The sequence below is a fragment of the Oncorhynchus gorbuscha genome, linkage group LG24 (assembly GCF_021184085.1).
Source record: "Oncorhynchus gorbuscha isolate QuinsamMale2020 ecotype Even-year linkage group LG24, OgorEven_v1.0, whole genome shotgun sequence".
NCBI lineage: Eukaryota > Metazoa > Chordata > Actinopteri > Salmoniformes > Salmonidae > Oncorhynchus > Oncorhynchus gorbuscha.
This window is the reverse complement of record NC_060196.1, coordinates 53,131,042-53,203,130: the sequence shown is the minus strand read 5'-3', so window position 1 is coordinate 53,203,130 and position 72,089 is coordinate 53,131,042. Positions and strand designations below refer to the sequence as shown.

The 72,089-nt window shown below is 43.2% G+C and overlaps 2 protein-coding genes across 3 annotated transcripts; one reads left to right on the top strand and one right to left on the bottom strand.

The window, feature by feature from the left end:
- The first annotated feature begins 19,872 nt into the window (after nt 1-19,872).
- ndrg1a (N-myc downstream regulated 1a) lies at nt 19,873-52,257 on the top strand. 2 transcript variants are annotated; one of them, XM_046325508.1, is made up of 16 exons: nt 19,873-20,061; nt 32,749-32,824; nt 33,852-33,887; nt 38,278-38,383; nt 38,753-38,873; nt 39,798-39,860; nt 40,541-40,601; nt 41,036-41,122; nt 41,358-41,402; nt 41,574-41,677; nt 43,353-43,415; nt 43,608-43,659; nt 44,003-44,050; nt 48,927-48,962; nt 49,251-49,302; nt 50,713-52,257. In XM_046325508.1, exons 2-16 carry the CDS (start codon nt 32,768-32,770, stop codon nt 50,955-50,957), a joined length of 1,176 nt encoding a protein of 391 aa, XP_046181464.1. In that variant the 5' UTR covers nt 19,873-20,061; nt 32,749-32,767; the 3' UTR covers nt 50,958-52,257. The 2 variants fall into 2 exon arrangements, with proteins under 2 accessions (XP_046181464.1, XP_046181465.1); XM_046325509.1 differs by lacking the exons at nt 19,873-20,061; nt 32,749-32,824; nt 33,852-33,887 and adding an exon at nt 37,341-37,502.
- LOC124012099 (CCN family member 4-like) lies at nt 51,851-62,539 on the bottom strand. Its single transcript, XM_046325510.1, has 5 exons — nt 62,314-62,539; nt 57,036-57,324; nt 56,389-56,643; nt 53,720-53,913; nt 51,851-53,475 (listed from the first exon to the last, which is right to left on the bottom strand). The coding sequence occupies exons 1-5, from the start codon at nt 62,359-62,361 to the stop codon at nt 53,170-53,172; spliced, it is 1,092 nt and encodes a 363-aa protein (XP_046181466.1). The 5' UTR covers nt 62,362-62,539; the 3' UTR covers nt 51,851-53,169.
- Nucleotides 62,540-72,089: the final 9,550 nt, after the last annotated feature.

Genomic DNA, 72,089 nt, shown 5'->3' with positions numbered 1-72,089 from the left:
TACCTATACTGTATGTTTTCATAAACCGAATGTAGGCCTATTTGTTGCTCAAACTTGTCAATGCCCAATGCTGCTTAGAGACGCGGTAATATATTCAGTGCTGAAAGATGAGGAGACATTGTCTGTAGCATAATTACAATTCTGTTGACTTGAATTGGCTTTTTGTTTGGACTGTGACACTAATTGCTTCCAACAACATGAACTAGGTAACATCATGTTGTGTCTGCAGGTCTAAAGGAAGTCACATGGTCACATTTTGAGATGAGAAGCCATTGGCTTTTATCAATAGTATTCACATTTACAACTGGTTTATAACACAGTGATACATGTCACCATGTGTTGTGTACTTGTGTGTGTGTGCAGAGGAGTGAAAAACACCTCAAAGCATCGCATGACTGTGAGGTTAGGATAGGTTAATAAAATCATTAACAGGTCTCTTCTAATATCTAGGTCAAATGCCCAAGTGTCCACTGACTCCTCCCCAAATTATAATCATTAACACCGTCACAAACGAGTTAAGGCTGTCTGTATCCATATCTACTGAATAACATGGAGTGTATCACAGATGGAAAAAAACACAGTTATTTTCAAGGATTTCAGGGCTGTAGTGAAAACCAACATAATCTCTTGTCCTCGAGGGCTGCAGTAGTGAATCTCCCAGATTAAAATAGGTTACCATTGTTTTGTGTAATGTTATATTGCTCAGTATCAGAATTGACGGCTATTAATGAGTCGTTATCTAATTCACATTTATGGCTCCAGAATGGCACAGCTGTCTAAAGGCACTGCATGTTAGTGCTAGTAGGCGGCGCTACAGACCCTGGTTCGATACAGGGCTGTATCACAACCGGCCGTGATCGGGAGTCCCATAGGACGGCGCACAATTGGCTCAGCATCGTCTGGGTTTAGGGGAGGGTTTGGCCACGCTAGGCTATCATTGAAAATAATAATTTGTTCTTAACTGACTTGCCTAGTTAAATAAATTCACCTAATTTGACCTTTGACTCTCAGGTTACAGCTTCAGTTTAGCAAAACATCCTATTGTACTCTCGACCCCCGTCTTCAGTTTAGATGGCATGACCCTCTCATTCTTCAGGGGCCCCTTTCTTTTTTTCTCTTTTGTTGTTGTTATATTTGTTTTAGGGGGGGCTTGTGTTCAGTCCTCTTGTATCCACTCTCTCCCTGTCCCTGGTTTGTCCCCCCCCAATCCCCTCCATCTGTCCCCCTCAGTGTCCCTCTGTCTCAGTGTCCCTCTGTCTCAGTGTCTCTCTGTCAGGGGGACTGGTATTTCGGCCAGTCCCTCTCATTCGTGCTGACCACCAAGGAGCACTGTTCCCAGCTGTAGCCAGTGTTAATACATCAAGTCTTTTTCCCAGATCAATAGTCATTTTCCAGTTTGAGCGATGAGAAGAAAACAGATTCCCACCCCACGGCTCAGCGGGGCCTATTAACTTAGTGTATCCTCTGTGAGTTACATGGGTCCTGTCCCTTTAATTGAAACAGGACAGGGAGGGCCCTAAACACAGCATAGCTGTGCACATCCTAGACTAGCACAGTCCAGCACAGCATAGCATAGCTCTGCCCATCCTAGACTAGCACAGTCCAGCACAGCATAGCATAGCTCTGCCCATCCTAGACTAGCACAGTCCAGCACAACAAAGCATAGCTCTGCCAATCCTAGACTAGCACAGTCCAGCATAGCTCTGTCCAGACCATCAAAGACTAGCACAGTCCAGCACAGCATAGCGTAGACCTGCCCAGCCCAGCCCATCCTAGACTAGCACAGTCCAGCACAGCATATCATAGCTCTGCCTATCCTAGACTAGCACAGTCCAGCACAGCATAGATCTACCCAGCCCATCCTAGACTAGCACAGTCCAGTATAGCTCTGCCCAGCCCATCCTAGACTAGCACAGTCCAGTATAGCTCTGCCCAGCCCATCCTAGACTAGCACAGTCCAGTATAGCTCTGCCCAGCCCATCCTAGACTAGCACAGTCCAGTATAGCTCTGCCCAGCCCATCCTAGACTAGCACAGTCCAGTATAGCTCTGCCCAGCCCATCCTAGACTAGCACAGTCCAGTATAGCTCTGCCCAGCCCATCCTAGACTAACACAGTCCAGTATAGCTCTGCCCAGCCCATCCTAGACTAGCACAGTCCAGTATAGCTCTGCCCAGCCCATCCTAGACTAGCACAGTCCAGCACAGCATAGCATAGCTCTGCCCATCCTAGACTAGCACAGTCCAGCACAACAAAGCATAGCTCTGCCAATCCTAGACTAGCACAGTCCAGCATAGCTCTGTCCAGACCATCAAAGACTAGCACAGTCCAGCACAGCATAGCGTAGACCTGCCCAGCCCATCCTAGACTAGCACAGTCCAGCACAGCATATCATAGCTCTGCCTATCCTAGACTAGCACAGTCCAGCACAGCATAGATCTACCCAGCCCATCCTAGACTAGCACAGTCCAGTATAGCTCTGCCCAGCCCATCCTAGACTAGCACAGTCCAGTATAGCTCTGCCCAGCCCATCCTAGACTAGCACAGTCCAGTATAGCTCTGCCCAGCCCATCCTAGACTAGCACAGTCCAGTATAGCTCTGCCCAGCCCATCCTAGACTAGCACAGTCCAGTATAGCTCTGCCCAGCCCATCCTAGACTAGCACAGTCCAGTATAGCTCTAGCTCTGCCCAGCCCATCCTAGACTAGCACAGTCCAGTATAGCTCTGCCCAGCCCATCCTAGACTAGCACAGTCCAGTATAGCTCTGCCCAGCCCATCCTAGACTAGCACAGTCCAGTATAGCTCTGCCCAGCCCATCCTAGACTAACACAGTCCAGTATAGCTCTGCCCAGCCCATCCTAGACTAGCACAGTCCAGTATAGCTCTGCCCAGCCCATCCTAGACTAGCACAGTCCAGTATAGCTCTGCCCAGCCCATCCTAGACTAGCACAGTCCAGTATAGCTCTGCCCAGCCCATCCTAGACTAACACAGTCCAGTATAGCTCTGCCCAGCCCATCCTAGACTAGCACAGTCCAGTATAGCTCTGCCCAGCCCATCCTAGACTAGCACAGTCCAGTATAGCTCTGCCCAGCCCATCCTAGACTAGCACAGTCCAGTATAGCTCTGCCCAGCCCATCCTAGACTAGCACAGTCCAGTATAGCTCTGCCCAGCCCATCCTAGACTAGCACAGTCCAGTATAGCTCTGCCCAGCCCATCCTAGACTAGCACAGTCCAGCTCTATAGCTCTGCCCAGCCCATCCTAGACTAGCACAGTCCAGTATAGCTCTGCCCAGCCCATCCTAGACTAGCACAGTCCAGTATAGCTCTGCCCAGCCCATCCTAGACTAGCACAGTCCAGTATAGCTCTGCCCAGCCCATCCTAGACTAGCACAGTCCAGTATAGCTCTGCCCAGCCCATCCTAGACTAGCACAGTCCAGTATAGCTCTGCCCAGCCCATCCTAGACTAGCACAGTCCAGTAGCTCTAGCTCTGCCCAGCCCATCCTGCCCAGACTAGCACAGTCCAGTATAGCTCTGCCCAGCCCATCCTAGACTAGCACAGTCCAGTATAGCTCTGCCCAGCCCATCCTAGACTAGCACAGTCCAGTATAGCTCTGCCCAGCCCATCCTAGACTAGCACAGTCCAGTATAGCTCTGCCCAGCCCATCCTAGACTAGCACAGTCCAGTATAGCTCTGCAGCCCCAGCCCATCCTAGACTAGCACAGTCCAGTATAGCTCTGCCCAGCCCATCCTAGACTAGCACAGTCCAGTATAGCTCTGCCCAGCCCATCCTAGACTAGCACAGTCCAGTATAGCTCTGCCCAGCCCATCCTAGACTAGCACAGTCCAGTATAGCTCTGCCCAGCCCATCCTAGACTAGCACAGTCCAGTATAGCTCTGCCCAGCCCATCCTAGACTAGCACAGTCCAGTATAGCTCTGCCCAGCCCATCCTAGACTAGCACAGTCCAGTATAGCTCTGCCCAGCCCATCCTAGACTAGCACAGTCCAGTATAGCTCTGCCCAGCCCATCCTAGACTAGCACAGTCCAGTATAGCTCTGCCCAGCCCATCCTAGACTAGCACAGTCCAGTATAGCTCTGCCCAGCCCATCCTAGACTAGCACAGTCCAGTATAGCTCTGCCCAGCCCATCCTAGACTAGCACAGTCCAGTATAGCTCTGCCCAGCCCATCCTAGACTAGCACAGTCCAGTATAGCTCTGCCCAGCCCATCCTAGACTAGCACAGTCCAGTATAGCTCTGCCCAGCCCATCCTAGACTAGCACAGTCCAGTATAGCTCTGCCCAGCCCATCCTAGACTAGCACAGTCCAGTATAGCTCTGCCCAGCCCATCCTAGACTAGCACAGTCCAGTATAGCTCTGCCCAGCCCATCCTAGACTAGCACAGTCCAGTATAGCTCTGCCCAGCCCATCCTAGACTAGCACAGTCCAGTATAGCTCTGCCCAGCCCATCCTAGACTAGCACAGTCCAGTATAGCTCTGCCCAGCCCATCCTAGACTAGCACAGTCCAGTATAGCTCTGCCCAGCCCATCCTAGACTAGCACAGTCCAGTATAGCTCTGCCCAGCCCATCCTAGACTAGCACAGTCCAGTATAGCTCTGCCCAGCCCATCCTAGACTAGCACAGTCCAGTATAGCTCTGCCCAGCCCATCCTAGACTAGCACAGTCCAGTATAGCTCTGCCCAGCCCATCCTAGACTAGCACAGTCCAGTATAGCTCTGCCCAGCCCATCCTAGACTAGCACAGTAGACCACAGTCCATAGCTCTGCCCAGCCCATCCTAGACTAGCACAGTCCAGTATAGCTCTGCCCAGCCCATCCTAGACTAGCACAGTCCAGTATAGCTCTGCCCAGCCCATCCTAGACTAGCACAGTCCAGTATAGCTCTGCCCAGCCCATCCTAGACTAGCACAGTCCAGTATAGCTCTGCCCAGCCCATCCTAGACTAGCACAGTCCAGTATAGCTCTGCCCAGCCCATCCTAGACTAGCACAGTCCAGTATAGCTCTGCCCAGCCCATCCTAGACTAGCACAGTCCAGTATAGCTCTGCCCAGCCCATCCTAGACTAGCACAGTCCAGTATAGCTCTGCCCAGCCCATCCTAGACTAGCACAGTCCAGTATAGCTCTGCCCAGCCCATCCTAGACTAGCACAGTCCAGTATAGCTCTGCCCAGCCCATCCTAGACTCCTAGACTCCTAGACTAGCACAGTCCAGTATAGCTCTGCCCAGCCCATCCTAGACTAGCACAGTCCAGTATAGCTCTGCCCAGCCCATCCTAGACTAGCACAGTCCAGTATAGCTCTGCCCAGCCCATCCTAGACTAGCACAGTCCAGTATAGCTCTGCCCAGCCCATCCTAGACTAGCACAGTCCAGTATAGCTCTGCCCAGCCCATCCTAGACTAGCACAGTCCAGTATAGCTCTGCCCAGCCCATCCTAGACTAGCACAGTCCAGTATAGCTCTGCCCAGCCCATCCTAGACTAGCACAGTCCAGTATAGCTCTGCCCAGCCCATCCTAGACTAGCACAGTCCAGTATAGCTCTGCCCAGCCCATCCTAGACTAGCACAGTCCAGTATAGCTCTGCCCAGCCCATCCTAGACTAGCACAGTCCAGTATAGCTCTGCCCAGCCCATCCTAGACTAGCACAGTCCAGTATAGCTCTGCCCCCAGCCCATCCTAGACTAGCACAGTCCAGTATAGCTCTGCCCAGCCCATCCTAGACTAGCACAGTCCAGTATAGCTCTGCCCAGCCCATCCTAGACTGCACAGTCCAGTATAGCTCTGCCCAGCCCATCCTAGACTAACACAGTCCAGTATAGCTCTGCCCAGCCCATCCTAGACTAGCACAGTCCAGTATAGCTCTGCCCAGCCCATCCTAGACTAGCACAGTCCAGTATAGCTCTGCCCAGCCCATCCTAGACTAACACAGTCCAGTATAGCTCTGCCCAGCCCATCCTAGACTAGCACAGTCCAGTATAGCTCTGCCCAGCCCATCCTAGACTAGCACAGTCCAGTATAGCTCTGCCCAGCCCATCCTAGACTAGCACAGTCCAGTATAGCTCTGCCCAGCCCATCCTAGACTAGCACAGTCCAGTATAGCTCTGCCCAGCCCATCCTAGACTAGCACAGTCCAGTATAGCTCTGCCCAGCCCATCCTAGACTAGCACAGTCCAGTATAGCTCTGCCCAGCCCATCCTAGACTAGCACAGTTCAGTATAGCTCTGCCCAGCCCATCCTAGACTAGCACAGTCCAGTATAGCTCTGCCCAGCCCATCCTAGACTAACACAGTCCAGTATAGCTCTGCCCAGCCTATCCTAGACTAGCACAGTCCAGTATAGCTCTGCCCAGCCCATCCTAGACTAGCACAGTTCACTATAGCTCTGCCCAGCCCATCCTAGACTAGCACAGTCCAGTATAGCTCTGCCCAGCCCATCCTAGACTAACACAGTCCAGTATAGCTCTGCCCAGCCCATCCTAGACTAGCACAGTCCAGTATAGCTCTGCCCAGCCCATCCTAGACTAGCACAGTCCAGTATAGCTCTGCCCAGCCCATCCTAGACTAACACAGTCCAGTATAGCTCTGCCCAGCCCATCCTAGACTAGCACAGTCCAGTATAGCTCTGCCCAGCCCATCCTAGACTAGCACAGTCCAGTATAGCTCTGCCCAGCCCATCCTAGACTAGCACAGTCCAGTATAGCTCTGCCCAGCCCATCCTAGACTAGCACAGTCCAGTATAGCTCTGCCCAGCCCATCCTAGACTAGCACAGTTCAGTATAGCTCTGCCCAGCCCATCCTAGACTAGCACAGTCCAGTATAGCTCTGCCCAGCCCATCCTAGACTAGCACAGTTCAGTATAGCTCTGCCCAGCCCATCCTAGACTAGCACAGTCCAGTATAGCGCTGCCCAACCCATCCTAGACTAACACAGTCCAGTATAGCTCTGCCCAGCCCATCCTAGACTAACACAGTCCAGTATAGCTCTGCCCAGCCCATCCTAGACTAGCACAGTCCAGTATAGCTCTGCCCAGCCCATCCTAGACTAACACAGTCCAGTATAGCTCTGCCCAGCCCATCCTAGACTAGCACAGTCCAGTATAGCTCTGCCCAGCCCATCCTAGACTAACACAGTCCAGTATAGCTCTGCCCAGCCCATCCTAGACTAGCACAGTCCAGTATAGCTCTGCCCAGCCCATCCTAGACTAACACAGTCCAGTATAGCTCTGCCCAGCCCATCCTAGACTAGCACAGTCCAGTATAGCTCTGCCCAGCCCATCCTAGACTAGCACAGTCCAGTATAGCTCTGCCCAGCCCATCCTAGACTAACACAGTCCAGTATAGCTCTGCCCAGCCCATCCTAGACTAGCACAGCCCAGTATAGCTCTGCCCAGCCCATCCTAGACTAACACAGTCCAGTATAGCTCTGCCCAGCCCATCCTAGACTAACACAGTCCAGTATAGCTCTGCCCAGCCCATCCTAGACTAGCACAGTCCAGTATAGCTCTGCCCAGCCCATCCTAGACTAGCACAGTCCAGTATAGCTCTGCCCAGCCCATCCTAGACTAGCACAGTCCAGTATAGCTCTGCCCAGCCCATCCTAGACTAGCACAGTCCAGTATAGCTCTGCCCAGCCCATCCTAGACTAGCACAGTCCAGTATAGCTCTGCCCAGCCCATCCTAGACTAGCACAGTCCAGTATAGCTAGACTAGCACAGTCCTAGCTCTGCCCAGCCCATCCTAGACTAGCACAGTCCAGTATAGCTCTGCCCAGCCCATCCTAGACTAACACAGTCCAGTATAGCTCTGCCCAGCCCATCCTAGACTAGCACAGTCCAGTATAGCTCTGCCCAGCCCATCCTAGACTAGCACAGTCCAGTATAGCTCTGCCCAGCCCATCCTAGACTAACACAGTCCAGTATAGCTCTGCCCAGCCCATCCTAGACTAGCACAGTCCAGTATAGCTCTGCCCAGCCCATCCTAGACTAGCACAGTCCAGTATAGCTCTGCCCAGCCCATCCTAGACTAACACAGTCCAGTATAGCTCTGCCCAGCCCATCCTAGACTAACACAGTCCAGTATAGCTCTGCCCAGCCCATCCTAGACTAACACAGTCCAGTATAGCTCTGCCCAGCCCATCCTAGACTAGCACAGTCCAGTATAGCTCTGCCCAGCCCATCCTAGACTAACACAGTCCAGTATAGCTCTGCCCAGCCCATCCTAGACTAGCACAGTCCAGTATAGCTCTGCCCAGCCCATCCTAGACTAACACAGTCCAGTATAGCTCTGCCCAGCCCATCCTAGACTAGCACAGTCCAGTATAGCTCTGCCCAGCCCATCCTAGACTAGCACAGTCCAGTATAGCTCTGTATCTATGTTGACACACTATCTTTTTATAATACTGGAAAAGTGCCAATTTCAGTTGGCGTAATATAAACCCTCTCCTAACCACAAATCCTCACCTGCCACTCAGTTCTCAGTGTTTTTCAGGATTCACTCCTTCACAGCTCTGTTCTCTTCCCTGAAGCACATGCCGATTTGGAACCAGGCTAGGTCTGTGAGAGGTTTTGCTGAGATAGCGACTTCCCGCTAACCCTGTGGTAACCTCCTGTTTAAGCCTCCTAACAGTAATAATAAAGTTGGATTTTATTTGTTGGTGTATTTCATACTATTGATCAAATATCGATAACTATCTGGTGATACAGATGTATTTGTAAAAGGCCAATATCGTCCGATAATATTGGTGAACCGATATATTGGTTAGAACCCCCTTACGGACAGTTTCCCGGACCCAGATTAGTCTTGAAAAAATACATTATATTTCAGTGGAGAGTCTAAATTGAGCATGCCCCCCCCCCAACAGAATCATGTTTAATCTAGCCTAATTCAAGTCTGGGAAACTAGCCATAAAATCCTGGATATTATTCCATTTTAGTTTATTTCCTTCTTGACCATGTGTTCTAACTCTGTTTCATACCAACATATTGATCTGATTCTGTTGGGTGAAAACGAAAGGGCCTTTGTTGGTGGACTGTTCTGACCATACTGAGTCATCAGTCCTACTTGCTGCAGAATGTCACCAGATTGGCATTTTTGATCTAGAAATGTGATAATGTGTCCCAAATAGCACTCTATTGCCTATTTAGTGCACTACTTTTGACAAGGGCCCATTTAGTGCACTATATAAGGAATAATAGGTTTCCATTTGGGATGCATCCGATGCTGACACACCAGTGCTTGGGCACAAAACCGGAATCTCACAATAGGTCTCATTGATAACTGAAAATCTAATCTCAAATGTGATGTAATTACTCAGACCTCTGCATGTTAACACACTGTTAAAGAGGATACACAAGAGGTGACAATGCTCAACTAAACAAGACATACATTTCAGCAGGCGGTGTGTGTGTGTGTTTTAGTTCTTTGACACACGATACCCCTATCTAGATAAACATTGTCTATAAAGTTCGATACGGTTTAATGATACTACAGTCGTACATGATTGAAAATAACAAGCAAGGTTAGCCATTCAGTAACTTACGAGCATAAATCTAAAAGAAAATAGGGAATTGGCTTCTAGCCTAGCTTAGCGTTATCCTTTTAATCATAGCTAGAGCTTTATTCAAGGAATCCATGTCAAATTCAGACCCATCCAGGTCACAGGAGGCTGGTGGCACCTTAATTGGGGAGGATAGGCTCATAGTAATGGCTGGAAAGATATAAGTGGAACGGTATTGAACTCATCAAATACATGGTTTTCAATGTGTTTGGTACCATTTCATTTACTCCATTCCAGCCATTATTAGGAGCTGTCCTCCCCGCACAGCCTCCTGTGGTCTAGGTATGTGTGTAATAGCCATCTAGACCACCACTGACAACCTATTTACCTCATATATTTAGTTTGGTTTACACCCGCACACACAGGTCATGTCCTGCTCATAGTTGTTCACAAATCAGTAGGACGGTTATAGTGAAATTATTAGGCTATATTGCGCAAATCAAAAGGTTATTTCAGACTTCCCTCAATACATGATTCACACGTCCTGATCATTGACAAAAGGACATGGTTTTGGCCATGCTTTGCCTGGTACATCATTTACAACACTAGTTAGATGTGACCTACATCTGGCCAAATCTATTGCATAATCTGTTTGCTTACCTACTGGCACCCTATTCCCTACATAGTGCACTACTGGCACCCTATTCCCTACATAGTGCACTACTGGCACCCTATTCCCTACATAGTGCACTACTGGCACCCTATTCCCTACATAGTGCACTACTGACACCCTATTCCCTACATAGTGCACTACTGGCACCCTATTCCCTACATAGTGCACTACTGACACCCTATTCCCTACATAGTGCACTACTGAAACCCTATTCCCTACATAGTGCACTACTGGCACCCTATTCCCTACATAGTGCACTACTGGCACCCTATTCCCTACATAGTGCACTACTGGCACCCTATTCCCTACATAGTGCACTACTGGCACCCTATTCCCTACATAGTGCACTACTGGCACCCTATTCCCTACATAGTGCACTACTGGCACCCTATTCCCTACATAGTTCTGCCTTCAGAAATAAAAGTTTCTTCCAAGTGGGTATGACACCTACTCCCGTTGCCTGCTTGCTTAAATTCCACCTGGCGATCTGTTCACCGTCTGCCCTGGCCTGTCTCCCCCTGTCTGGTACAGCTACCTCCATCACACTCCCTCCTCTCTGTTCACCGTCTGCCCTGTGGCCTGCCCTGTACCTCCATCACACTCCCTCCTCTCTGCCTGTCTCCCCCTGTCTGGTACAGCTACCTCCACTCCTCCCTCTCTGTTCACCGTCTGCCCTGGCCTGTCTCCCCCTGTCACTCCTCCCCCTCTCTGTTCACCGTCTGCCCTGGCCTGTCTCCCCCTGTCTGGTATAGGTACCTCCACCACACTCCCCCTCTCTGTTCACCGCCCTCTGCCCTGGCCTGTCTGCCCCCCTGTCTGGTATAGGTACCCCCACCACACTCCCCCTCTCTGTTCGTCTGCCCTGGCCTCCCCCTCTGTTCACCTGTTCACCATCTCTGCCCTGGCCTGTCTGGCCTGTCTCCCCCTGTCTGGTATAGGTACCTCCACCACACTCCTCCCTCTCTGTTCACCATCTGCCCTGGCCTGTCTCCCCCTGTCTGGTACAGGTACCCCCACCACACTCCTCCCTCTCTGTTCACCGTCTGCCCTGGCCTGTCTCCCCCTGTCTGGTATAGGTACCTCCACCACACTCCTCCCTCTCTGTTCACCATCTGCCCTGGCCTGTCTCCCCGTCTGGTACAGGTACCCCCGCCACACTCCTCCCTCCTCCATCTCTCTCTCCCCCTGTCAGTACCTCCACCACACTCCTCCCTCTCTGTTCACCATCTGCCCTGGCCTGTCTCCCCCTGTCTGGTAGAGGCCCACACAGGCACTGTGGAGGCGAGTGACTGTCTGTATAGGTACCTCCAACATCTGCCCTGGCAATGGTCTACAGGTACCCCCCCAAGTCCATCTCTCCCCATATATTTGAACAGGCACTGTAGTGATATATACAATATAGTCGTTATATATATTTGAAATATATATATATATATATATTTGTTTTATTGTGCATTTTGCTATTTGCCTCATGCCTCCTGAATGCTTTGTTGACTATGAACTTTCTTGTTTACCCAACCGTGGGACAGACTGTTTGTTCCCACACTCGGGACTGTGACTCTCTATTGGTTACACAGACTTTTGGCCTCCCATCCTATTCTAACCACCTCTTGCTGGCTTTTGTTACCTGATGAAATTGTTGTTTGATATGATATTGTTGCCATCTAATGCACATTCAAATGTCATAAATCAACACTGCAGAGCTCTCCCTGTCCTCTGCCATGCCTTGATTGTATTACTGTTGATAATATCTGGAAATGTGCATGTTCACCCTGGCCCATCTACTGTTGCTAGCCCCAATTCTCACTTGTGCTCTGATATCTGATTCACTGATTTCTGTTCTCGTAAAAGCCTGGGTTTTCTGTACGTTAACACTAGAAGCTTATTACCTAAAATGGATCAATTGAAAGTGTGGAGTGAAGAGTGTTTTGAATACTGATGTTAACCTTACTGGTTATAACCTTTTATGGCAAGACAGATCTTCCAAAGGTGGGGGAGTAGCAATCTTTACCAAGGATCACCTTCAGTGCTCGGTTGTCTCCAACAAGTCTGTCCCCAAACAATTTGATTTGCTGGTTTTAAACATTAAACTTTCAATTAGCTCTTCGTTGACTGTTGCTGGGTGCTATCGTCCTCCATCAGCACCAGCCTGTACCCTACCTGCCCTAAGCTCTCTCCTGGCCCCTTACACTAAGTTTGAATTTGTCCTTGGTGACCTAAACTGGGACATGCTTAAGCCACCTGACCAAGTCCTAAAGCAATGGGACTCCCTAAATCTTTCTCAGATTATTACCAATCCCACAAGGTATGACTCCAAACACCCAGAAAAGGCTACTCTCCTCGATGTTATCCTCACAAATAATCCTGATAGGTATCAGTCTGGTGTTTTATGTAATGACCTCAGTGATCACTGTTTTACAGCCTGTGTTCATAATGGCTGCTCAGTGAAATGAGCTGTCCTGATTTTTCATAGACGCTTGCTAAAAAACTTTAATGAGCAAGCCTTCCTTCATGACCTGGTATAGAATCAGCTTGATCCCCTCTGTCGAAGACACTTGGACCTTCTCTTTTAATATCTTCAGTGATATTGTTAACAAACACACCCCCATAAAAAAATGATAACTAAAAACAGGTTCAGCTCCTGGTTCGACCGTGACCTTGCAGAGTTACTCCACCTCAAGAATTGCATTTGGTGAAAGGCTCGGCACACACATATTTAGGCTGACTGGCTCTCGTTCAGGCAAATGAGAAATAAGTGCACTCAGGCTATCGGGAAGGCCAAAGTTAGTTACTTTAAGGAGCAGTTCTCTCTCTGTGGGTCTAACCCCAAGAAGTTCTGGAAAACGGTTAAAGACCTGGAGAAAAAACCCTCCTCCTCACAGCTGCCCATGTACCTTAAAGTTGATGATGTGGTTTTTACTGACAAGAAGCACATGGCTGAGCTCTTTTATCAACACTTCACTAAGTCAGGATTCCTATTTGACTCTGCCATGCCTCCTTGCCCGTCCAACATTTCCTCATTTCCCACCCCTTCTAATGCTACTAACCCCACAGCTCCTCCCTCTTTTCCTCTGCCCCTCTACAAAGTTTCTCCTTGCAGGCGGTCACTGGTTCTGAGGTGCTAAAGGAGATTCTTAAATTTGAACCCCATTAAACATCAGGGTCAGATGGTTTAAACCGTTTCTTCTATAAGGTTGCTGCCTCTATAATCGCCAAGCCTGTCTCTACTTTCTGGGGAGGTTCCCGTTGCTTGGAAGGCAGCCATGATGTATCCTTTATTTAAAGGATAGATCAAGCTGATCATAACTGTTATAGGACCATTTCTATTTTGCCCTGTTTATCAAACGTGTTGGAAAAACTTGTCAATAATCAACTGACTGGCTTTCTTGATGTCTATAGTATTCTCTTTGGTATGCAATCTGATTTCCGCTTAGATTATGGATGTGTCACTGCAAACTTAAAGGTTCTCAATGATGTCACCATTGATTCTAAGCAATGTTGTGCTGCTATTTTTATTGACTTGACCAAAGCTTTTGATACAGTAGACCATTCCATTCTTGTGGGCCAGCCAAGGAGTATTGGGGTCTCTGAGGGGTCTTCGGCCTGGTTTGCTAACTACCTCTCTCAAAGAGTGCCGTGTATAAAGTCAGAACATTCGCTGTCTCAGCCACTGCCTGTCACCAAGGGTGCACCCCAAGGCTTGATCCTAGGCCCAACGCTCTTCTCAATTTATATCAACAACATAGCTCAGGCAGTAGGAAGCTCTCTCATCCATTTATATGCAGATGATACAGTCTTATACTCAGCTAGCCCCTCCCCTGATTTTGTGTTAAACACATTACAACAAAGCCTTCTTAGTGTCCAACAAGCTTTCTCTGCCCTTAAACTTGTTCTGAACACCTCCAAAACAAAGGTCATGTGGTTTGGTAAGAAGAATGCCCCTCTCCCCACAGGTGTAATTACTACCTTTGAGGGTTTAGAGCTTGAGGTAGTCTCCTCATTCAAGTACTTGGGAGTATGGCTAGATGGTACACTGTCCTTCTCTCAGCACATATCAAAGCTACAGGCTAAAGTTAAATCTAGATTTGGTTTCCTCCATCGTAATCGCTCCTCTTTCACCCCAGCTGCCAAACTAACCCTGATACAGATGAACATACTACCCATGCTAGATTACAGAAACATAATTTATAGGTCAGCAGGTAAGGGTGCTCCCGAGCAGCTAGATGGTCTTTACCATTCGGCCATCAGAATTGCCACCAATGCTCCTTATAGAACACATCACTGCACTCTATACTCCTCTGTAAACTGGTCATCTCTGTATACCCGTCGCAAGACCCACTGGTTGATGCTTATTTATAAAACCCTCTTAGGCCTCACTCCCCCCTATCTGAGATACCTACTGCAGCCCTCATCCTCCACATACAACACCCGTTCTGCCAGTCACATTCTGTTAAAGGTCCCCAAAGCACACACATCCCTGGGTTGCTCGTTTTTTCAGTTCGCTGCAGCTGGCGACTGGAACTAGCTACAACAAACACTTAAACTGGACAGTTTTATCTCAATCTCTTCATTCAAAGATTCAATCATGGACACTGCAGCCCAAAACAGGGTACAAACATTATTGGGCACAGACAACAGCACAAAGGGCAAGAAGGTAGAGACAGCTACCATGTTATGCTGCTGCCATGTTGTGTTGCTACCATGTTGCTGACATGTGTTGCTACCATGCTGTGTTGTCATGTGTTGCTGCCATGCTATGTTGTTGTCTTAGGTCTCTCTTTATGTAGTGTTGTGTTGTCTCCCTTGTCGTGATGTGTGTTTTTTGTCCTATATTTTTATTTATTTTATTTTTATTTTTAATCCCAGGCCCCCGTCCCTGCAGGAGGCCTTTTGGTAAGCCGTCATTGTAAATAAGAATTTGTTCTTAGCTTACTTGCCAAGTTAAATAAAGGTTAAATAAATATATATTTTTAAATAGTTCACTACTGGCACCCTATTCCCTACATAGTGCACTACTGGCAACCTATTCCCTAAGGACCCTGGTGAAGAGTAGTGCACTACATAGGGAATATGGTTCCATTCGGAATGCATACATACTAATGCATACATACATATCACATTTTTAATCTCAACAACTGCTGATCCGTCTGTAGAGATTACAGTTGAACATCATACTGCACGGTGAATTTTCTATGAGGCACTATTCATAATTTATAAGGTCATAGGGTGAAGGGGAAATGTGTTTTCTATGGCACAATAATAGAGACTGCTGTGTCATCATCCCTAAAATCACCTTCTCTGGTTGTTTATGTTGGATGTCTCTGTTCTTGTGGAAATGCTAAGTACCATCAATGGAAAGAGTTTCACTAAATTAGTTATCTTAAGTCTATGAATGAATATCCTTCCTCTGAAGAGTACACTCTTGGAAAAAAGGGTTCCAAAAGGGTTCTTCGGCTGTCCCCATAGGGGAACTGTGTGGAAAGGGTTTTACATGGAATTCAACATGGTTCTACCTGGAACCAAAAGGGTTCTACCTGAACAAAAAAGGGCTATTTAAAGGGTTCTCCTATGGGGACAGCCAAACAGTGCTTTTAGGTTCTAGATAGCACCTTTTTTTTCTAAGAGTGTACTACAGACTAAAGACCTACATGTTCTCTCTACTCAGACCTGTTTCCCTATCTCCTAAGAGCCTGGGATGAGGGAGAAAGGTTCTCTCTACTCTAACCGGTTTCCCTATCTCACAGGAACCTGGGGTGAGGGGAGAAAGGTTAACCTGTTTCCTTATCTCCCAGGAACCTGGGGTGAGGGGAGAAAGGTTAACCTGTTTCCTTATCTCCTAGGAACCTGGGGTGAGGGGAGAAAGGTTAACCTGTTTCCTTATCTCCTAGGAGCCTGGGGTGAGGGGAGAAAGTTTAACCTGTTTCCTTATCTCCCAGGAACCTGGGGTGAGGGGAGAAAGGTTAACCTGTTTCCTTATCTCCTAGGAACCTGGGATGAGGGGAGAAAGTTTAACCTGTTTCCTTATCTCCTAGGAGCCTGGGGTGAGGGGAGAAAGGTTAACCTGTTTCCTTATCTCCTAGGAGCCTGGGGTGAGGGGGAGTTAACCTGTTTCCTTATCTCCTAGGAGCCTGGGGTGAGGGGAGAAAGGTTAACCTGTTTCCTTATCTCCTAGGAGCCTGGGGTGAGGGGAGAAAGTTTAACCTGTTTCCTTATCTCCCAGGAACCTGGGGTGAGGGGAGAAAGGTTAACCTGTTTCCTTATCTCCTAGGAGCCTGGGGTGAGGGGAGAAAGGTTAACCTGTTTCCTTATCTCCTAGGAGCCTGGGGTGAGGGGAGAAAGGTTAACCTGTTTCCTTATCTCCTAGGAGCCTGGGGTGAGGGGAGAAAGGTTAACCTGTTTCCTTATCTCCTAGGAGCCTGGGGTGAGGGGAGAAAGGTTAACCTGTTTCCTTATCTCCTAGGAGCCTGGGGTGAGGGGAGAAAGGTTAACCTGTTTCCTTATCTCCTAGGAGCCTGGGGTGAGGGGAGAAAGGTTAACCTGTTTCCTTATCTCCTAGGAGCCTGGGGTGAGGGGAGAAAGGTTAACCTGTTTCCTTATCTCCTAGGAGCCTGGGGTGAGGGGAGAAAGGTTAACCTGTTTCCTTATCTCCTAGGAGCCTGGGGTGAGGGGAGAAAGGTTAACTTACATATCCAACAAATATTTCATCTCATTACAGAGAGAGGTGAGGTGAGGTGGGACAAAGAGGACATGTAGTGCATTTGCAGTGAAGATCAAGGCAGTAGAGGAATGAATGAACCCAGTGTGTTCACAATTCAAACAGACTGATCCTCTATGAAGCTAGGGTGTTTGCCTTTCACTCCAGCGATCAGGTTCACTTCCCGCCATACGCTACAATATGATGATGATGATGAATAAAATAATTAATAAATACATCAAATAAATAATAATAAATAATAAAGTTATATACACCACCCCACATAACCTAAGTCCTACTATCCCAGACTCTGGTTAACATATCACACTGACATGTGTTGGTACATGTCACACACCAGATAGGGTATGTGGGTTTCAAGGGCATGTCCATAGCCCACTTTCAGCTGCATATGCATACATGCAACGCACACACACACACACACACACACACACACACACACACACACACACACACACACACACACACACACACACACACACACACACACACACACACACACACACACACACACACACACACACACACACACACACACACACACACACACACACACACACACACACACCGTCTGAATGTTCTCACAAACACTGTAATCAGCCAGGTAAAAGTCCACCATTCTTATCAAGTGTTGAGACACTTTGACCCAAATACAGAGTCCTAAAACTTCTATTAGCTACTCACAATATCAAAAATTAAATCTATTGAGAATCATTATTCAACACTGAAGTTATATTTGTAGTACACTTGAATGTGGCCGGGGAAACTACAATGTTGTAAGGAATCTATCGTCATTGGCTCTTATTCAGTTTATTGGTCTAGTATTTAGTGACTTAGTGATTAGCATAATGGATATATTTTCTATCCAACGCGTCCATTGTATTCCACGTGTTCCTATTGAGGGCCTCACAGTTACAAAACCACAGTGAAGGCATTGTACTGCCCCAGAGACTTTACACAGACACACAGTCATTCCAATTCAACAGTTTATGGACGAAACCACATTTGTGTTATTTGTCAAATAAGTGTGGATGATCGTATACACAGGATCTATCAGGACAAAGAAGCTACAAATGTTATTGACCCCATACAGTATGAATCAGTCAAGTAGAGTACAAAAGTACAAGTGCACCTCTCCCTATATCATGTCTGCGTCCCCATCAGCACACTATGTAGTGGACTACTTTTGACCAGAGGTCAAACTGGAGTTAGTATTGGTTCTAGTATTGATTGACCAACACAGAGATAGTGTTTTCCATCTGCAGAGGATCCCCAATATCCCATCCGGAAATGCTGAGGGAAGGGGCATGGCTTCCCTTCATACAGACTTATCTCTGGTCCAGGGCGTGAGTGTGTGATCCTTAGTGAAAGACCTGGACCAGAGCTACTCTCTGGAGAATACAACCCCAAGGTTGCAGGCATTCTCCTGCTCCTCCTCCTCTTCCAAACCTTATTGACCTGGACCAGAGCTACTCTCTGGAGAATACAACCCCAAGGTTGCAGGCATTCTCCTGCTCCTCCTCCTCTTCCAAACCTTATTGACCTGGACCAGAGCTACTCTCTGGAGAATACAAACCCAAGGTTGCAGGCATTCTCCTGCTCCTCCTCTTCCAAAGCTTATTGACCTAGACCAGAGCTACTCTCTGGAGAATACAAACCCAAGGTTGCAGGCATTCTCCTGTTCCTCCTTCTCTTCCAAAGCTTATTGACCTGGACCAGAGCTACTCTCTGGAAAATACAACCCCAAGGTTGCAGGCATTCTCCTGCTCCTCCTCCTCTTCCAAAGCTTATTGACCTGGACCAGAGCTACTCTCTGGAGAATACAACCCCAAGGTTGCAGGCATTCTCCTGCTCCTCCTCCTCTTCCAAAGCTTATTGACCTGGACCAGAGCTACTCTCTGGAGAATACAACCCCAAGGTTGCAGGCATTCTCCTGCTCCTCCTCCTCTTCCAAAGCTTATTGACCTGGACCAGAGCTACTCTCTGGAGAATACAAACCCAAGGTTGCAGGCATTCTCCTGCTCCTCCTCTTCCAAAGCTTATTGACCTGGACCAGAGCTACTCTCTGGAGAATACAAACCCAAGGTTGCAGGCATTCTCCTGCTCCTCCTCCTCTTCCAAAGCTTATTGACCTGGACCAGAGCTACTCTCTGGAGAATACAAACCCAAGGTTGCAGGCATTCTCCTGCTCCTCCTCCTCTTCCAAAGCTTATTGACCTGGACCAGAGCTACTCTCTGGAGAATACAAACCCAAGGTTGCAGGCATTCTCCTGCTCCTCCTCCTCTTCCAAAGCTTATTGACCTGGACCAGAGCTACTCTCTGGAGAATACAAACCCAAGGTTGCAGGCATTCTCCTGCTCCTCCTCTTCCAAAGCTTATTGACCTGGACCAGAGCTACTCTGGAGAATACAACCCCAAGATTGCAGGCATTCTCCTGCTCCTCCTCCTCTTCCAAAGCTTAAAAGTTGCAATTTGTGGGTTGACAACGTCATAGAGGGAGTGAGAAATACATCCCAGCCTCCCTTTCCCTTAAAACTCTAAGCAGATTCATTAGTTTGGCATGGTGTCATATAAATACCACAGTGTTGCCAAGATTCCAGAACACACCCAGCCACAGTTCAGTGAAAGTGTACCCAAGTAATATCCCAGTAATTATCACCTAACCACAAAAAAATGGACTGTTGACAAAGTAACAAACTTCCCCGAAAAAAACTCACATCAAAGTGATCCCTCTCTGATTCTAAACGCGTTGCAAAATGAGTAAATGCAATAACTGCACTACATAAATGCACAAATGTCCAGAGATATACATATGTAGTTAAGAGGTGAGAAGTGAATGTACTAATACTTCACAACAACTGTGCTATTGACACACTTTAATCAGCAGTCTCTGTGTCATCCCATTTGTCGTGCAACCACTGTAAACTGTGTAGCTGTTTCACCAAATGCAGCGATATTGCCCAATAGCAAGTGGAGAAGGGGAAAGAGGCTGGTCTGAGGTCTTTATAAACGTCCGATACATCCGCGCTTCAGTTGCACGTAGTAAATAACAAAAATTTGTTATAGTGAAGAAATAGTACTGAGGCTATTTGCAAACCATTTAAAGAGTGTTTAAGGACTTGTTGTGGGTGATCACCAGTGGACAATCAAGCTTTATAGGTAAGTTATTTAGCATACAATAGAACGATGAATATGGTTATGGTCATAATTATTATGGCGTTGTAATTTCTATACAACTTTACACTTTGTAAGTTTGCATTTTATTTTTGTTTCTGGTTTGTATAAAATCGTACTTTCATTGACTACAGTGATATCGATATTTTTCACATTTTGTATTCCTTTTATATAATCTATTTTTGATGTTATAACTTCCACTCAGTCAGATATTTGAAAGTCGAGATGTATTTTTTATTTTTTTTGAATTGGTAGATCTCAGGATATTACAACGTATTCCACATTAAATGCAGGTCCTAAATATACAGGTCCTTTTTAAACTGTCCAGATGCTCGTGCCAGTGTAGCTGTTATTGCGTGTAAAAATATTACATGCTGCTATGCACGTGCCACGAGCACCGCTAAGCCACACAGGAAGATTGTTTGTTTACGTTTTCAACAATGGAGTTGCTGCGTGACCGGATTCTGTGGACGCCTCTACCTCATAACGAAACAACCGTATACCTTCTGCTTTTGTTTGTGTAATAGTGGGTGCACAAGCTTGCGTTTGTGTTTTTATTAGTATGTGTAGGCAAAATACCCAGGGGTGGTTGCCTACAGTCAGGCAATTGTGGACGTGACAGCATGGGCAGAAGATGCAGTGTGACATTAAGATGGCATGACAATTATTTTCAGAAGAAAAGTGACAAAATATGATACAAAAGGGAAATATTTTGTCTCTTTCATTAGGAAGTAATGTCAGTGTTCTCACTATTTCAAGATACAGTTCTGTTTAAGAGATATAACAAGGACAGGGTCTCTCAGGATTGAGAGGATATTTTTCCAATGATACATTATTTTTGTTTTCACGAGTATGCTTGGCAGCTATCACTAATGAATGTAGCTAAGTCCAATGGAAGATGGCCTACGCAGTGACCGTCTAGTAGTGAAATATCCATCCTTCAGTTTCTGTAGCATCCTCTCTCATTTGAATTGGTTCAACCTTTTACCTTATTAGCGTATGTTTTTGTGGTATCCACAGACCAACTATATCATGTTTTAATGTCACATGCTCAAGTACAGTGAAATGCCTTTGCAGTAATCAATAACAATATAATACTAAAAATAACACGGTAGAAACAAAACACAGAAGATATAAAAATAAGAATACAATAAAGTAAATAAGCATACTGTATACAGGGTCAGTTCAACACCATATTTGCCATGTGCAGGGATACTGGATCGATAGAGGTAGATATGTATCGAGGTAAGATGACTAGGCAACAGGATATATGATTAACAAAGCAGCAGCAGCATATACAGTGGGGCAAAAAAGTATTTAGTCAGCCACCAATTGTGCAAGTTCTCCCACTGTCATTTTCATTATAGGTACACTTAAACTATGACAGACAAAATGAGAGAAAAAAAATCCAGAAAATCACATTGTAGGATTTTTAATGAATTTATTTGCAAATTATGGTGGAAAATAAGTATTTGGTCAATAACAAAAGTTTATTTCTATACTTCATTATATACCCTTTGTTGGCAATGACAGAGGTCACACGTTTTCTGTAAGTCTTCACAAGGTTTTCACACACTGTTGCTGGTATTTTGGCCCATTCCTCCATGCAGATCTCCTCTAGAGCAGTGATGTTTTGGGGCTGTTGCTGGGCAACACAGACTTTCAACTCCCTCCAAAGATTTTCTATGGGGTTGAGATCTGGAGACTGGCTCGGCCACTCCAGGACCTTGAAATGCTTCTTACGAAGCCACTCCTTTGTTGCCCGGGCGGTATGTTTGGGATCATTGTCATGCTGAAAGACCCAGCCACGTTTCATCTTCAATGCCCTTGCTGATGGAAGGAGGTTTTCACTCAAAATCTCACGATACATGGCCCCATTCATTCTTTCCTTTACACGGATCAGTCGTCCTGGTCCCTTTGCAGAAAAACAGCCCCAATGCATGATGTTTCCACCCGCATGCTTCACAGTAGGTATGGTGTTCTTTGGATGCAACTCAGCATTCTTTGTCCTCCAACACGACGAGTTGAGTTTTTACCAAAACGTTCTATTTTGGTTTCATCTGACCATATGACATTCTCCCAATCTTCTTCTGGATCATCCAAATGCTCTCTAGCAAACTTCAGACGGGCCTGGACATGTACTGGCTTAAGCAGGGGGACACGTCTTGACTGCAAGATTTGAGTCCCTGGCGGCGTAGTGTGTTACTGATGGTAGGCTTTGTTACTTTGGTCCCAGCTCTCTGCAGGTCATTCACTAGGTCCCCCCGTGTGGTTCTGGGATTTTTTTCTCACCGTTCTTGTGATCATTTTGACCCCACGGGGTGAGATCTTGCGTGGAGCCCCAGATCGAGGGAGATTATCAGTGGTCTTGTATGTCTTCCATTTCCTAATAATTGCTCCCACAGTTGATTTCTTCAAACCAAGCTGCTTACCTATTGCAGATTCAGTCTTCCCAGCCTGGTGCAGGTCTACAATGTTGTTTCTGGTGTCCTTTGACAGCTCTTTGGTCTTTGCCATAGTGGAGTTTGAAGTGTGACTGTTTGAGGTTGTGGACAGGTGTCTTTTATACTGATAACAAGTTCAAACAGGTGCCATTAATACAGGTAACGAGTGGAGGACAGAGGAGCCTCTTAAAGAAGAAGTTACAGGTCTGTGAGAGCCAAAAATCTTGCATGTTTGTAGGTAACCAAATACTTACACCATAATTTGCTAATAAATTCATTAAAAAATCCTACAATGTGATTTTCTGTATTTGTTCTGGATAGTTGAAGTGTACCTATGATGAAAATGATAGGCCTCATCTTTTTAAGTGGGAGAACTTGAACAATTGGTGGCTGACAATACTTTTTTTGCCCCACTGTATGATGATTGTATGTGAGTGGGTGTAAATATATGTGCATATTTGTGTGTGTGTGTGAGCAATGATGGAGTGAGTGTTCGTACGTGTGTTGGAGTGTCGGTGTGGGTAAGTGTGTAGGGTCCTGTGAGTGTGCATAAAGACAAAAATAACTCCGTGTATCATCCCCCTAATATGAGCCATGCACATACATTTTGATATCTTTTACCATCTCAAAATGTATGTCTGTAAGAGCTTAATTTAGCAAGCAGCAGCCTGCCCTGCTGCTAATATTTCAGAATGAGGGGATTTGACAGATTAACTGGGTGACGAAAGATTAGGGAAGTAATCATTGTTTGTGTAGATGTAGCTGGATTGGTTTCTGGATTTAACCCATATGAAGGGGAAGACAGAGTGGCAGTGGCCTTAATTCTATCTATCTAAAAGGGAGACTTTGCTTCCCAATTCTAATCAGTAGTCCACAAATGGATTTTGTCAACAAAGTAGCAGAGATTTGGTGTTTTGTAACATATAACTTACATTATCTTGTTTTAAGCAGTCGATCTCAACATTTAAGTCCTTCTCAGTCAGAAAGTGTTGAATATTTGTAACGCAGACACTTTATCCCTCTAATATTTCCTGTTTTGGATGATTGCATAAGGCAGTCTCACTTCTGCAGGCCAGATTATTTTAGTGAATTGTCTGTTGTTCGTGTCTACGCACAAATTGTAGAAGAACAGAAGAATGGAAGGAAACCTCAGGAAGCTTAGGATCTGATAACTTAGTTGACCACCACACAGCTGTATCTGTGGCAATACTGTCATTGTCATATTCCCACACAGTTGGAGAGTAACTAACAAAACACCTCCATGGTTTACCACCACTGACAAGTTATTTATATGAGTGATGAATCCATCTTTGTTAAAGTTAACATATTTTGCCTTCCCCTGAATTTAACAAGAAATGTCACTGAAATAATTAGTGTCAGAATACAGTATATACATTATTTAGGCCGTTTAGCCTACTTTACAGTTTACGCCAGTCTGTAGCAGAACGTTTTGCCTATGTGAATCATGCTCATTAGGAGGGTATACATGTTTATTCTAGTTGTTGTAGATGTGCTTAGGAGGTTGTAAGATCTTAGTGCGCTCAGAGAGAGAGAGAGAGAGTAAGGAGTGTGTTTCTGCATACATTTCATCAGTGAAAACAATGAAGTGAGCAAATGTCAAATGGGCTTTTCACCAAATTACTGGACAACAGACCACGTATTTACACTGCACAATAGAGGTCGACCGATTATGATTTTTCAACGCATATACCGATAATTGGAGGACCAATAAAAGCTGATACCGATTAATCGGCTTCTATTACTGATTAATTATTTGTAATAATGACAATTACAACAATACTGAATTAACACTTATTTTAAATTAATATAATACATCATAAAAATCTCTTAAACCTCTAATAAATAATGAAACATGTTCAATTTGGTTTAAATAATGCAAAAACACAGTGTTGAGAAGAAAGTGAAAGTGCAATATGTGCCATGTAAAAAAGCTAACGTTTAAGTTCCTTGCACAGAACACAAGAACAAATGAAAGCTGGTGGTTCCTTTTAACATGATTCTTCAATATTCCCAGGTAAGAAGTTTTAGATTGTAGTTATTATAGGACTATTTTTCTCTATACCATTTTATATTTCATATACCTTTTGACTATTGGATGTTCTTATAGGCACTTTAGTATTGCTAGTGTAACAGTATAGTTTCCGTCCCTCTCCTTGCTCCTCCCTGGGCTCGAACCAGGAACACATCGACAACAGCCACCCTTGAAGCAGCGTTACCCATGCAGAGCAAGGAGAACAACTACTCCAAGTCTCAGAGCGAGTGACGTTTGAAACGCTATTAGCGCTTACCCTGCTAACTAGCTAGCCATGTCACATCGGTTACACCAGCCTAATCTCGGGAGTTGATCGGCTTGAAGTCATAAACAGCACAAAAGTGCTGTTTGAATGAATGCTTACGAGCCTGCTGCTGCCTACCACCGCTCAGTCAGACTGCTCTATCAAATCATAGACTTAATTATAACATAATAACACGCAGAAATACGAGCCTTTGGTCATTAAAATGGTAGAATCCGGAAACTATAATTTCGAAAACAAAACATTTTTTCTTTCAGTGAAATACGGAACCGTTCCATATTTTATCTAACAGGTGGCATCCCTAAGTCTAAATATTGCTGTTACATTGTACAACCTTCAATGTTATGTCATAATTATGTAAAATTCTGGCAAATTAATTACGGCCTTTCTTAGGAATAAATGGACTTCACACAGTTCGCAATGAGCCAGGCGGCCCAAACTGCTGCAAGAGAAGTGACACAATTTCCCTAATTATAAGAAATTCATGTTAGCAGGTAATATTAACTAAATATGCAGGTTTAAAAATGTATACTTGTGTATTGAAGAAAGGCATTGATGTTTATGGTTCGGTACATTGGTGCAACGACAGTGCTTTTTTTGCAAATGCGCTTGTTAAATCACCCGTTTGTGATTCGATGAGAAATTAACAGGCACCGCATCGATTATATGCAACGCACGACATGCTGGATAAACTAGTAATATCATCAACCATGTGTAGTTAACTAGTGATTATGTTAAGATTGATTGTTTTTCATAAGATAAGTTTAATGCTAGCTAGCAACTTACCTTGGTTTCTTGCTGCCCTCACATAACAGGTAGTCAGCCTGCCACGCAGGCTCCTCCTGGAGTGCAATGTAATGTAGGTGGTTAGAGCGTTTGACTATTAACCAGAAGATTGCAAAAACAAACCCCCGAGCTGACAAAGTAAAAATCTGTCATTCTGCCCCTGAACAAGGCAGTTAACCCACCGTTCCTAGGCCGTCATTGGAAATAAGAATGTGTTCTTAACTGACTTGCCTGGTTAAATAAAGGTGTGTAAAAAAAATTTAATTGGCAAATATAAAAAAAAACTTGTCCAAAAATACTGATTACCGATTGCTATGAAAACTTGAAATCGCCCCTAATTAATTGGCTATTCCGATTAATCGGTCGACCTCTACTGCACAACCTAATTGACAAACAAAAAAACAAAGGCAAAAGCTTTTGACTCAATTAGGCATGAGGGTCTGCTATTCAAATTGAGGGAAAGCATTGTTGGTGGAAAAACATACAACATTAGAAAATTAATGTACAGAAACAAGTGTGTGTGTGTGTGTGTGTGGTTAAAACATTTCTTTCCACAGGGCCGTGGGGTGAGACAGGGATGCAGCTTGAGCTCTTCAACATACAGTTGAAGTCAGAAGTTTACATACACTTAGGTTGGAGTCAATTAAACTTGTTTTTCAACTACAACGAAAATGTATTGTTAACAAACAATAGATGTGTAAAGTATGTTAGGACATGTACTTTGTGCATGACACAAGTCATTTTTCCAACAATTATTTACAGACCGATTATTTCACTGTATCACAATTTCAGTAGGTCAGAAGTTTACATACACTTGACTGTGCCTTTAAACAGCTTGGAAAATTTCAGAAAATGATGTCATGGCTTTAGAAGCTTCTGATAGGCTAATTGACATAATTTGAGTCAATTGGAGGTGTACCTGTGGATGTATTTCAAGGCCTACCTTCAAACTCAGTGCCTCTGCTTGACATCATGGGAAAATCAGAAGAAATCAGCCAAGACCTCAGAAAAATAATTGTAGACCTCCACAAGTCTGGTTCATCCTTGGGAGCAATTTCTGAACGTGGTATCTTCAGACGTTTATCTGTACAAACAATAGTACAAAAGTATAGACACTATGGCACCACGTAGCCGTCATACCGCTCAGGAAGGAGATGTGTTCTGTCTCCTAGAGATGAACGTACTTTGGTGTGAAAAGTGCAAATCAATCCCAGAACAGCAAGACTTTTGTATCTGTTTCCTCCAGCATCTTCACAAGGTATCTATATCCACAGTAAAACGAGTCCTATATCGACATAACCTGAACGCCCGCTCAGCAAGGAAGAAGCCACTGCTCCAAAACCGCCATAAAAAAGCCAGACATGGGGACAAAGATCATACTTTTTGGAGGAATGTCCTCTGGTCTGATGAAACAAAAATAGAACTGTTTGGCCCTTTAATCCATTGTTATGTTTGGAGGAAAAAGGGGGAGGCTTGCAAGCCGAAGAACACCATCCCAACCGTGAAGCACGGGGGTGGCAGCATCATGTTGTGGGGGTGCTTTGCTGCAGGAGGGACTGGTGCACAAAATAGATGGCCTCGTGAGGTAGGAAAATGATGTGGATATATTGAAGCAACATCTCAAGACATCAGTTAGGACGTTAAAGCTTGGTTGCAAATGGGTCTTCCAATTGGACAATGACCCCAAGCATACTTCCAAAGTTGTGGCGAAATGGCTTAAGGACAACAAAGTAAAGGTATTGGAGTGGCCATCACAAAGCCCTGACCTCAATCCTATAGAAAATATATGGGCAGAACTGAAAAAGCATGTGCGAGCAAGGAGGCCAACAAACCTGTCTCAGTTACTCCAGCTCTGTCAAGAGGAATTGGTCACAAATCCCCCAATTTATTGTTGGAAGCTTGTGGATGGCTACCCGAAATGTTTGACCCAAGTCAAACAATTTAAAGACAATGCTTCCAAATACTAATTGAGTGTATGTAAACTTCTGACCCACTGGGAGTGTGATGATAGAAATAAAAGCTGAAATAAATCACTCTATTCTGACATTTCACATTCTTAAAATAAAGTGGTGATCCTAACTGACCTAAGACAGATAATTTTTACTAGGATTAAATGTCAGGAATTGTGAAATTGAGTTTAAATATATTTGGCTAAGGTGTATGTAAACCTCCGACTTCAAATGTATATTAACAAATTGGCGGGGTCACTAGAACAGTCTGCAGCACCCGGCCTCACCCTACTAGAATCTGAAGTCAAATGCCTACTGTTTTCTGATGATCTGGCGCTTCTGTCTCCAACCAAGGAGGGCCTACAGCAGCATCTAGATCTACACAGATTCTGTCAGACCTGGGTCCTGACAGTAAATCTCAGTAAGACAAAAATAATGGTGTTCCAATAAAGGTCCAGTTGCTAGGACCACAAATGCAAATTCCATCTAGACATCGTTGCCCTAGAGCACACAAAAAACTATACATACCTCGGCCTAAATATCAGCACAACAGGTGACTTCCTCAAAGTTGTAAACAATCTGAGGGCCTTCTACGCCATCAAAATGAACATGAAATTTGACATACTGTCACGCTCCTCTCCCTGTAAGTGACTGGACCAAAGCGCAGCGTGGTACGTGTTCATGATATTTTATTAAATCAAAACATAAATAACAGAGAAAAACAAACAGTTCTGTAAGGAAACTAAACTATACAGAAAACAATTACCCACAAAAACCCTGTGGGAAAAAGCTACCTAAGTATGGTTCACCATCAGAGACAACAATAGACAGCTGTCCCTGATTGAGAACCATACCCGGCCAAAATAAAGAAATACAAAAACATAGAAAAATGAACATAGAATGCCCACCCAAATCACACCCTGACCAAACCAAAATAGAGACATAAAAAGCTCTAAGGTCAGGGCGTGACATATACCATTTATCAAATCAAATTTATTTATATAGCCCTTCTTACATCAGCTGATATATCAAAGTGCTGTACAGAAACCCAGCCTAAAACCCCAAACAGCAAGCAATGCAGGTGTAGAAGCACCGTGGCTAGGAAAAACTCCCTAGAAAGGCCAAAACCTAGGATCTGGCTAAATGCTTGACTTATAGAACCCATTGACCCTTATGGTGGTGAGGTCTGGGGTCTGCACACCAACCAATAACTCACAAAATGGGGACACCAAATTTAGACTCTGCATGCAGAATTCTGAAAAAATATCCTTCTTGTACAACGTGAAACACAAAATAATGCATGCAGAGCTGAATTGGGCAGATACCCGCGAATGATCAAAATCCAGAAAAGAGTGGTTCAGTTCTACAACCATCTAAAAGGAAGTGATTCCCAGCCATTATCCACAGAGAGAAGAACCGGGATAAGAGTCCACTAAGCAAGCTGGTCCTGGAGCTCTGTTCACAAACAAACCACACAGAGCCCCAAGACAGCAACACCATTAGACCCAACCAAATCACAAGATAACAAAAAGATAATTACTTGACACATTGCTCAGTTTTTTTGGTTAATTCCTTCCAAACTATGCTATCTGGCCCTTCCAAACTATGCTATCTGGCCCTTCCAAACTAATGCTATTTGGCCCTAAACAGGCTATGTGCACACTGCCCACACAATGAGGTAGAAATTGAGCTGCACTTCCTAACTTCCTGCCAAATGTATGACCATATTAGAGACACATATTTTCCTCAGATTACACAGACCCATGAGGAATTCAAAAACAAATCAAATGTTGATAAACTCCCGTATCTACTGGGTGAAATACCACAGTGTGCATCACAGCAGAAATATTTGTCACCTGTTTCCACAAGAAAAGGGCAACTAGTGAAGAACATTGTAAATACAACCCATATTTATGTTTATTTTCCCTTTTGTACTTTAACTATTTGAACATCGTTACACTGTATATATATACACATACAGTGGGGAGAACAAGTATTTGATACACTGCCTATTTTGCAGGTTTTCCTACTTACAAAGCATGTAGAGGTCTGTAATTGTTATCATAGGTACACTTCAACTGTGAGAGACTGACTCTAAAAAATCCAGAAAATCACATTGTATGATTTTTAAGTAATTCATTTGCATTTTATTGCATGACATAAGTATTTGATACATCTGAAAAGCAGAACTTAATATTTGGTACAGAAACCTTTGTTTGCAATTACAGAGATAATACGTTTCCTGTAGTTCTTGACCAGGTTTGCACACACTGCAGCAGGGGATTTTGGCCCACTCCTCAAAACAGACCTTCTCCAGATCCGGAAGAATATATACAGTGGGGAGAACAAGTATTTGATACACTGCCTATTTTGCAGGTTTTCCTACTTACAAAACATGTAGAGGTCTGTAATTGTTATCATAGGTACACTTCAACTGTGAGAGACGGAATCTAAAACAAAAATCCATATATATATATATATATATAGCCATAATACGACATTTGAAATGTCTCTTTCTTTGGAACTTTTGTGAGTGTAATGTTTACTGTTCATTTTAGATTGTTTATTTCACTTTTGTTTATTACCGGTTTCAATTACTTTGGCAATACAAACGTATGTTTCCCATGCCACTAAAGCCATTTGAATTGGATTGGGAGAGAGTTCTGTACTCGTGAGGTGCCCCATGTGGATCTCAATGAGACATTACTGATGTCCTGAGAGGTGTTTGATACCGCCAGGTAATATATTAGTTATGGGGCGTCAGAAGGGAATCTTATCTTGTAAATATAGGTTTGCCTAGTGGCCTCAAACTACTTGCTCAGCACCTTGCCTATTTACAGGTCTGGGAACTGGTTTGTGTTTAATGTTACTTTCCTATGCTAAGTAGGGTTAACCTTGTTGCTGTAAATACATATTTTCTGTTATCTGAATTTCCAGATGATTTATGGTTACGTAACTTCTCTCACATGCTTTCAGTTGAATTGAATGTTGGAATGTCAGTGGGAGCTGGCAGACAGTTTCTCCAACAAAGGATTCGCAGTAGAAGGCGTCCATGTTTTTCCTAAAAACCACAGAAATATTTCCCTTTTTTATTTTTTATTATTATTATTATTTTTATACTACTCTTCATCTACGCTATTGTGAGGCCTGGCTGAAGTGCATCCCAAATGACTACCTATGTAGTACACTACTTTTGACCAACACTACATAGGGAATAGGGTGTTATTTGGCACAAATCCCTAGAGTCATGAGGCTGTTTTGTTGAAAAGCTGGCCAGATGCCCAAAAATGAATCACTTCCTGTAGCCCTTTCATGCAGTCAATGGCCAAAAGTGCCCCTTTTGGCCTCATGAGTGGAATGTTGTTAACACTTTTCATAATTAATAAAGATTATTGCGTTTAAAAAATGGACACATACAGTATGTCACAGTTTTTTTATATTTCATTCTTCTCTGATGTATATAAAGTGTAATATTGGGACGCAGACTCAAAATGTAATACATTTCAACATTATATCTGACATGGTACAGGTGTCTCCTTTTTTTGCCCATGACCACCATGTGTGTGTGTGTGTGTGTGAGGTGCACACTTTTGTTTCAAAGTACATTTGTTTAAGACTACCAATAATGTTTAGCCCACTGATTTAGCATTACTGCAGTAAAAGGTTAAAGATTACCCAGAAGAGACGCATCTGAAACCTGTAGAGACGCATCTCAAACCTGTAGGTAGATCAGATGCAAAATATACTATTATAGCTGAGAGCAGGAGAGACAGAGGGGGAGAGAGACACAGCAAGAAAGAAAGAGTGAGGCAGGAAGAGGGAGAGATTTACTGAGAGGGTATGAGAGAGGATTCGTCACAGATAATGTGTGTGTGATGGGAGCTATGGAAGCTGTGCCTTGTCAGTAGCTTCCTGTGAGCCGGCCAAGCCCAGTTAGCCCACCACACCACAGAGGAAGAGCCTGATTCTTGGCCTATACAAGCCTGTCCTGCCTCGGCCTGCCTGCCTGTCCTGCCTCGGTCTGCCGGACACAAAGCCCCCGCCTGTTTACCATCTGATTTGATTAGCATGCACAGCAGCGCTCCCACTCTCCTACCAAAATGGCATCACGATCCACAACAGCATGATCTGCAGACAGCAGCTTGATTTCGTTTCTCCCTCGCCTCTGTCGAAATAGCAAGCAGCCGGAGCAACTCTCATAAGAGTTCATTTGAGTTCATTTTGGTTTAGAATGCATTGGAAACTGTAGCTGTAGCTATAGGGTCTGGTGTGCTGCTATACAGTGAAATGTAGCTATAGGGCCTGGTGTGCTGCTATACAGTGAAATGTAGCTATAGGGCCTGATGTACTGCTATACAGTGAAATGTAGCTATAGGGCCTGGTGTACTGCTATACAGTGAAATGTAGCTATAGAAAATGTAGCGTAGTGAAAAGCGACTTTGGCTTTGTAATGCCTTTTTAGTAATAAAGTTGTTATTAACTTGTATTGGTTGCTACAGGCTGTATCACAACCGGCTGGGATTGGGTGTCCTAGTGTCGTCCGGTTTTGGCCGGTGTAGGCCGTCATTGTAAATAAGAATTTATTCTAATTGTACAGTCTGATGTTGTCATGGAAATGAAAAGGCCTTTTCTCACTTTTGGTTGGTTGGGGTGTAGTATCAGATGTAGTATCTTAATTTGAACACACTTTTTTTTAGCTGAGATTTACATGTTGTGTATTCAAGGTTTAAAAGAGCTTCCAAAGTTTGTAGGTTCCACTTAAAAATGTCAGACTTGATTTGCCGTGACAAAAAAATGTATCAACCCCTACAAAAAATGTCTCTTCATTATAATCCACATAATAATTCACATTTCCTGTTGCTGCAGGACTATTTTCCTGCTGTATCAAACTGGCTCAAATTAAGATCCTACATCTGTACATATAAGATCCACATTGGAACCTGTTTAATGAGATTGTATCAGTGTTTTCTCAGTGGTAAGTTATTATCCTAATAACATGATACGAAAACACATCTACAGTATCAGAAAGGCACGTGTGTAATATGAAACTTCCTTTCATTGAAAGGTTCCCAACATGAAGGAACACTCCACCACTGGCTGAACCAGTGCTCATGGGTCTAAATAACACTCTTTCTCCATCTCCTCTTTCTCTCTCCCACCATCCATCTCTCCCTCCAGGTTTCCTCAATTGAAAGATATGGATGATATCCAGGTTGTGTCAAAAGCACCCCTGCTTGTTGACAGGGAATTGCCAGTAAGTAGACACGTGCTTTGCTTTGCATGTATAGCCTGCAGGTTTACCTGTCTGTGAAAAATGTACATTTTAGTCATTAGCAGATGCTGTTATCCAGAACGACTTACAGTTCGTGCATTCATTTTAAGATAGTTATGTGAGACAAGAACGCGTCATATCAAGCAAGTATATATTTCCTCAACAAAGTATTTATCAGCAAAGTTAGTGCAAGTAGGAAAAGACAAGTGCAAATATTAACTTTGTATGCCATGTCAACAACAACCCACTGCCCCCTGGCCTTTTCCCCCACTGAACTGGAATCCCAAAGCCCCTCCCTACCTGACACAGGCTGTGGTTGGCGCTAACACCACAGCACTTTACACTGTACAGTACACTACAGTCCAGGATACTACATACATGATGCAGCCAGTCACAGAGCAGCTGCAGAAGGGGACATCTGCACTCATCTTACAGGCTCTTCCTGTCACTCTATCTATACCATGCCCAGTAGTACCATGTAGCTCACACTTTGTTGTTAAATGACAGCTGAACTCCATAGATGAATTATGTCTGTTTAGCATGTCAGGAATTGTCTGAAATATGTACACAGTACAATGAAACTGGTCCTTATGGATACAGACATTAATTTGTCACTTTCTTTATATTTAAAACATATTTCAGCCCAAAGGACAGTTATTGTCTCTGTTATCATATCTTAATTGCTTAATTTTAAGGAATATTTTGGCATTTTTGCAGTATAAAGGAAGTTAGAAGTAGTTTTGCAAGTCAATGCTGACTAGCACAATGACTGGAAGTCTATGGTATCTACTAGCATGCTAGCAGTTACCATAGACTGCCAGTCATTGTGCTAACCCTAGTTAGCAATTGCGCTAACACTAGTTAGCAACTTCCTTCAAACTGCACACAGAGACATAAAAATGATATCCACAAGTTGATCTGACTCGGGAAGTAGATAACGGGCTTCATTCACCAAATCCTGAAGTATCTCTTTAACTTTATATAACTGTTCTTTTTCTGTCATTTCTAGGGGTTGAGAGAGGCTGTAGCTCAACTCGTGATAAAGGTATGTCCCTATGGTCCACACTTATATCCATAAAAATCCACACATGATCCACTTGTTTCAGTGTAGCGCCTACTCTCAGTTGAATTTCCATGTGGATTAGGTCAGGATATTTCAATATTATTTAGCCCCATCTAGTGGGCAATGATTTTATTTCATCTTGCAGCACTTGGTGCCCCTTAGCCATTTGTGGTGGAAGATTTGTCCACATGTTGGGCTCTTTGATACAAAGAGATGACAACACCCTTTGTGTAATCTGAAGTGTAAAAAGTATGGCCTGCTGTAGTATTAATTTGTGTGACTATCTGTTGACTTGACATACTGTTGGAGTCGGAAGTTTACATACACTTAAATTAGTGTCATTAAAACTTGTTTTTCAACCACTCCACAAATGTCTTTTTAACAAACTATAGTTTTGGCAAGTCGGTTAGGACAACTACTTTGTGCATGAAGCAAGTAATTTTTCCAACAATTGTTTACAGACAGATTATTTCACTTGTATTACAATTCCAGTGGGTCAGAAGTTTACATACACTAAGTTGACTGTGCCTTTAAATAGCTTGGAAAATTCCCGAAAATGTTGTGGCCTTAGAAGCTTCTGATAGGCTAATTGACATCATTTTAGTCAATTGGAGGTGTACCTCGTGATGTATTTCAAGGCCTACCTTCAAAATCAGTGCCTCTTTGCTTGACGTCATGGGAACATCAAAAGAAATCAGCCAAGACCTCAGAAAAAAATTGTAGACCTCCACAAGTCTGGTTCATCCTTGGGAGCAATTTCCAAATGCCTGAAGGTACCATGTTCATCTGTATAAACAATAGTACGCAAGTATAAACACCATGGGACCACGCAGCCGTCATACCGCTCAGGAAGGAGACGCGTTCTGTCTCATAGAGATGAACGTACTTTGGTGTGAAAAGTGCAAATCAATCCCAGAACAACAGCAAAGGACCTTGTGAAGATGCTGGAGGAAACAGATACAAACGTATCTTTATCCAAACGAGTCATATATAGACATAACCTGAAAGGTTGCTCAGCAAGGAAGAAGCCACTGCTCCAAAACCGGCATAAAAAAGCCAGACTATGGTTTGCAACTGCACATGGGGATAAAGATTGTACTTTTTGGAGAAATGTCCTCTGGTCTGATGTAACAAAAATAGAACTGTTTGGCCATAATGACCATCGTTATGTTTGGAGGAAAAAAGGGGAGGCTTGCAAGCCAAAGAACACCATCCCAACCGTGAAGTACGGGGGTGGTAGCATCATGTTGTGGGGGTGCTTTGCTGCAGGAGGGACTGTTGCACAAAATAGATGGCCTCATGAGGTAGGAAATTATGAGGTAGGAAATTATGTGGATGTATTGAAGCAACATCTCAAGACATCAGTCAGGAAGTTAAAGCTTGGTCGCAAATGGGTCTTCCAAATGGACAACGACCCCAAGCATACTTCCAAAATTGTGGCAAAATGGCTTAAGGACAACAAAGTAAAGGTATTGGAGTCGCCATCACAAAGACCTAACCTCAAACCTATAGAATATGTATCGGCAGAATTGAAAAAGTATGTGCGAGCAAGGAGGCCTACAAACCTGACTCAGTTACACCAGCTCTGTCAGGAGGAATGGGCCAAAGTTCCCCCAAGTTATTGTTGGAAGCTTGTGGAAGGCTACCCGAAATGTTTGACCCAAGTTAAACAATTTAAAGTCAATGCTACCAAATACTAATTGAGTGTATGTGAACTTCTAACCCACTGAGAATGTGATGAAAAAAATAAAAGCTGAAATGAATCATTACCTCTACTATTATTCTGACATTTCACATTCTTAAAATAAATTGGTGATCCTAACTGACCGAAGACAGGGAATTGTTACTAGGATTAGGAATTGTGAAAAACTCTGTTTTTATGTATTTGTCTAAGGTGTATGTGAACTTCCAACTTCAACTGTACAGCATACATACTGTACCAACTACGTACATTCAGGACCTTGGATAGCACCACATAGAAACCACTACCTAACAATCATGCTTAACTTGTTGAAGTGCCTTTACAAATGTTTGACTCTCAACCTGGGAGTTAAACAGCTTTCCTTCTAGAGTGTTATCAATGAGGCCAGTAGAGGTATGCTCCCTGCAGCCAACCATCTCGTGCTAACCGACCCTCACGACGGCTAGGATTAGTCAACTCAGGTTTCCAGGGCAACGTTCAAAATCACTTTGTGTCTTGGAGCCCTAGTGACGTAGGTAGAGGAGGGACACTTCATCCATCTGTCTCATTCCGAGGCTGCCTTCAGACACACTAGGTCCACACGTATCCCTCCCTCCTCTCCCTCGGCCTCGTCTGGGATTAGCTCAGCATGTGTCTGCATCAAACGGCCACTAATTTAGCCCTGGCTACCTAGGTGGCACTGCCTTCAGTTGTTTACCCCCAGTCATGTAAACAGGTTATTTGAGTGTTCTTACTGGAGGGAAGACTTGGTTGAACTGGATTCAGTTATGTAATTGACTCTTATTACATTCCAAATGACACCCTATTCCTGATGTGGGCTATTACTTTGGACCAGGGCCCTAGAAATCTGGTCAAAAGCTGTGCGATAGGGGTGCCATTAGGGTCTTGACTTTGCCCCTGACCTTCTATTCTACACCCAACCTCCCTCCTAAGGGTCTCAAACTGGAGTTGTTTTGGTCAGTGTATTGTGTTTATGACAAAGTCATTTATCCAGAGTGACTTTCAGGAGCAATTAGGGTTAAGTGCCTTGCTTGATGGCACAGATATTTCACCGAGTTGGCTCAGGGATTCAAACCAGATACATTTCGGTTACTGGCCCCACCATCCTTAACCACTAGGCTACCGGCCACCTATGAAGTTGAACCTTCACACAATGCCTCAAACAAAATTCCCCCTAGGGGCCAATAGTCTCTTATCTTATGGAGTAGTATTGATAATGGTGGATTGTTATCCCAGATTATTGTGAAATAGACCAATAAGACAAGATATGTATCTCATAACGATCTTGAGTTTGTCATTTTCAATCTATTGAAACATTACCACAGACAGACTTAACATACTATGAGTTTATACACTATAAAGGCGTCAGACATGCTTATGAAAAGTAATAATTTATTATATTGCTAGTGTTGCCAGTGCTATTTTGTCACTTTCTTGACTGCCTGATGTGTTGACAAATTAGGATATTTTGACAAAAGGGGTTAAAGGTTAATCATTGCTCTTGTATATTCCCATTGATCTGATGGCTTGCTTACTCTTCACTTTGCACTACTCTTCACTAAATATCCCATGCTGCCCCACTGTCTGACATTGTGCTGATCCAATTTAAGGATCTCTTCAGCTAGAATTAGCTTGTTTTGACCACCGTGCAAAGCACCATGGGAGGCCAGGTCTTATGCAGAGTAGTAAGTACCAGGGGTATAAAACACAACCCTCAGGCAAGTCCCCTCATAAGCACCTTTACATAAGCTTACCACCAATTCGATCTATAGCTCAGAACACTACATCCGTTCACACTTCACTACTCCCTACGGGTGACCGAAAAGGCACTAGGAAACATGCTTCTTGAGGGGGATTCGGACATGGAGTGTGTTATGGCTGAGATTGAAACCTCTGTGAGTACTAGTGGGTCTCTCTGTCTATAGTTGATAGTGTGCTTTGATGGATAGTCTTGGGCTCGTTTACCTTCTGTAGCTTTTCGTCTGTTTATACCTTTGTGGGATTGAAATGAAGAGAACATCTCAGACTGTGAGAAATATTGTGGATTAATGGTCCCTTTGAAGTAATATGCATCAGTCAGAAATCATGATGTGGGATTGAATATGGTTGATTATTTGAAGCATTACTGACAGACGCTCTGGCTGACGACTCCTCAAGAAACGGAACATACTGAAAGAACTAGATGCAGAAAGGCTAACTACTTGGTCTAATTTACAGAAGGTTGGATACATGTGTTGTACGGATGTGTTTTGTTTTGAATGGCTCTTACGGATGAAGCATTTACATTTTGGTCATTTAGCATTTTCTCTTATTCAGAAGGACTTTATGTCAGTGGATGTATTCTGATTACAATGTGTTGAGTATTGGAGAAAAAACACATACAGATCAAAGTAAAACATGAAATAAAGTTCTCTCCACTGCCATCTTCAGGGCTCACCACATGAGCTATAGGCTGTATTGGTGCGTTTCAACAGTGTTCTGGAATACCATTCTCTGCTAAGCATGGATACCTTGGTGCAGTTCAACTCTGTTTCGCTTAGGGTTTACCTTGTCCAGGTCGGGTAGAGTTCTTCAATAATGTTTATTTTTGCTATGGATAACATTTTCTCAGAAAGTTGACTGAGTTCTGTGGTACCCCTATTTGCTAACCATGGTTTATTCCATCTTTAGGAGCACAATGTAGAGACTCCCCATGGAAGGATCCACTGCACCATGAAGGGGGTGCCCAAAGGAGACCGCCCCGTCATCCTCACCTTCCATGACATTGGACTGAACCGTAAGCCCCGTACACTTAATTCATCCCATAATATTTAATGAATTTAATGTCACCCCCCAATGTGAGTCTAAAGCTCCCATGCACTTTGGTTTTACTGCCTTCAGAGTGAATGAGAACGTCCGTTGATTGTAACGGCTGGTTAACGACAGTTAATTTACTTAGCTTGAGTCAATTGTTGTAGAAGAGAATTGGTTCTCTTTATTGGCTAAATAATGGTAAATGGAATAGATTTATCTATTCATTAGCCTTATCTAATGTTGAGAAGAAACACTCAATGGTCACCATGTCACCGTGTTCGACATCTGACATGTAGAAATCATGCGAGACCTCATCACTAACATCTTGTACCTGCCCTCCATGTTGTTTCAGACAAGACATGCTTTGACTCCATGTTCCAGCATGAGGACATGCAGGAGATCATGCAGCACTTTGCTGTGTGCCATGTCGATGCCCCTGGACAGCACGAGGGGGCCAGCACCTTCTCTACCGGGTGAGTCCAGTTGCCTAGCATCATCCCACAGATGATTTTGTTGATTGGATAGTACTGAGGGGAATATAGAGTAGGGAATGGACCGGAATCGAACCCACCGTTAAACCACCTATAGTCCACACCACACCTCGCCTTAGCACCAAATGTAGGTCAGCCTGCCTGTCTGTTTGCCAGCGTGTCCATCTGTCTGTCACCCTTTGACCTCTGATCTGGATTGACCTCTTATCTAGAGAAGGGCAACTGGCAGCCCGGTGCTTCCTTTTGAAGATCCCCAGATCAATTATTATTATTATTATTTATTTTTTTCATTTTACTGTTGTGAGTTAGGATAGTAGAGTACACAAGGTGCAATTTCGAAATTTGGTTGTACATTTTTAAGATTACTAAATTAGTTTTGCGGCCAGCTATCTAAACTTGTTAATATGGTTGAATTTACAGCCGTGGGGCCCCATCAATTTTCTGATACAGTCTCAGTCAGATATATTAACTGCAAACATTTCTCTCATTTTTAGAATTGCATGAAATCAGTTGCAAAATCTTCTCTACACACCATGGAAAAATGTGAATTGCACAACATTAACTCTAAAATGTAACAAAAAAAATGCAGCCCTACGAGCAACTGCAGCCCCGCACGATGAGTTCAGATTATTTGTGGCCCCCATCAAAGTTCTTTACTGTTGATCTAGATTACTTTTGCGACACATTGACACTCTCTTGATAAATCATTAGCTTGGTTTACACTGCTTGTTTTTACCTGAATGCTTTGACACTTGAATAGGAGAGATATTCAAAGTGAAAAACAGATAGCAGAATCCAGTGTAAGGCCATGGATGGAATAAAGAGATGGAGGGCTGTGATAAGATGCATTGTAAAGTGTTGACAGTTGAAGTACTATAACCCTGACGGTTGTTGTTTTCTCTCCAGGTACGAGTACCCCTCCATGGATCTGCTGTCTGAGTCTCTCCCCTTGGTCCTCAAGCATTTTGGGCAAGTCCAAAGAAGGACTTTATACGATTTTGAAATGGATCAGATCATTTCATTATGCAATCTATTTCTCCTCTGTAACGCTCGTCGAAATGGGTAGACCAAGGCGCAGAGTGATTTGGGTTCATCATAAATTATTTCAATGTGAACCAGCAACAAAAATAATAAAGAGAAACAAACAAACGTACAGCCTTGTAGGGCTCAGAAGCAACAATACAAAAACAAGATCCCACAAACAACAGGTGGGAAAAGGCTGCCTAAATATGATCCCCAATCAGAGACAACGATAGACAGCTGCCTCTGATTGGGAACCATACCAGGCCAACATAGAAATACAAAAACTAAACTACACATAGAAGTAATAAACTAAAACACCCCTCAGTCACTCCCTGACCTACTCCACCATAAAGGCTTTCTATGGTCAGTACGTGACATCCTCATACATTTGAACCCAGTCCATAGGGTTTACACTGCTGACCGTTCAGGATTCATATTCATAATGCGTCTCAGATTAGAACTGCTGTTTTGCCCTGTAGATCATGATGAATAAGACTGATCCTAGATCTGCACTCCTACTCTGGGATTCTTTGCTGAATACAGACCATGGTGTATTAGACCTGCATCCATTTTGGATCAAAAAAGAGATTCCGATGATATTCTCTCTGTTTGTTTGTTAACCACAGTCTGAAGAGTGTCATTGGAATGGCCGTCGGAGCTGGAGCCTACATCCTTGCAAGATTTGCTGTGAGTTTGATGTCCTCCTCCCTCCTTCCTCATTTCCCCCTTCAGTTATGCTTAAGTTTGCTTCATTATGAAGAGTTTTAATCAAACCGGGATTAGAACTGAAACCAATGTTTACAGTGATGCTGTGCTGATTTTGGCAGTTCACTTCTGCTTATTGCTTTAGCCTGCTGCTGAGAGTCTGTGGAATGTTCTAGACTGGCTCCGCACCAAAACACCCGACTCTGTGGGGACAGTCTCACTGTGCTGATACCCAGCAATGGAGGAACACAAAGGATGTTTTAACTCCTAACTGACCCACACCTGACCTCTCTCTGTTATGAAATGTTGAGGTTTTATAGTGAATAAAATCGACCCGTTTGAAGTTTCAACGGGTATTTAAAAAAATATTTTCACCATTAAGAAGTCAGTGACTAAATGTTTGTTTCTGTTTTTAGCTGGACTACCCCACATTGGTGGAAGGCCTTGTTCTGATTAATATCAACCCCTGTGCTGAGGGGTGGATGGACTGGGCTACAAACAAGGTACTACACATCTCCTGAAGTCCACACAACTACAGATCCACAACAATCAATCAACTTTGATTTTGAAAGCCCTTTTTACATTGTCAACAGTTGTCACAAAATCACAAAAGTCCCACCCGCCCAATCAGCTAGGGACATTCTCTACCCATTTCAACAAAGCATCACATAACTATGTATTTGTATACAGCATCACAACGCTGCTGTGATATAAATCTGCTTTTGAATCTCTTTTCAGGTCACTCCTTTGCCTGACATGCTCATCGGCCATCTCTTCGGAAAGGTATGCAGTGAGCCCCCAGATAGAGACGGTGATTGAAACTGCAAATCACGTCAACATAATTCCACTGAATCTATTCTAATTGTCGGCTACATAGATATAAGCTGTCTTAGAATGCTCAGTACTGTGACTCTAGATCAGAGTCTGAGGAGGTGTTTGTTATTGTCTCTGTAGGAGGAAATCTCCAACAACCATGACCTTATCGCCACCTACCGCCATCACATCATGAATGACATGAACCAGTACAACCTTCAACACTTTGTTAAAGCTTACAACAGGTAAATCCATTACAAAACATGTATTTTTACTGCTCTAATTATTTTGTAAACCAGTCCATAATAACAATAAAGCACCATTGGGGTTTGTGGTATATGGCCAATAGACCACGGCTAAGGGCTGTGTCCAGGCACTCGGCGTTGCATTGTGCATATGAACAGGCCTTAACCGTGGTATATTGGCCATATACCACACCTTCTCAAGCCTTATTACTTAAGAATACCATGAGCATATGTTGACTACTCATCAACATAATAGAAAAGCAAAATGTACCAATTACAAAGATTTTACTGAGTTACAGTTCAGTCAGTCAATTGAAATAAATGTTTTAGGCCCTAATCAATGGATTTCACATGACTGGAATACAGATATGTTGGTCACAGATAACTTAAAGAAAAAGTAGGGGTGTGAATCAGAAAAAACAGTCAGTATTTGGTGTGACCACCATTTGCCTCATGCAGCGCGACACATCTCCTAGAGTTTGTTGATTGGGCTGTTGATTGTGGAATGATGTCCCACTTCTCTTAAATGGCTGTGGGATGTTGCTGGATGTTGTCGGGAGTGGAACACAGTGTCGTACACGTTAATCCAGAGCATCCCAAACATGCTCAATGGGTGACATGTCTGGTGAGTATGCAGGCCATGGAAGAACTGGGACATCTTCAGCTCCAAGAATTATGAACAAATTCTTGCGACATAGGGCCGTGCATTATCATGCTGAAACATGAGGATATGGCGGGCAATGAATGGCATAACAATGGGCCTCAGGATCTCGTCACGGTGACTGTGTGCATTGAAATGGCCATCAATAAAATGCAATTGTTGTTTGTTGTTCGTAGCTTATGCTTGCCCATACATAATCCCACCACCACCATGGGGCACTCTGTTCACAACGTTGACATCATCAAACCACTCGCCCACACGACGCCATACACCCTACCCTGTCTGCTATCTGCCCAGTATAGTTGAAACTGGGATTTATCCGTGAAGAGCACACTTCTCCAGCGTACCAGTGACCATCAAAGGTGAGCATTTGCCCTCTGAAGTCTGTTATGACGCCGAACTGCAGTCAGGACAAGACCCTGGTGAGGACAACGAGCACACAGATGAGCTTCCTTGAAGGTTTCTGACAGTTAGTGCAGAAATTCTTCAGTTGTGCAAAGTTTGATCAGCTGTATGGGTGGCTGATTTCAGACTATCCTGCAGGTGAAGAAGCCCGGATGTGGAGGTCCTGGGCTAGTGTGGTTACACGTGGTCTGCGTTTGTGAGGAAGGTTGGACGTACTGCCAAATTCTCTAAAACGATGTTGGAAGCGGCTTATGGTAGAGAAATTAACATTCAATTCTCTGGCAACAGCTCTGGTGGACATTCCTGCAGTCAGCATGCCAATTGCACACTCCCTCAACTTGAGACATCTGTGGCATTGTGTTTTGTGACAGCTCATTAAACATGGGATCAACACTTTACATGTTGCGTTTTATATTTTTGTTCAGTATATATTTTATCAAGTCTTCAAAGTCTTCCAGAGTACATTGAAAACTGCCTATGAACATATATATTATCTATGTATTTCTAATATATTCAATGTCTCATGTGTTTAATAGTATATTTATTATATTTGTAATATATGTATGTTAATTGGGTGCCTCACTGATATCCCACCTTTTCCCATCCCAGCCGGCGGGATCTGGAGATTGAGAGGCCCATTCCTGGTGGAAAAGTCACCGTCAGAACCCTGAAGTGAGTTCCAAACCTGACTTTCACCATACCTCAATCACCTCACATGGCATATTGCTAGTTTTCCATGACCTGGAAACTCTGGGCCCTAGTTATAGCCTGGTCAATAGGTCACATAGTCCAGGAAACTCTTGGCCCTGTAGTCCTCTAACCCAACAGGTTGAAATTTGTTCCAATTCCTGTTATTGCTCTCAGGTGTCCTTCTCTGTTGGTGGTAGGAGACAGCTCTCCGGCCGTTGACGCTGTGGTAAGTTCAAGTACACACTCTGTAATCCTAAATGTCATAAACAAATCATTAACGATAATGCCTCTGATCCTCATTCCCGGTCCCTAGGAACATGTGTTGATGCGTTGAACATTCACCTAAGTTAACAGCAGATTTTTAAAGATTAACAATGGAAGGTAAAAAATGTAGTTTATGATTCAAACATGGGACAAGATAGGGAAAGAAGTCAAACACAACTAAAACAATTCTAGCAATGAAATATTACTCCCCCAATTCCTTTAATTTGACTACCTATTTAGTTCTCTACTATGGTAAATTCATGATATTTAGTCGCTAAATTAGACTCTGTACTTTGCGTCCACAGGTGGAGTGCAATACTAAGCTGGACCCGACAAAGACCACATTGCTGAAGGTGAGTGGCCTCCAACAATCTCCCTCCTGCTGCTCATAACAGATCTGATCATGGAAAGGCGATCACTGATAAGCTTCCAGTAGCTCAGTAATGACCTGGTGACTGATTTGCTAGCCTTGCCACAGGCTGAGACTACTGCTGCTGTACCCAGCCTCCAGGGTCCTGTTCATTAGGCATGTAATATAAAACGTTTCGCAACGGAAAACAAAAATGTGCATTATTTATTGCACGAAGTCCAGCTAGAGGCCTCCCTGTTTGAGTTTGTTTACCCCTGTTTGGTTCCTGATGAACATGACCCATATCACAATTCTTCCTGTTTGACCTACTTAGGCTTACCTATGAAATGCATGCCCCCGGCTGTGACCAAATGGGCACGTTTTACCAACGTTAACTGTGTTAGCTGTCCAGAGGCTAAGGGAAATGGTCACTTGTTGTTAATGGACATGTGATGTTAATGGACACGTGATGTTAATGGACACGTGATGTTAATGGACACGTGATGTTAATGGACACGTGATGTTAATGGACACGTGATGTTAATGGACACGTGATGTTAATGGACACGTGTTGTTGATGTTAATGGACACGTGTTGTTGATGTTAATGGACACGTGATGTTGATGTTAATGGACACGTGATGTTGATGTTAATGGACACGTGTTGTTGATGTTAATGGACACGTGTTGTTAATGTTAATGGACACGTGATGTTAATGGACACGTGATGTTAATGTTAATGGACACGTGTTGTTAATGTTATTGGACACGTTATGTTAATGGACACGTAATGTTAATGTTAATGGACACGTGATGTTGATGTTAATGGACACGTGTTGTTGATGTTAATGGACACGTGTTGTTGATGTTAATGGACACGTGATGTTAATGGACACGTGTTGTTAATGTACACGTGTTGTTAATGTTAATGGACACGTGTTGTTAGTGTTAATGGACACGTGATGTTAATGGACACGTGATGTTAATGGACACGTGATGTTAATGGACACGTGATGTTAATGGACACGTGATGTTAATGGACACGTGATGTTAATGGACACGTGATGTTAATGTTAATGGACACGTGATGTTAATGTTAATGGACACGTGATGTTAATGTTAATGGACACGTGTTGTTAATGTTAATGGACACGTGATGTTAATGTTATTGGACACGTGATGTTAATGTTAATGGACACGTGATGTTAATGTTAATGGACACGTGTTGTTAATGTTAATGGACACGTGATGTTAATGTTAATGGACACGTGTTGTTAATGTTAATGGACACGTGTTGTTAATGTTAATGGACACGTGATGTTAATGTTAATGGACACGTGATGTTAATGTTAATGGACACGTGATGTTAATGTTAATGGACACGTGTTGTTAATGTTAATGGACACGTGATGTTATTGGACACTTTATGTTAATGTTAATGGACACGTGGTGTTATTGGACACGTGTTGTTAATGTTAATGGACACGTGACGTTAATGGACACGTGATGTTATTGGACACGTGATGTTAATGTTAATGGACACGTGTTGTTAATGTTAATGGACACGTGATGTTATTGGACACGTTATGTTAATGTTAATGGACACGTGGTGTTATTGGACACGTGTTGTTAATGTTAATGGACACGTGGGTTAATGGACACGTGATGTTATTGGACACGTGTTGTTAATGTTAATGGACACGTGTTGTTAATGGACACGTGATGTTAATGGACACGTGTTGTTATTGGACACGTGATGTTATTGGACACGTGTTGTTAATGTTAATGGACACGTGTTGTTAATGGACACGTGATGTTATTGGACACGTGTTGTTAATGTTAATGGACACGTGTTGTTAATGTTAATGGACACGTGTTGTTAATGTTAATGGACACGTGATGTTAATGGACACGTGATGTTATTGGACACGTGTTGTTAATGTTAATGGCCACGTGTTGTTAATGGACACGTGATGTTAATGGACACGTGTTGTTATTGGACACGTGATGTTAATGTTAATGGACACGTGTTGTTATTGGACACGTGATGTTAATGGACACGTGTTGTTATTGGACACGTGATGTTAATGTTAATGGACACGTGATGTTATTGGACACGTGTTGTTAATGGACACGTGATGTTAATGGACACGTGTTGTTATTGGACACGTGATGTTAATGTTAATGGACACGTGATGTTAATGTTAATGGACATGTGTTGTTAATGTTAATGGACACGTGATGTTAATGTTAATGGACACGTGATGTTAATGTTAATGGACACGTGATGTTAATGTTAATGGACACGTGATGTTAATGTTAATGGACACGTGATGTTAATGGACACGTGATGTTAATGGACAAGTGATGTTAATGGACAAGTGATGTTAATGGACACGTGATGTTAATGGACACGTGTTGTTAATGTTAATGGACACGTGATGTTAATGGACACGTGATGTTAATGGACACGTGATGTTAATGGACACGTGATGTTAATGTTAATGGACACGTGATGTTAATGGACACGTGATGTTAATGTTAATGGACAGGTGTTGTTAATGTTAATGGACACGTGATGTTAATGGACACGTGATGTTAATGTTAATGGACACGTGATGTTAATGTTAATGGACACGTGATGTTAATGGACACGTGATGTTAATGGACACGTGATGTTAATGGACACGTGATGTTAATGGACACGTGATGTTAATGGACACGTGATGTTAATGGACACGTGATGTTAATGGACACGTGTTGTTAATGTTAATGGACACGTGATGTTAATGGACACGTGATGTTAATGGACACGTGATGTTAATGGACACGTGATGTTAATGGACACGTGATGTTAATGGACACGTGATGTTAATGGACAGGTGTTGTTAATGTTAATGGACACGTGATGTTAATGGACACGTGATGTTAATGGACACGTGATGTTAATGGACACGTGATGTTAATGGACACGTGATGTTAATGGACACGTGATGTTAATGGACACGTGATGTTAATGGACACGTGATGTTAATGGACACGTGATGTTAATGGACACGTGATGTTAATGGACACGTGATGTTAATGGACACGTGATGTTAATGTTAATGGACACGTGTTGTTAATGTTAATGGACACGTGTTGTTAATGTTAATGGACACGTGTTGTTAATGTTAATGGACACGTGATGTTAATGGACACGTGTTGTTAATGTTAATGGACACGTGATGTTAATGGACACGTGTTGTTAATGTTAATGGACACGTGATGTTGATGTTAATGGACACGTGTTGTTAATGTTAATGGACACGTGATGTTAATGTTAATGGACACGTGATGTTAATGTTAATGGACACGTGATGTTAATGTTAATGGACACGTGATGTTAATGGACACGTGATGTTAATGTTAATGGACACGTGATGTTAATGGACACGTGATGTTAATGTTAATGGACACGTGATGTTAATGGACACGTGATGTTAATGGACACGTGATGTTAATGGACACGTGATGTTAATGTTAATGGACACGTGATGTTAATGGACACGTGTTGTTAATGTTAATGGACACGTGATGTTAATGTTAATGGACACGTGATGTTAATGTTAATGGACACGTGATGTTAATGGACACGTGTTGTTAATGGACACGTGATGTTAATGGACACGTGATGTTAATGGACACGTGGTGTTAATGGACACGTGATGTTAATGGACACGTGATGTTAATGGACACGTGATGTTAATGGACAGGTAATGTTAATGGACACGTGATGTTAATGGACACGTGATGTTAATGGACACGTGATGTTAATGGACACGTGATGTTAATGGACACGTGATGTTAATGGACACGTGATGTTAATGTTAATGGACACGTGATGTTAATGTTAATGGACACGTGATGTTAATGGACACGTGTTGTTAATGTTAATGGACACGTGATGTTAATGTTAATGGACACGTGATGTTAATGGACACGTGTTGTTAATGTTAATGGACACGTGATGTTAATGGACACGTGATGTTAATGGACACGTGTTGTTAATGTTAATGGACACGTGATGTTAATGTTAATGGACACGTGATGTTAATGGACAGGTGTTGTTAATGTTAATGGACACGTGATGTTAATGGACACGTGTTGTTAATGGACACGTAATGTTAATGGACAGGTGTTGTTAATGTTAATGGACACGTGTTGTTAATGGACAGGTAATGTTAATGTTAATGGACAGGTGTTGTTAATGTTAATGGACACGTGTTGGTAATGGACAGGTGTTGTTAATGTTTAATGTTTAATGGACAGGTGTTGTTAATGTTAATGGACACGTGTTGGTAATGGACAGGTAATGTTAATGTTAATGGACAGGTATTGTTAATGTTAATGGACACGTGTTGGTAATGGACAGGTAATGTTAATGTTAATGGACAGGTGTTGTTAATGTTAATGGACACGTGTTGGTAATGGACAGGTAATGTTAATGTTAATGGACAGGTGTTGTTAATGTTAATGGACACGTGTTGGTAATGGACAGGTAATGTTAATGTTAATGGACAGGTGTTGTTAATGTTAATGGACACGTGTTGGTAATGGACATGTGTTGTTAATGTTAATGGACAGGTGTTGTTAATGTTAATGGACACGTGATGTTGATGTTAATGGACACGTGTTGGTAATGGAACTTGTTGTTTGCTGAGACGGTGTTAAATATTAAATGGGAAGTTGTTTTGTGTAATGAAGAGTAATGGCGGGTGACTAATGGCGTCCCACTGATGACGTGCTACCTTAACTCTGCTCTCTTGAATGATGCACCCCGTGAGGTGTTAACTGACTCCTAACTCATAGCCTGTTTCTTTTCTCCCCTCCTCCATCCAGATGGCTGATTGTGGAGGCCTGCCCATGGTTGACCAGGTGTGTTTCTAGCTTGTTAACATGTTCACGGAGGCCGGGCGGATTGGGGTGGCAAAGGGATAACAGTTAGGGGGCTAATACAGGGCAGCTTCACTTAAGAGCATTAGTGACAGTAGCAATGAGGCACGGACGTCAGGCTGGAGAGTTTATACCCAGCTCAGCACCTTCTGCTACAACAGCTGTTATCACAGAGTCTGTAGGATATGCCACGAACCTGTCAGTTGATATGTCATTATGTGGATAATTATGTGGATAAAAAAGGGCCTAACTTTCATTTGTTCTCAACAGCCTGCAAAGCTGACAGAGGCCTTCAAGTACTTCATTCAGGGAATGGGCTACAGTAAGTACACACTCTCTCTGTGTAACCAACACTGACCCGTAATTATATTAACATTCGGTATGTAGAAATATAAAAGCCTGTTACCCTATTAGTGTTGCTGCCAACTAATAACATGGGTCTTCACGACAACCTGTAAGAATGACATTGTCTGGAACTAGGAGATGAGATTAGTCCTTTCACCTTCAGATTAGACATTTAGACAACAGGAAGTCTGTTATCTGTTATGTAATGATTAAATATAATATATTACATAATGCCCTCAATAGGAATCCAGCTGACCATGGACACAAGAGTGTGAATGGATCATTAACCCTGTCTCTCCTCCTGTCCCCCCTGCCTCCTCCACCTCCTCCTATGGCCCCTTTCCTCCTCCTATTCACCCCTGCCTCCTCCACCTCCTCCTATGGCCCCCTTTCCTCCTCCTCCATTTACCCCTGCCTCCTCCACCTCCTCCTGTCTCTCCTCCTCCTCCTGTCCCCCCTGCTTCCTCCACCTCCTCCTATGGCCCCCTTTTCCTCCTCCTATTTACCTCTGCCTCCTCCACCTCCTCCTATGGCCCCTTTTCCTCCTCCTATTTACCCCTGCCTCCTCCACCTCCTCCTATGGCCCCCTTTCCTCCTCCTATTTACCCCTGCCTCCTCCACCTCCTCCTATGGCCCCCTTTCCTCCTCCTATTTACCCCTGCCTCCTCCACCTCCTCCCTGTCCCCCCTCCTCCTCCTGTCACCCCTGCTTCCTCCACCTCCTCCTATGGCCCCCTTTCCTCCTCCTATTTACCTCTGCCTCCTCCACCTCCTCCTATGGCCCCCTTTCCTCCTCCTATTTACCCCTGCCTCCTCCACCTCCTACTATGGCCCCCTTTCCTCCTCCTATTTACCCCTGCCTCCTCCACCTCCTCCTATGGCCCCCTTTCCTCCTCCTATTTACCCCTGCCTCCTCCACCTCCTCCTATGGCCCCCTTTCCTCCTCCTATTTATCCCTGCCTCCTCCACCTCCTACTATGGCCCCCTTTCCTCCTCCTATTTACCCCTGCCTCCTCCACCTCCTCCTATGGCCCATTTTCCTCCTCCTATTCACCCCTGCCTCCTCCACCTCCTCCTATGGCCTCTTTTCCTCCTCCTATTTACCCTTGCCTCCTCCTCCTATGGCTCCTTTTCCTCCTCCTATTCACCCCTGCCTCCTCCACCTCCTCCTATGGCCCCTTTTCCTCCTCCTATTCACCCCTGCCTCCTCCACCTCCTCCTATGGCCTCTTTTCCTCCTCCTATTTACCCTTGCCTCCTCCTCCTATGGCTCCTTTTCCTCCTCCTATTTACCCTGCCTCCTACACCCCCTCCTATGGCTCCTTTTCCTCCTCCTGTTTCCCCTGCCTCCTTTTCCTCCTCCTTCTCTCCTCTTCCTCCTTCCCTCAGTGCCTGCTGCCAGCATGACTAGACTGGTCCGCTCTCGCACGGCGTCCGGATCCAGCATCCACTCCATGGAAGGCAACAGGAGCCGGTCTCACACCAATGAGGGAAACCGAAGCCGGTCTCACACCAATGAGGGAAACCGAAGCCGGTCTCACACCAACGAGAAGCGTGGCCGCTCCCACACAGACAGTATGGAAGGCACAGCAAACAGCAGCGCCGCTCTCAAGTCCACCGAAGTGTCCTGCTAGACAACCCTTTCCCTAGACCTTTAACCTCCAGCCCTCTGGTTCCTGCTGCACTGCCACTAACCACTCTCTCTCACACACACACACACACACACACACACACACACACACACACACACACACACACACACACACACACACACACACACACACACACACACACACACACACACACACACACACACACACACACACACACACACACACACACACACACACACACACACACAAGATTCCATTCCATTCAATGCAAAGAGTTGTTTTTGTAAAGATATGCAAGTATATACTACGGCATAATAAAGGAAATTCTGTAGAGGGAAGAAAAAACAAACTGAAATTAACTGATCCCTTCCCAATTGCAGAGTCCAGTGGAATATCTAGGTGTTAGGGGCAACGCAGCTGAGCTACACCGCAACAGAGAATGTGGAGAAAGCTGTTGCTGCAGAGCGAGTACCTAGTACACCAGTTTGTACATTTTTCTTATAAATCTCTCATAAGGATTTTTTTGTTTGTTTGTAGTGTTTTATCACCTGACAGTTTTCTTAAATACATACCTGACTGTAAATGAGTGCTTCTTTCTGTTCTCATTGTTATTGTTCATGAACTTTTCAGTGTTATAATTCATGTTCTGTGTGATATAGGATAGACAGTGTTAGGCCTAGATGTGGAGAAAGAAAAGGCAAGTGGATCAAGTTTTTTTGCTCAAATTGATATTCGTCTTTGAAACCGTGGGAAGGGGGAATCGGAAATGATGTTGTCCATTCATTTTGAGTTAAGTCTCCTGGATGTTCTGTATCTGTCAACTCTGTGGAATCAAACACTTAACTGTTCTATTCTAGAACATTCCATGATACACTATTATTTTCATTAATCAAACACAACAACAACTAAATTGATCAGCTTTGAATCCTATTGCTTTATTAATAGATCATGGCTTCAGGCAAAATAAATCTTTTGGATATTTTTTGTGTGTGTATGTAAATGTTTTCTATGCAATCAAGCACGGCAGAACAAAGATGATGTGCCATGGAAACCTTCTCTGACTTAAAGTTATTTTGTTGTGAAGGATTTGAGAGAGTCAAGCCGATAGATCCACATAATGTAATGTGAGGATAGTTCTCCTTAGAACGTATCAAAAACCCTCCCACTCTTACGTGCACTGCAGCAACACTTGCCGGCTTTGTAGAACACAGGCCTACATCGCTTTTTAAAGATGCACAACTGCCTAATGCTGTAGATGAGAAGCATTAAATATGGCATAACAGTTTTGTATTTATTTAATAAATAAAAACCTATAACTTTTTGTCCTGGTGTTGTGATTACTTCAATGATCATAAGTAGAATGTGACCTTGTAAGAATGACACCACACTTCCACAGATGGCTATTTAACCGTATATAGTACATGCATTCTATAGTAGCATCTCACGCCGTCTCTAACTCATCATTCAATTCAGAACCACGTGATCAAAGGAATCTTTACATGAGTGTGGACGAGATATTGTGAAACTTGTTACTGTGACTTTCATAAAATACCTGTATGGCAACATTTTTTCAATCATTTAGTATTGAATAAATTAAAACTAAAATATTTCACACTCATTCCCAAAGCAACCCTATACAGACCATAAAGATATTCTGGAAAAAAATGCTCACGTTTAAATATCCCCTTATAAGAAATATACTTTGGGTGGGATTCAATCTAATCGATTCAATCCAATGCAAGATATAGAGCAGCACACTATAACAGGCTTGTAAATGAAATTTAGGCTTGAGCTGACAATCAGAGCATTTACCATGAACGACATCTGTGGACACCGGAAAATGTCTGTTCAAAGGGCGGACTATCTGTTGTATGGTGCTCTGCACTATAACGCGCCTCGGATTGAATCCCTGCCTTTATGTATACCGACGTCAAATAAAACCATTTTTCGGGAGTTCTGACAAAAAAACATTTGAGGAAGGGAAAAGAAGATCAAAATGTAGGTAGATGGAAGTTTAGGGCTCTACTCCGTATCACGGAAGTTCAGTGTTCCAGCGTGATTGAAATTTAAAGGCAATGTTCTCTTGTTAACGAAGGCTGCATTCACCGTAAACACTGCATAGGTCGTCTCAATCAGACATTACCTTTAAATTTCTATTGTGCAATCTGTAACGCTTCAGCGATCCAGACTGAATAGAGCCCTTAATAAGCTCACGGCGAATGATTGAAATGTCTCAGTTCACGATCTCAGGGTAACCATAGTAATTCTCCAGCTCGGCAAAGATGTTGTTGGGGTTCCTGCAGCTGAGGTTACAGAAGCAGGCGTTGATCCACATGACCTGCCATGTGAACACTGCCCCGTTGGGACACACAAACTCCACGTCGATGGTCTTGGACTTGTAGGGAATGCAGCAGCGATCGTCTGTGGCCATGCACACCCCACAGTATTTAGGCCAGTAAGGCTGCTTACTGACACAGCCTGAGATTGTGAAGTTTTTTGGCTGTTCTTCTCTGTAGATGTTCAGACACTTCTTCCCTGGCTGAGAGCGATGAGAAAGAGAAAGAGGACAAGTAGAATGATTGAATCAATGCTCTGTAATGTTCCTATAATATTGGGAATGTTGTATTTTTTTAGGCAAACTCTTCAATATAGATAGCATGAACAAACATTTGACCTCTATGCAATGCATGTGCGTCTATGCATGCATGCACATGTGTGTCTGTGTCCACGTGTGCGTGCATATTTGAGCGTGGAAATGTGTCTGTGCATGTCAGTACGTGTACCTTGATGTGTTTGGTGATGTCCACCCCACAGGGCCGTATGTTGCAGAGGCGGGACTCTTTCACCATCTCACACCTCTCGTTGGCGTTGGAGACGCGCAGTGACAGACCTCGACCACATGTCTTAGAACAGATACTCCAGGAGGTGGTCTGGATCACACAGTTCTTGCTCCGGCCCTGAGCCTCAGCAGGAAGAGCTATATCAACACAGACAGACAGAACGACAGACAGACAGACACTTTTGTGAGTGTAATGTTTACTGTAAATTTTTACTGTAAATTGTTTATTTCACTTTTGTTTATTATCTACTTCACTTGTTTTGGCAATGTTACCATATGTTTCCAATGTCAATAAAGCCCTTAAATTAAAATTGAATTGAGAGAGAGGAGGGACAGTGTCTGACAGACCAACCAACCTGCACATGTCCTCTATGCCATTGTCATTGTTCAATGTATGGTCATTTTTACCCTTGATTATTGTTGACAATATTGGTTTGTATTATTTTAATTATGTTAATATTGTAAATCTCCAAAGTAAGCTTATGTCATGCCAATAAAGCAAAATAGAATTTAGAGAAATATATGTAGCTAGATAGAGAGAGAGAGCATTAGAGAGAGATATGTAGCTAGAGCGAGAGAGAGATATGTAGCTAGATAGAGAGAGAGCAATAGAGAGAGATATGAAAAACTCCCATATCTACTGGGTGAAATTCCACAGTGTGCCATCAAAGCAGCAAGATTTGTGACCTGTTGCCACGAGAAAAGGGCAACCAGTGAAGAACACGCACCATTGTAAATACAACCCATATCTATGCTTATTTATTTGATCTTGTGTCCTTTACCATTTGTACATACATGTATATATATATAATATGACATTTGTGGTGTCTTTGTTGTTTTGAAACTTCTGTATTTGTGATGTCTACTGTTAATTTTTATTGTTTATTTCACTTTATATGTTGTCTACCTCACTTGCTTTGGCAATTTTAACACATGTTTCCCATGCCAATAAAGCCCTTGAATTGAATTGAATTGATATGTAGCTAGATAGAGAGAGATACTAGCTAGAAATTGGCATTGCATTCAGCTAGATAGAAAGAGATATTTCCTAGATGCCAATAAAGCCCTTGAATTGAATTGAAGAGATATGTAGCTAGATAGAGAGAGATATGTAGCTAGATAGAGAGAGAGCATTAGAGAGATACATGAGAGATGAGAGCATAGATAGAGAGAGATAGATGATAGCTGGAGAAGAGAGATACAAAGAGAGTGTGTGAGAGAGATGCATAGATAGAGAGAGATAAATGGAGAGAGAGAGATGCATAGATAGAGATACATAGATGATAGCAAGAGAGAGATACGTGGAGAAAGAGAGATACAAAGAGAGAGAGAGAGAGAGAGAGATGCATAGATAGAGAGAGATAAATGGAGAAAGAGAGATACAGAGAGATGCATAGATAGAGAGAGATGCATAGATAGATAGAGATATAGATGATAGCAAGAGAGAGATACGTGGAGAAAGAGAGATACAAAGAGAGTGTGAGAGAGAGATGCATAGATAGAGAGAGATACATGGAGAAAGAGAGATACAAAGAGAGAGAGAGAGAGAGATGCATAGATAGAGAGAGATAAATGGAGAAAGAGAGATACAAAGAGAGAGAGAGATACAAAGTGAGAGAGAGAGAGAGATGCATAGATAGAGAGAGATACATGGAGAAAGAGAGATACAAAGAGAGAGAGAGAGAGATGCATAGATAGAGAGAGATACATGGAGAAAGAGAAATACAAATAGAGAGAGAGAGATGGAGAGTGAGTGAGAGTGAGAGAGGGAAAGATACATAGATAAAGAGTGAGAGACAGAGAATAATAACAATTGAATATGGGCAGTGATATAATTATTCATCAAAACTGGACCTAATAGCTTGTTACCATGAGAAGTGCTTTTACCTTCAAGATTGATAGTTAAGTTGTGCAAGGGTGACAGGTCTCGTTGCAATTTTGTATTTTTAACCAAAACAAACATTCTCTAGTAAATCCAAGTTCTCTTTTGGCTTTGCACACTACTGGCCAGGATCACTCAGCACTTGAGCTACCCAAAAATAACACTGAGACACAGAGAGAGTGAGAGTGTACAGGAAAAGCGTTTGTTCTTCTCTTACACAGCTGCACCTCTGTTCCTCCCTGGAGTAACAAGCTACACCCTCGTCCACCACAGATACTGTTCCAAGAACCCACACAACATACTGCTGCAACAGCAGCACTACCTGTGAGCTACACTGAAGCACTGTCCTCAAACTATTTTGCTTCACAATTCACAAAGGAATACTCAATATGCACCTGTGTTATTAGTGTTTTAAGATTCTCAATACATACATATCAACTGTAGCATACTGCAGTGGAGGCTGGTGACGGGAGGACAGCTTATAGTAATGACTGGAATGGTATCATACTGTTCCATTAATTCCATTCAAGCTATTAGTATGAACATGTCCTCACATTTAAAGTGACACCAGCCACCATTGATTGACTGATTAAATGAATGATTGTTGAGAGCTCTTACAAAAGACATGTATATATTCTGTATTCTGATACTTACAAATGGCATAATAAAACATGACCTTAACCTTAATTGATTGATTGATTGATTGATTGATGGATTGATCTGTGTCCTACCCTCCACTGCATGTCTTGGAGCAGTCTTCCTCCCCTTCTTGGGCTCGTCACAGATCCACTGTTCACAGCAGCGTCCGGGGATCTTGACCCTCCTCGGGTTCTGGCACCACATCCGGGGGGGCTGGGAGTCCGTACACAGGGTCACGCACCCGATGGCCCCGTTCACACACAGACACTGGTATTTACAGCTGGGCTTAAAGCTCTGCCCATTCCGGTAGATCACACCATCATGCTCGCAGCCTGTGCCAACCATATCTGGCAAAGAAGATCAGGACAGAAGTCTTACATCACAGAGAGACACACAGTAGTAATGATGACAAGATAATGTAGCAGCTTTTGTTTTTAGTGATATCTGAACAAAAACAAACATGTCATGACATCGAGTAATATGACTATGAAAGATGTTCACTTTTTAATTGTTAATTTGTCATTGCATTTCTCATTTTCTTCAAGGATTATGTTACTAGATGTGCAATTAGTGTGTTGGGACATGATCATAGAAGTGTTACTGTGACTTATGATTGGTGTCTTTAGTCATTGTCTTGCGTCAGATAGCGAGTTGATTCCACCTACACGTTGAGTGTGGTGTTGAAGTGATGCGATTTGACGTAAGACAACGGTCTTTAGTAGGTTAGAATGACACTTACATGCACACACTCCTTTTTCGTACCTCGGCTTGTCCGTGCTGTAGTCGCAGTAGAGTCCCTTATGGTAGTCACAGGTGTCTGCCTCGTTGCACTCCTCCCCCACCTGCCTGGCGCAGGCCTTGCAGCAGTCACAGCCGTCCATGAGCAGGCTCACTCCTGCGGGGCAGGCGGGGAGGACCGGGGGGCACTCACAGGGCCAGTGGCAGTACTGGGTCCGATTGTATGGCTCCAGGTCTGTGGGTTCTGTTAGGGGCAGCATGGCAGTGGGATTCTGGGACTGGGAGTAGGCCTAGATGAGAGGGACAAGGAGGAGTTAGGGTTATGCGCTCTTGATATGCATAATACATATTTTAGTTTGGCATGGTCAAACGCTATGACCTTGTAACACAATAAACCATGTAAGTAGAGAACAGACATCGATGATGTATTTTTCCTGAGTAGGCTACCATATCTGGGAGCATTTAAAACACTTCTCAGCACTCGGTTGAAGGAGCAACAGTACTGGAGAATAATAGTCTTGCATAAACAGTATTAATTCACCCCAAGGAACAAAGTCATAATTAACTTCATCTACTTAATCTTTTCATTTCTAACCTGTCCTAACTAACTCCCTCTAGTTCGGCCAACGACATAATAAACCCAAATCCCCTATTGGGCTGGATAAATGTTGCACCTCCTGTATGGGCTTAAAGGTCTGGTTTGCAGGCCTTCTTCATAGCAATGTTGAATTACAGGGTAACGGAGAGACAATGAAATTTTAGTCCTTTAGGCGACGTGCTTACCCAGAGCGACATACAGGAGCAATTAGAGTTAAGTTGCTTGTCCAAAAGCACACCTAGTTAACTTGGCGATTCAACCTCTCAGTTTCTGGCCCAACACTCTTAACCGCTAGGCTACCTGCTGTCCCACAGGTCTTGAGTTTGTAGTCCTGTCCAATGGCCAAGGCTACATTTGAAAAAATTATTTCATCAATATGACACTGGTTAGTCTTTACTTGATCCCTGTCTACATAATATTCTGGCTGTATATTATTATGCCTAGCTCTCATATTGTTTCTTTGAAAATATAAAGTATGTTCATAGCTGAAGTGACAAAACAAGTTCAATAAAAGGTGTCCAACATTTCCTAATATTGCCTGTACAAACAGAAATAGAACATTTTTAAAGCACTCATAAACAGATGCTGTCTGAACAAGCCACCAGAGAGAGTTTTACAACCAAACAAATGGCGGTTGGTCTTGGATCCAGACCGTATGAGTCCCTTCACAGGGAACTGGCCCGTCCACTGGTTCAGACTGGCTATAAAGATGATTTTTTAGTCTAGGATCCAGACTGTATGAGTCCCTTCATAGGGAACTGGCCCGTCCACTGGTTCAGACTGGCTATAAAGATGATTTTTTAGTCTAGGATCCAGACTGTATGAGTCCCTTCATAGGGAACTGGCCCGTCCACTGGTTCAGACTGGCTATAAAGATGATTCTTAGTCTAGGATCCAGACTGTATGAGTCCCTTCACAGGGAACTGGCCCGTCCACTGGTTCAGACTGGCTATAAAGATGATTCTTAGTCTAGGATCCAGACTGTATGAGTCCCTTCACAGGGAACTGGCCCGTCCACTGGTTCAGACTGGCTATAAAGATGATTTTTTAGTCTAGGATCCAGACTGTAGTCCCTTCACAGGGAGTCCCTTCACAGGGAACTGGCCCTGGCCCATCCACTGGTTCAGACTGGCTATAAAGATGATTTTTTAGTCTAGGATCCAGACTGTATGAGTCCCTTCACAGGGAACTGGCCCGTCCACTGGTTCAGACTGGCTATAAAGATGATTCTTAGTCTAGGATCCAGACTGTATGAGTCCCTTCACAGGGAACTGGCCCGACCACTGGTTCAGACTGGCTATAAAGATGATTCTTAGTATAGGATCCAGACCATATGAGTCCCTTCACAGGGAACTGGCCCGTCCACTGGTTCAGACTGGCTATAAAGATGATCCTTACTCTAGGATCCAGACTGTATGAGTCCCTTCACAGGGAACTGGCCCGTCCACTGGTTCAGACTGGCTATAAAGATGATTCTTAGTCTAGGATCCAGACTGTCTGAGTGTGAAGAGAGCATGACTTCCTTGTATGAGTCAGGACACAGTGTCTACAACATATTATTACAGATCAAGTAGCCAGATCGCCTAATGGTCTAATTTAAAATGTCATACACTACTTTGGCTGTGCCTTGCATGCCATCTGTGGGCCAAAATGATGTGGCTACTCTTATTTCTGATGTCTGAACATTCAACAAGCAGACACATTTTTGGGAGCTTTTTTCAGAATCAGAACATATTGGGCAGGTTTCCCAAAAGTGAAATCCCTTTTTAGTCCAGAACCTTAATCTGTGTCCGGGAAACCGGCCCATTGAAAACAATATGAACTCCTGTTGTTACTGTCTTAACAGCAACCACTGCCTCCAGTATGGGCCGACCAACCCTGCTTAACAAACTTGTCTTGGAGATTCACATACAGGTTGCTGCAGGGTAGAAATCTCTAGTGTAAACTGGGTGGTTTTAGCTCTGAATGCTGATTGGTTGACAGCTGTGGGATATCAGACCATATACCACAGGTATGACAAAATATTTATTTTTACTTCTCTAATTATGTTGGTAACCAGTTTAGAATAGCAATACGGCACTTTGGGGGTTTGTGGTATATGGCCAAAATACCAAGGCTAAGGGCTGTGTCCAGGAAGTCCGTGTTGCGTCGTGCTTAAGAACAACCCTTAGCATTCTTGCGTTCAAACTACCCGCTAGTCAAAGTGCTCTGAACAAATTAAGAGAATTGTTCACAAACATTGGCACATTCTAAGATCCGATGATGGTATCGGGAGTGTGTTTTCGCACCATCCCTTGGTCGTATTCTCGCGGGGCAGAAAACTCAGAGATCAATCGGTAAACTCTGATTGACCACCCCAAGATATCCTAGCACAACGTGTATTTGCACCCCTACTAGATGGAAACTACAAGTGTAATGGCTGTGGTCAATGCAATGGCACTCATAAAAGTTGATCCTTCAAACACCCCCAAACAGGGAAACAGATCCCAGTCAAAGGTGTTATTACCTGCTCCACTAAGGCAGTTATTTATCTTATAACTTGTCCTTGTGGTAAAAATGATGTGGGTAAAACAAAGCGCTAATTACATTTCAGCCTCAACATGTTAAATATCCTAAAAACCAAAGAGCTTCTAATCCAAGTAAATTATACACACAATTAATCTCCAATTAATTGATTGTAAAAAAGACCCCTTAATCATCTTCTAAGTTTCTCATATTTTTTCTCTTAAGCGTCCTTTACGTTTTTCGAATAGAATTCTGTTAATAAATAGTAAATTCATGATGTGCATAGGAGGCTTAATACAGATCAACGAGGCTTAATCATGGTTGTAGCACAGAGCCAGTAACCAGGGGGTTCTGCTGCTGAAGCCCAGTCAGCTGTCATCAGGCTGTCAATTACACAACAACATCAGAGAACACGGATATGTCCCAAATGGTACTCTGTTCCCTATATAGTGTACTACTTTTGAGCAGAGCAGTATGGCCCCTGGTTAAAAGTAGTTCACTATATAGGGAATAGGGTGCCATTTGGGACACAATCACAAAATGTCACTTTACGCCTCACAATGAATTTTATGGTTATTTCTCAAGGTAATGAAACCCACACGGACCACAACAACAACTGATCATGACATGAACAGTTTGTTGTCTTCATGTAGCTTCCCTTCTTTAACCTAAAGAGGAAAAGAAAGTAGAGAGGTGTAGTCAATAATGTCATAATATCCATATACATATGGCATAACAGGAAGTTGAATTGGGTTTTCTAATGAGATGACAAGCTTTGTGCATGTCGGTTTAGGTACATTTATGCATAGTTGCATCATTCCTAACCCCCATCATATCTAGACAGCTGAAATTGGAGTTGAGATGAACGTGAATACCATGACGTGTTCAGGGTTATAACCTTTTGACCCTTTGTATGACCTAAACAGACATATATCATCAAACGCTGTAAAGTGCTGAGACTGAAAAAGTGATCAATCAATTGTCAATGATCTTGATAGAGGGTGAGTGATACAACAGGTTTGAGCCCAGCAAATCAGAGACGATGTGAGCAGTTTTCACTTTTGAAATCTATTGAGGTTCTTTAAAATCTTTCATGAGGACAATTAAACTAAAAACAAAACAGAAACGTTGCTGTTTGTTGAGGCCATACAAATAATAGTATTTTCCAATAACTTGTGGAATCTGGAGTAAAATGCAAAACCTGACTCCACACAACCACAAGGTGGCAGTAAAGTATGACTAAGAATGAGATGTGTAAAAGGAATTCCGGGTGATTTTACTCGAAATGTCACAGTAGATCCAATGCCAGAGGAGTGAATTCTGCAGAATTATCTTCTCTGATTCTGAAGCCTAAAGGTGACTAAGGAATCACATATTGGTAGGCCATTCTATATTCAATATAGTTTTTTCATCGTTAGCGACTATGTTTATATCTTAATTGGAAATTAGCAGTGGTGGAAAGTACTCAAGTGAAAAATACTTTAAAGTGCTACCTAAGTAGTTTTTTTTGCATATCTGTACTTTATTATTTATATTTCTGATTACTTGTATTTTTACTCCACTACATTCCTAAAGAACTCCATACATTTTCCCTGACACAAAAAAAGTAGTTACATTTTGAGTGGTTAGCAGGACATGAAAATGGTCCAATTCACACACTTATCAAGAGAACATCCCTGGTGATCCCTACTGCCTCTGATCTGGTGAACAAACTAAACACAATTTTCGTTTGTAAATGATGTCTGAATGTTGGAGTGTGCCCCTGGCTATAAGTCAATAAAAAAAACATGAAAATTGTGCCGTCTGGTTTGCTTAATATAAGGAATTTCACATGATATATACTTATACTTTTCATACTTATTTGAGCAATTACATTTACTTTTGATACATTAGTATATTTAAAACCAAATTATTTTATACTTTTACTTAAGTTGTATTTTACTGGGTGACTTTCACTTTTACTTGAGTAATTTTCTATTAAGATATCTTTACTTTTACTCAAATATGACAATTGGGTACTTTTTCCCCCACTGGAAATGTACACATTAAATGATTTAGGCCTAATAAATCTAAATATATCATAAGAGTCAGGTCTGGTATTTCAGAAATAAATATATTTGCTAAATAAAGTTTAAACCACGTGTTAATAAAAATAATTCTGATGACACTTTCTCACCTTTTGAATCCCAGCTGCTATAAGAATCCACACCAGGAGCCAGCTCATCACTGGTTAGGAATTTTAAATTCATTGAACCCAGAATTACTCCTTTTCTAAAAACAAAATATTTTGCACTGCACAAGTCTCAGGCATTATTATGCTTCTTCTAGTTGTCATCTCCTCCGCGAGGACAACTGTCTCGGACTGGGACTGGAGATGTTATTAAAGCTCGTGCTGCTGAATGCTGACGTCAGGTTTTAGGACGAGCCCCGCATTTTTCTAGCATAGCGCTCTGTCTTTTCCCTCTCCTCCACTCTCACCCTCTGCTCCTCAGGCACGAAAGCCTTTCATGAAGTTGAGGTGGCTTGTCTATAAGGGACAGTTCGACATTTATTAGGGAAAGGGTGGTGGTTTTCCAAAATAGGGGACGATTGTCAAACTTTTGTTTTGCTTTGGGGAGGGTTGTTTTACCTTCGCCCTTTTGCAGGTTTTACTATATCATGTATTCCATCCAAGACACTTGCGCCTCCCCTCTGTCAAGGTGTCTTGATACTTCCCTTATGCACTATGCTTTTCCTTTTGCAAACTATACCACAAGTCAATGTAGTCTACCAGTCTAACTGCCCTCTATCCACCATTCATAGTGACAATAGTGGTAGGTGGGATCGTTCGTCCAGATCTACAATATGCTAACTAGTAATCATACCACACATACATTAATTTAAAGCTGCAGTAATTTTCAGTGAATGCGGAGAGGCCAGGTATGTCATTGCTCATGAAAGAACAGTGAAGACATGAGACACACAGTTCAAAAAGCTCCCCTATTGAGCTTGTTTAGGGACTATATTAGTATCCTACCTAGACTAGCCTACAACACCACAATGAAATGAAAAAGTGCGTTATTGTTTTCAAGTGAGTACAAAATTCTACTCTAGGTTGTAAACTGCAGTGAACATCTCATTTGAATAACGACGCAAAAGCCCTGGGATTTTAATATTTAATTCCATTCATTCCATTTGGACCAGTTGTGGGTCTACTCTGGACAGTTTATAATGTCTAGAAAGGCACAGTAGCTGGCCAGTCTGTCTGTATGTTAAGTTCTGATACTGAGATGCGCTATCTGTTGCGGATCATCAGTCTTCCAAGTCTTCCTAAAATAATGTTGACGCATACCATAATGTTGAAGTGCCTGAAATCGGTATGCTTTGCTTATTGGTTCTGGTGCATTGGCACAGAAACCTGTTCATGGAACAATATTGTGAGTTGATTGTATGCAGGGGAGGGTGTACAATGTTCTTTACAGTAAACAGGGAGGGTCATGTGAAAATGTTTCTAATGTTGGAGAGGGGAGTGTGTTTTTTTATGACACTTTAAGTTGGACAAGCCCCCGACGAACTGGTCATGAACTGAGCAATGTGCATCCCAGCTATGCCACTGAGCTGTAGATGATTCAATAGCATTTGTAAACAAACAGGAATTATTATGCGTAGCTGTGTGACTAGGGACTAGGGAGGGACAGTCCTACATTCTCTGAAGGAGGCAGAAGTCGTTTTGGATGTTTTCATATGGCCACCAAGGTGAGTTGAATTTCCCCTCAAAGTTAAGAGGAATTAAATGAAGCGTGTCTGGTTGAATACTCGTCTGGTTCACAGATGTTCAGTTCAGGAAGACAGTGATGTATTTTTAAATGTCTGGAATTAACAGCCTTTGCTGTTAAATGACATGGGCCTATTGAAGTTTTATACATTGCCTTTGGTGTGGAAAATGTGTTAAGGAAACTGATTTATGTGAAAGGTGGTTATGTCTCAGATCCACAGTCACTTTAGCACAGACAGCTCACACTCTCCAACACAGGGAGTTCCCACTCCCGACCAAGTGTAGCTGTCTGCTGGTCTACATACTATGGAAAAACCTCTTAGTACTAAACCAAAGCAATGCATCGGTGTATTATGGTATTATGTGTAAAACCAGGTAAACTGACGAGAGCGATGCTCTGAGGTGATCTGAGAGGTGTGTTTTCCATACTTACCACATCAACCTTACCCCTCATAGTACATTACCCCTCACAGTATATTACCCCTCATAGTATATTACCCCTCAGAGCACACAGACAGACACTGACATTACCCCTCAGAGCACACAGACAGACACTGACATTACCCCTCAGAGCACACAGACAGACACTGACATTACCCCTCAGAGCACACAGACAGACACTGACATTACCCCTCAGAGCACACAGACAGACACTGACATTACCCCTCAGAGCACACAGACAAACACTGACATTACCCCTCAGAGCACACAGACAGACACTGACATTACCCCTCAGAGCACACAGACAGACACTGACATTACCCCTCAGAGCACACAGACAGACACTGACATTACCCCTCAGAGCACACAGACAGACACTGACATTACCCCTCAGAGCACACAGACAGACACTGACATTACCCCTCAGAGCACACAGACAGACACTGACATTACCCCTCAGAGCACACAGACAGACACTGACATTACCCCTCAGAGCACACAGACAAACACTGACATTACCCCTCAGAGCACACAGACAGACACTGACATTACCCCTCAGAGCACACAGATACTGACATTTACCCCTCAGAGCACACAGACAAACACTGACATTACCCCTCAGAGCACACAGACAAACACTGACATTACCCCTCAGAGCACACAGACACTGACATTACCCCTCAGAGCACACAGACAGACACTGACATTACCCCTCAGAGCACACAGACAGACACTGACATTACCCCTCAGAGCACACAGACAGACACTGACATTACCCCTCAGAGCACACAGATACTGACATTTACCCCTCAGAGCACACAGACACTGACATTACCCCTCAGAGCACACAGATACTGACATTTACCCCTCAGAGCACACAGACACTGACATTACCCCTCAGAACACACAGACAGACACTGACATTACCTCTCAGAGCACACAGACACTGACATTACCCCTCAGAGCACACAGATACTGACATTTACCCCTCAGAGCACACAGACACTGACATTACCCCTCAGAGCACACAGACAGACACTGACATTACCTCTCAGAGCACACAGACAAACACTGACATTACCCCTCAGAGCACACAGACACTGACATTACCCCTCAGAGCACACACACCTTGTCCTCTTCTCCGGCCCAGTAAACATTGTCACTACCACTACTAGAGGATAACACCAAGACTGAACACATTTCACCTAGTGTCCCGGTGATAAACCATTCATCATGCATCTGCTACTAACTTTAGTTTTAACACAATAGTGTTATTCAAACGGAATGAAACTTAAATAACTCACTTACATATGTGTTCAGACCCTTTACTAGGTACTTTGAAGCACCTTTGGCAGCGATTACATTCTCGAGTCTACATGGGTATGACGCTACAAGCTTGGCACACCTGTATTTGGAGAGTTTCTCCCAATCTTCTCTGCAGATACTCTCAAACGCTGTCAGGTTGGATGGGGAGCATTGCTGCACAGCTATTTTTAGGTCTCTCCAGAGATTTTCGATCCGGTTCAAGTCCAGGCTCTGGCTGGGCCACTCAAGGACATTCAGAGACTTGTCCCGAAGCCACTCCTGAGTTGTCTTGGCTGTGTACTTAGGGTCGTTGTCCTGTTGCAAGGTGAACTTTCGCCCCAGCGCTCTGGAGCAGGTTTTCATCAAGGATTGCTCTGTACTTTCCTCCTTTCATTTGCCTCGATCCTGACTAATCTTCCAGTCCCTGCCCAGTTACGTAACAAAATGTGGGAAAACTCAAGGGGTCTGAATACTTTCTGAAGGCATTGTATATACAGGGCTACAGATGTAGAATCTTAATCTGAAATTTAAACTTTGCTGCAATGCAGGGAATTTTAAACTTGTAGGCTAATTCTACTTAAATTAATCCAGATTTAAAAAAATGCTTTCTGAGACGTTGATTAACTTCAGATTCATTCGTTTTAGACTAGGGAGTCCCAGACTAGGGTAAGTAAGGACTAACCACTTAATCTTTGATGCCTGCTTAGATTAACGATATCCACATGGTGCTGATCTGAGGATGCTTCAAAAACCAGGGATGGGACACTAATACGTTGCATTGTGTGGAGTTGGAGCGAGTCACCTAAACCAAGCAATGGATGGAGGTTCAAAGAAAATAACGCTCAAAAAAATGTCAGTGACCCTCTTGAAGCTACTTTTGTCACACCACCCAATTTTGGAGAATAAACAGCATGAAATAATGCCTGGACAAGCATCTATAAGGAATTCAACTCAATTGAAAAAGTCATCAAAAGGAGGCTACAACAACTTCAGGTAAGATACTGTATTTATTGTTGGCCAACTTTTACAAAATCACAGTCACTTTGAAAAGTTAGTTCTTCTTGTGTAACACAACACAGTGGGGCCTAAATGTAGTGGTAAAAATACTTTAAAGTACTACTTAAGTCATTTTGGGGGGGTATCTGTACTTTTACGTTACTATTTATATTTGAACCTTTATTTCACTATATTCCTAAAGAAAATAATGTACTTTTTACTCCATACATTTTCCCTGACACCCAAAAGTACATTTTGAATGGTTAGCAGGACAGGAAAATGGTTCAAGTCACGCATCAAAATCTCTGGCCCTCTGGTACTTCCTCTGATCTGCTGGACTAATGAGATGCTTTTAAAAAATATATATATTTTGCAATGCTAATTTTCTTAGTTTAAAAATAAAAACAAATATGTGTATTTTTTTAGGGGGTGTTTTGTTTGTAATTTGTCTGAGTGTTGGAGAGTACCCCTGGCTATCCATAAATAAAATTAAAAAACAAGAAAATTGTCACCTGGTTTTCTTTAATATAAGGACATTGAAATTATTTATACTTTTACTTTGATACTTAAGTATATTTTAGAATTACATTTACTTTTGATACTTATGTACATTAAAACTTTTAGACTTTACTCAAGTAGTATTTTACTATGTGACTTTTACTTTAGTTATTTTCTATTAAAGGTACCTTTACTTTTACTCAAGTATGACAACTGGGTACTTTTTCCACCACTGCCTAAATGTATTTGTGAGATAGCAATGTAAAACAAACAATACAATACAATTACAAATAACATTATATTGTCTTTTCTTTCTATGGTCCTGTGGAAAAAAATAAATCAAATAAAAGAGAAAAAAGGCTGTTGCTTGTAGGGAGCGACTCAAGATTGGTAAGACCAGAGACAGATGAGCTGGGGGACTTGTTAACTGGGATCCTTGATAGTCAGCAACCTCAAGGTATCCCCGATGACCATTTGGACAGTACAGATGGGGGACCGTTCCAATCCTGATTTGGTAGGACACATTCATTCATCCCCAGACAGCAGGGAATATGTAATGTTGTCAGTCATTTCTTGCACTCTGATAATAAAACATAATTAATAAATGTTCTCTAATGCAGCAATGTAGTAATTTTTAGAGGCAGATGATCACCATAGCTTAGAGGGGGCTCAACAGGATGAAGGTCAACCTGCTACAACTGCAACCATGGGGGGAAGATTATGTCACTAACCTGGGCCAGAGGACAAAGACAAGAGGCTGAGCATGCATGACAAACTGGCCATTGAATATCATGAGTGCAAACTAATGTATTTAAAAGTGAAGGAGGAGAGAAACTCGAAGCAGCAGCAGTACCACTGTTCTTCTCAAACCAGCACCAGTTCATGGTCTCAATATTTCTATTTGTGAATGAAAAATATTATCCATGGCTAATGTTTGCTTCAGTCACTTAAGCTATCTTTGTTGTGAGAAGTGCTGCATAGCAACAGCATCTCTGCAGGCTTGTCCATTTCTGTCATTGTCTGCCTCAACCATGGGAACATCTTAATCTTCAATGAGAAGATCTGGGCAGCCATGCTGTTTGAGGTAATTGGGAAGCACTGCTGTTACAATTTTGACAATGCAGCATCTTCTTGGTTGAAAGCGCAATATGTTTCTGAGACACTAGAAACGACTCTTCCATACACCAAACGTGCGCTCCACTACACATCTTGTGTGGATATGAACTTGGTTGTACAGTTGTTGCTCAAGTCATATTGCATGAAGATGGGAGGTGAACAAGAAGTTGGTCTGTGCATACCCACTGTCACCAAGTATGATTCCACTATGTTGTCCTCCTTCTTAGCTGAGCTTGAAGGAGTTTCGGAAAATCCTTTCCAATGTGCAACAACGTTGGAGAACTGCGGAGAGCACACTGGGAGAGCACACACTTTGTACATTTATTGAGAGTCGTTTGTAAGATTCCTGTACTCCTCAGCATCTGCTGTAGTGGGACACCTGATAGGAATATGACATTCATCTTTACAGTCGATGATTCCAGGGAAGTTCCAATGTTCCTAGAACTCTACTTTGTAGTTGGCTTGGGCAGCAGCATCAGGGAAGTTCCAATGTTCCTAGAACTCTACTTTGTAGTTGGCTTGGGCAGCAGCATCAGGGAAGTTCCAATGTTCCTATAACTCAAACTTGTAGTTGGCTTGGGCAGCAGCATCAGGGAAGTTCCAATGTTCCTAGAACTCGACCTTGTAGTTGGCTTGGGCAGCAGCATCAGGGAAGTTCCAATGTTGTAGTTGGCTTGGGCAGCAGCATCATGGAAGTTCCAATGTTACTAGGAAGTTGGCTTCCAATGTTACTAGAACTCTACCTTGTAGTTGGCTTGGGCAGCAGCATCATGGAAGTTCCAATGTTACTAGAACTCTACCTTGTAGTTGGCTTGGGCAGCAGCATCAGGGAAGTTCCAATGTTCCTAGAACTCGACCTTGTAGTTGGCTTGGGCAGCAGCATCATGGAAGTTCCAATGTTCCTAGAACTCTACCTTGTAGTTGGCTTGGGCAGCAGCATCAGGGAAGTTCCAATGTTCCTAGAACTCTCAGGGAAGTTCCAATGTTCCTTGACCTTGTAGTTGGCTTGGGCAGCAGCATCAGGGGAAGTTCCAATGTTCCATCATGGAAGTTCCAATGAACATCAGGGAAGTTCCAATGTTCCTAGAACTCGACCTTGTAGTTGGCTTGGGCAGCAGCATCAGGGAAGTTCCAATGTTCCTAGAACTCGACCTTGTAGTTGGCTTGGGCAGCAGCATCAGGGAACTGAAAAAGTATTTGCCCCCTTTCTGATCTTCTCTATTTTTTTATACTGAATGTTATCAGATCTTCAACATAAACCTTATATTAGATGAAGTGAACCTGAGTTTACAAATAGATACTTTATTTAATTAACAAAAGTTATGCTACACCCAATGCCCCTGTGTGAAAAAGTAATTGCCCTCAATAACTGGTTGTGCTACCTTTAGCTATAATGACCACAACTAAACGTTTCCTGTAGTTGTTGATTAGTCTCTCACATTGGAAGAATTTTGGCCCATTCTTCCATGCAGAACTGCTTTAACTCAGCGACATTTCAAATCCAATTTTATTGGTCACATACACGTGTCTAGCAGATGTTTTTGCGGGTGTAGCGAAATGCTTGTGCATCTAGCGCCGACAGTGCAGTAATATCTAACAAGTAATATCTAACAATTACACAAAATATAACCAATACACAAAGATCTAGTAAAGGAATGGAATTAAGAATACAAAAATATATGGACAAGCAATGTCAGAGGCATAGAATAAGATACAGTAGAATAGTATAGGATAAAGTATATACATATGAGATGGGTAATGCAAGATATGTAGACATTATTGAAATGACTAGTGTTCCATTTTTTTATGTGGCCAGTGATTTCAAGTCTATGTATATAGGCAGCAGCCTCTATGTGCTAGTGATGGCTATTTAACAATCTGATGGCCTTGAGATAGAAGCTGATTTTCAGTCTCTTGGTCCCAGCTTTGATGCACCTGTACTGAACAGGCTGTGGCTCGGGTGGTTGTTGTCCTTGATGATCTTTTTGGCCTTCCTATAACATTGGCTGCTGTAGGTGTGATGCATTGGGCAGACCTCACCAACCTCTGGAGAATCCTGCGGTTGAGGGTGGTGCAGTTGCCTTACCAAGCAGTGATACAACCTGACAGGATGCTCTCGATTGTGCATCTGAAAAAGTTTGTGAGGGTTTTAGGTGACAAGTCACATTTCTTTAGACTCCTGATATAGAAGAGGCTCGCTCCTTCTTCACCACACTGTCTGTTTGAATGGACCATTTCAGTTTGTAATGTGTATGCCGAGGAACTTGAAGCTTTCCATCTTCTCCACTGTGGTCCCATCAATGTGGATAGGGGGGTGCTCCCTCTGCTGTTTCCTGAAGTCCGCAATCATCTCTTTTGTTTTGCTGATATTGGGTGAGAGGTTATTTTCCTGGCACCACACTCCCAGAGCCCTGAACCCCCCCCCCCTGTAGGTTGGAGGTGTTGTTTCCTACCTTCACCATCTGGGGGTGGGCTGTCAGGACATCCAGGACCCAGTTGCACAGGGTGGGGTTCAGTCCCAGGGCCTCGAGCTTAATGATGAGCTTGGAGGGTACTATGGTGTTGAATGCTAAGCTATAGTCAATTAATAGCATTTTTACGTACATATTCCTATTGTCCAGATGGGATAGGGCAGTTTGCATCTATTGTGTATCTATTGGGGTGGTAAGCAAATTGAAGTGGGTCTAGGGTAGGTAAGGTAGAGGTGATACAATCCTTGATTAGTCTCTCAAAGCACTTCATGATGACAGAAGTGAGTTCTATGGGGCGATAGTCATTTACATTTACATTTACATTTAAGTCATTTAGCAGACGCTCTTATCCAGAGCGAGTTACCTTTGCTTTCTTGGGTACAGGAACAATGGTGGCCATCTTAAAGCATGTGGGGACAGCAGACTGAAATAGGAAGCGATTGAATAAGTCCGTAAACACACCAGTCAGCTGGTCCGCACATGCTCTAAGGATACGGCTCGGGATGTCGTCTGAGCCGGCAGCCTTATGAGGGTTAACACACTTAAATATCTTACTCACATTGGCCACAGAGCCCACAGTCCTTGGTAGCGGGCCGCAGCATTTTGTTATCCTCACAGCAGCCAAAGAAGGTGGTTAGCTTGTCTGGAAGCAAGATGGTGTCCGCAACGTGGCTGGTTTTCCTTTTGTAGTCCGTGATTGTCTGTAGACCCTGCCACATACGTCTTGTGTCTGAGCCATTGAATTGTGACTCCACTTTGTCTCTATACTGACATTTTCTCTGTTTGATTGCCTTGCAGAGGTAATAACGACACTGTTTGTATTCTGCCATATTCCCAGTCACCTTGCCATGGTTTAATGCGGTGGTTCACGCATTCAGTTTTGCGCGACTGCTGTCATCTATCAACGGTTTTAATAGTCACAGTGGGTACAACATCTCCTATACAGTTCCTGGAAAAATCATTCACCGAATCAATATATTCGTCAATGTCATTCTCGGAAGCTAACCGAAACATATCCCAGTCCACGTGATCAAAACAATCTTGAAGCATTGATTCCGATTGGTCAGACCAGCGTTGAATAGTTCTTTGCACGGGTACTTTCTGTACACGGCCGTGGCTATAACCAATGAGAATTCTATTGGGAGATAACACGGTCAGCATTTGATTGTGAGGTATTCTAGATCGGGTGAACAGAAGGACTTGAGTTCCTGTATGTTATCACAATTACATCATGAGTCATTAATCATGAAACAGCCCTTCTTCTTCCCGGAGAGATATTTATTCCTGTCTGCACGATGAACTGAGAATCCAGCTGGCTGGACCGATTCAGACGGTATATCCCAAGAGTGCCATGTTTACATGAAGCAGAGT

Excerpts from the sequence above, each read along its gene's own strand:
- ndrg1a (XM_046325508.1), top strand. The coding sequence starts at position 32,768 with ATGGATGATATCCAGGTTGTGTCAAAAGCACCCCTGCTTGTTGACAGG. Across the intron at positions 39,861-40,540 it reads TTGGTCCTCAAGCATTTTGG|TCTGAAGAGTGTCATTGGAA; the intron begins GCAAGTCCAAAG and ends TGTTAACCACAG. Across the intron at positions 49,303-50,712 it reads CATTCAGGGAATGGGCTACA|TGCCTGCTGCCAGCATGACT; the intron begins GTAAGTACACAC and ends TCCTTCCCTCAG.
- LOC124012099 (XM_046325510.1), bottom strand. The coding sequence starts at position 62,361 with ATGAGCTGGCTCCTGGTGTGGATTCTTATAGCAGCTGGGATTCAAAAG. Across the intron at positions 56,644-57,035 it reads CGAAAAAGGAGTGTGTGCAT|ATATGGTTGGCACAGGCTGC; the intron begins GTAAGTGTCATT and ends CTTCTTTGCCAG. Across the intron at positions 53,476-53,719 it reads ACATCACCAAACACATCAAG|CCAGGGAAGAAGTGTCTGAA; the intron begins GTACACGTACTG and ends CATCGCTCTCAG.